The 72089-nt window shown below is 32.9% G+C and overlaps 2 protein-coding genes and 1 long non-coding RNA gene across 3 annotated transcripts in view; all 3 read left to right on the top strand.

Moving 5' to 3' along the window:
* LOC132756199 (uncharacterized) overlaps positions 1-1684 on the top strand; it is a 4459-nt gene extending 2775 nt beyond the window's left edge. Inside the window, exon 3 of the mRNA XM_060747211.1 lies at positions 233-1684. Coding sequence (XP_060603194.1) covers positions 233-516 — 284 coding nt within the window. The 3' untranslated portion in view covers positions 517-1684. The remainder of the gene's footprint in view (positions 1-232) is intronic.
* A 4138-nt stretch (positions 1685-5822) lies between these two features.
* LOC132756205 (uncharacterized) lies at positions 5823-7233 on the top strand. The gene is made up of 3 exons (XR_009629300.1): positions 5823-5956; positions 6457-6533; positions 6753-7233. It is a non-coding gene; the product is annotated as an uncharacterized LOC132756205 (long non-coding RNA).
* Positions 7234-34339: 27106 nt separating this feature from the next.
* On the top strand, positions 34340-66242 carry LOC132756187 (xanthine dehydrogenase-like). Its single transcript, XM_060747193.1, has 29 exons — positions 34340-34559; positions 36792-36889; positions 37000-37107; positions 37807-37933; positions 39136-39197; positions 39739-39798; positions 40097-40153; positions 40398-40542; positions 41394-41575; positions 43610-43705; positions 46592-46784; positions 47118-47296; positions 47767-47886; positions 48206-48325; positions 48778-48940; positions 53795-53864; positions 54889-54976; positions 55616-55702; positions 56166-56357; positions 58151-58296; positions 58896-58977; positions 60048-60143; positions 60379-60507; positions 60996-61070; positions 61411-61463; positions 62120-62237; positions 63188-63274; positions 64757-64924; positions 65552-66242. Exons 1-29 carry the CDS (start codon positions 34340-34342, stop codon positions 65711-65713), a joined length of 3483 nt encoding a protein of 1160 aa, XP_060603176.1. The 3' UTR covers positions 65714-66242.
* The last annotated feature ends 5847 nt before the right edge of the window (positions 66243-72089 follow it).

The raw sequence follows: 72089 nt of genomic DNA, 5'->3' as shown, positions 1-72089 counted from the left end.
ATCGGATCTTTATTATTTTACAATGAGGGAAACTGTGACCTAGTGGTTAAGGTGTCTGCCTCTCAACCCAGAGACCATGGATTCAAGCCCTACTCGGGTCACGACAATATTTCCTCATATGACAACAGTACTGGTTGGTTCCAGGAAGCGGATTCGAAAGTGATTAATATCAGTTGCAAAAAATTGTTTCGCAATCGAGCTAAAAACAAAACTATTATTTTATATATTTCAGCCATATTCATTGTAACTAGTACGGCGACATATACATTTAAGTCAGAACTTGACCAGCTCGGGTACTCCTGTTGGATGTCATGGTTGTCTTCAGGGCTTCTTATAGTCGCTATCATAATCCTAGAATGTGCTCGTAAAAAGGCTAACCGTAGACAAATGACATTAAACCACGCAGCAGAAGTTGTTTCCGAGGAGGATAAGTCAAGTGACCAAAGTATTCAAATGGAAGATTTAACGCCTAAGACTGCAACAGCCATACAGCCGCTTGTGGTACATCAGACTTAATAATCAGATCATAATTATTGGAGTAAACAAAAGACTTAATGTTACTTTTCCATGTTAAGAAACGAGGAGAGAAATGATCTTGAACATCGGATGTATATTTTTATTGTTATGAAAAATGCTTATGAGAGGAGCCCCCCAAAAAAACTAAACAAAACTTTGCTCAACCGATTCTGTGTTGTTTCGATTTACATCTACTAAAAAACTGTTCATTCATATGAATTATATTGAAACTGATGATATACCTTGGCGCCAGGAAAGTCGATAATGTTGAGTGTTCGAGGGCTGTATAATATGTTCGTAGACTACGATTATATTATTCTAATATATTTAATAGGAACTTTTCTATAATAACGAAGCTGCAAACTTAACTAACAAAATATTGTCTGGAAAAATATTTACCATAGTAACAATGATCATATCGGAAGCAACACGTCGTCATCCGGATCACACAGATTTTTAACATAATAATTTTTCATTTCTGTAAAAGAACGAACTATTTAGCGTTAACATAAAAAGAGCGAGAAAAAGCTATGGTCTTAAGCTTAGCGTTGACGTCATCAACATTTTAATGTTATATTACTTGAATGCAGAAACAGTAACAAGCGGTAGTAAAGGCATGACGTCAAGAAATTATTTGCAAATACGCGCATACATTACATTTTGTACCAATCTTGGTCAGGTTTGAATCTTACACGTGTCATTTTACAACGCGCCCGCACACACAAGGCCAATCCAACAATACTGGAGATCAGTGGTCTAGTATTTGTAACTATAGCTCGCCTTCTTTATACCCAGACCTAGACCCGATGGACCTCCGCTTCTTCTGGAACTGCGATTTGATTCAGTCGATGACGTCAATGTATTGTTGCTTCATTTCATGAGTGTTGGTACATTCTTATACTTATAGGAAACATTCTATAAGTGAATCTCCAGGCATGAAACGTCTGTCCGTTTGACTTGGATTACATCGAAAGCTATTCGTTGCTTTTATAAAATGACGTTATATTGACGTTTTTTATGACGTCATGCTCCGGGCTTCGTTAATGTATTGTGTTTACATTACTTTTATTTGTAAAATGTTTGATGTATTTATAATTTCTTGTTGTTCTTTTTTGTACTGTGAAACAAATAAACTTTATTTTGTATGTATATAAATTTTAATACTATATTACACGTTAACTTCTCCCTTCAATGAAAGTCTAAGAACTTGTCATGCAGCCCTCGTTTAACGTCTTACAATGAATGTAATGACGGTAGGCAATTTCAATTTTTTTAATCGCCACATTTCGACATATTCCGACATATTCCGTTATACTTCATAATACCAAACGGAGGCAGCATGTCAGTATTAATCTAAGCTATATGATAAATGCTTGATAGAAGCTTAAAACTGAAAATAGTTTCCGGAGCATAACTTAAGTTCCATTTGGCCCACAATATTCAAACTTCATAGGATGATTGTCCATATTGGGTAGAAGACCCCTATTAATTTTGGAGTCACAAGGTCAAGGTCACTATAACCTTAAAACTGAAAACAGTTTCCGGAGCAAAACTTAAGTTCCATTTGGCCCACATTATTCAAATATCATAGGATGATTGTCCATATTGGGTAGAAGACCCCTATTGATTTTGGGGGGTCACAAGTTCAAGGCACTATTACAGTACGCTCAGCGCGACATTTTCAAAACCCGCGTGACCCCGCGGATGAGGTTTACCGCGGACGAAAATTTGCTCAGATATTGTCCGCGTGACCCCGCGGACAGAAAATTTTCACCACCGCGGACATAAATCGGCGGCTGAAACCGTTTCCCCCGCGGAACGCAGCGGTAAATTGCGGAGGAACGCGGCGGTCAAACACCGGTAAACACGGTGGAAACCTTAAATTTTAAAAATTAATTACTGTATTTCAACATCAGTATACGTACGTACTGTAACATGTACTGTACATATAACTATATGTAAAATTTGTTTGTTTGTTTTCTTTTTTGTTGTAATAAAAGTACATGTACAAATGCAGTGTACATGTATTTCTTGTTCTTCTTCTTGTTATTGTGTTGCGTAATGTATAATATGTATTCGACATCAAGATAAATCATTGTCGTCGCAACTTCATGGTAGTGAGAAACTTGAAGTCAAATAATGAAAAATTCGGCATATGACATTTATGAAAAAGATACTACAACAATTTATATGCCAGCTTTTGTTTCTTATTTAAAAACTTTGAAAACGTAACCCTCAACAATTTATTCAGGCAATATTCAAGGACGTCTCTTTCAATTGTCAGATGCGTTTTACTGTTTCTGTTTATTTGCATGTTGATCATAAAGTCTTATATTTTATTTGGAACATTAAAAGAAAGCGTTTATTTCACCAAAATATACATTAAATGATATTCTTGATTTATCTAATTACAGGTGTGAGCGTAATGTATATGTTTTGAAGTTTGTATCAACTGTTGAAGTTTATTTTCATTTTTGTTTTAGTAGTTTGTTTGTTTGTTCTTTTTTATTTTTTTATAGATTTTTTTTTTGCAGAATTTTGTTAAACTTGACGTTATACTTTTTGTTATTTTATTATGAACAGCATGTACATACATGTATATAAGGCAAACAAGCACATGGCAGTTATTTTCTAAGAACTTCCATCGACCGATTTTCAAGTTAAAAATATTTCATTTTATTTTTATCTTAAGATATTATTGTTCATGGGAATAATAGTATTTGTAGACAACATGTAGTTTTAAGTACATACAATTGAACGTAATTGTCTTTGCTTTCTTGTATTTATTATATTAAGTTTTCATTGAAATTAATTCCGAGGATAATAATGTAATTTTATAATTTGTAAAAGGCAGCCTAATTATTACTTTTTAATGGGTGAATTTGTGTCAAACAAATATACGGTATGTACAGTATACAAAAACTTTTTGGCAAGTGTCATGCATATTTCTCATGTCCATTTTCGACGGGGTTTTTACTGTAAAAAAAAACACAAACAAACAAGTCTACCCGTTTTTAAAGAATATAATTGCATACAAATAAAATCTTATAGATGGTTTAAATATCTTTTTCTTTTATTTCTAAGATATGTACATGTATTTTATTTATGTCTTGTCTTGTATTCACACTCATCGACCTCTTACAGGACATGTACTGTAGCGTCAGTCATCATTGAGAAATCAGCACAAATGTCCTTTTTTATACTAAGTATCATATTTATGGCTCCCATATAGTTTAACAGCAATAATACTTTGAGAACCACAAGGAATGAAAAAGTAAAGATGACAGTGATAAAAGACGATTTCAGTTGTAAAAATATTGGTATGTGGACGAATAGTTTTGTGGACGTTTATAACAAAAATATTAAAAACAACAACAAAAACAGGTACAGCTGTAATTATTTTTATTTCAAATTCCGTTCAAAAAATTTAACGTATAATAACATTTAAGGAGACGATTGTGGTAAATTTTCAAGTCATTGTGTAAAAATGATGACGTTAAAAAATAATAAAACGTCTATTATTTTTGGAGGTTAATTTATACTGACCAACTGACCTTGGCGTTCCCCCGCGGGAAACGGGTGACTGATTTTATCGACGAATGAAGAACGGTCGTCAGAATTTTGTCCGCGGTGGAAACAACTGAACACCGGGGATCGCGGGGGAAATTAGGCTTTCATCGCGGACGAACCTCCGCGTTTGTCCGCGATAAAAAAAAAAGTCCGCGGTGGTATCGCGGAAAAAGCAAAACCCGCGGTGAGCGTACTGTACCTTAAAACTGAAAACAGTTTCCGGAGCATAACTTTAGTTCCATTTGGCCCACAATATTCAAACTTCATAGGATGATTGTCCATATTGGTTAGAAGACCCCCAATTGATTTTGGGGGTCACAACCAATTAGGGGTCACAAGGTCAAAGGTCAAGGTCACTATTACCTAAAACTGAAAACAGTTTCTTGAACATAACGTAAGTTCCATTTGGCCCGAAGTTTTCAGACTTCATAGGATGATTGTCCATATTTTGTAAAACACCCCTATTGATTTTTGGGTCACAAAGTCAAAAATCAAGGTCATTATTACCTTAAAACTGAAAACAGTTTCCGGAGCATAACTTAAGTTCCATTTGGCCCACAATATTGAAACTTCATAGGAGTTTTGCTATTTGAAGGAGGTAATACTTAATTTAATTTCCATGTCTTCATGCTTCATGCTTATTTAAAAAAAATATAAACACTTTCGGTCATATAATGCTCCGCCTAGCGGTCCTCTTGTTTATATTAAAGCTAGAGTTTTATTTTAAGAAAACGAATAAACGGAAGATTTTTGTTTTTATTAAAGAAAATGTATAATTCGCTCTATTCATGTGTGAAGGTTCGAAATACTTTCTGTTGTGCTTTAAATAAACGAAATAGAAATAGGCCTATGCCCAGCAAACACATGACGTTAAAATAACGTCGGATTAATGTTAGATTTTGGTCACGACGTCGGCGACCAAAATACGACGTAAATCTGACGTTAAAATACCGATGCCTAATAGACGTTTCTTTTTGACGTCGAACTAACATCAGGTTCTGGTCGGTGTCCTGACGGTAGGTAAAAAAATAACAGAAAATAATTCTTATTCGCTGTTGTAATCATTTAAACTTTTTTTCAAATGTTATTTGGATTACAAATGAAATGTTCTTATATAAATACAGACCAAGATCGCGGCGCTGCAACCTAATAAAACATATAGGTGGCGCTGTATATAGGCAAGTTACATGTGTTATTGTTATGAAATCTATTTATAGCCACAGATCTGTTTACAGGTTCCAATCAATTAACGTTATAATATTATCATTTGTGGTACATTATATGTATCAAAATCACGAGTTTTTTAATAGTGCTTTAACATTTAATTGTATCATAGTTTGAAGACCTTTCTGTTGAAAAAGTGTCAGAGTTAAATCGTATACATATACATGCACAGTGCGGTAACTGGAGTGCGGGTATCAGTTACCCGCACTCCAGATAATGCCCGTTGATTGGTTCATTTTTGCTGGGGTTTACATATTGTGACGGCAGAGAAAGGGAAAGGGGCAGATATATCATATTCAAATGCTCGTTCATTGGTTAATTTTTTCTGGGGTTTCATTTTATGACAACAGGGAACGTGCTGTCATGTTTGACTATGATACAAAAGAGAAAGAACACCAAAACACTCGGCAATCTGATTTATACTCGGGGGCTACGCCCCCTCGTACAAATCAGATAGCCTCGTGTTTCGGTGCTCTTTCTATTACTCATAGTGACAGAAAAGGGAAAGAAAACGTAATTAACCTATAATTCGAATCTAAAGTCACGTGGATGGAAATTCAAATTCGTAGGCGTTACGTTTTGGCTGTCAGGCAGGAATCGGGATGCACTGATAAAGTTGATATTATAGATTTTCTTGAACAAAAAGGTCAGTTCAATTTATTTAGATTTATTTCTACTTTGTATTAGATAAATAATTGCATGATTGCAAGCACGCTTAAATTTAATTATCATTATTTGAACAGCTGAAGTAAAATGTCACACAAATTCGCGATAATGTCTAATAATAAATCTTTTTAAAATTGACATGTTTTAACTCTGCTTGTAAAGAGTTTATAATATGCCTTTCAGTACTGCCAAAGAGAATGCTTAGTTTTCATATTTTTCTTAAACTGTGATGTTTTTGTCAGTTAAAATCTGAGAATAGAGAATGAATTTGTACGATTTCGAGCATTTCGGACCAACACGTTTCGGTCCCAAATAACCCAAAACGTTCCGGTCCCAAATAACCCAAGACGTTTTGGTTCCAGACATTTCGGCATTTAATCTTTAATTTAAAACTATGAAATATTTAAGACTTGCGTAACTGTTCTATTTCAAACGTAGAATATACTGTATACATAAGTTAGAATATAATTTTCTTTTCAGGTAGTTTAAGTGTTGGACATGCTCTCAAAGGTCGGAGGGACGGAAACACGTGAATATGTAAAAAGAAACATATGACAGTAAGATTTTTGTAAATTCTATAACATACTTTAATCCATACTAAACTGGAGTTTAAAAGCGGCTTTTTAAATGTTCAGTACATGTTGTATCTATGTTTACTTTTAATTTTTGTTAAAGCTCTCATAAAAAGTTGGCAAAATTGTTCATTAAGTTAAGATAACCATGAAAACATTTTTGCTTGTTATTTTTACATGTTTCATAAATTTCTTTTTTTTCAGTGAAAATGATGTCACACACGCTATTGGACGCTACAAACGCTACATATCCTCCGGACAGACGAGGGGTGCTGAAAGAAGGTCATATCTTAAAGCATCACACCTCAAAATTCGTGCTAATTCTCATGGATATCTAAAAGTATAACTTTGTGAAGTAACTAAAAGGCAGCAATTTATACATTACTGACAATTAACAAAGGAGGTCAAAATATGCAAAATGGCACTAAATGCTTTAGAAATGCTGTAGAAATATAGTTAAAAATACTGAAAATCTGTCATTAATTGCTTGAAACATTATTATCAGTGAGAATCTTTTTCACTTTTCTTAAAATTATAATATTTTCATTATTTTATTTGATAAGGCAAACTTTGATAGAAATGTGCATACATTGTTTTGTTCTTTAATATTTGTACATATTTTCTTAGTTTCATTTATGTCATTGTTTTTGTAATCCCTTTTTGTTTTGTAATTAACTTATTTTATGTTTTATTTTGTTTAATTTATTGAAAATTATTTAACCTTGCAGAATTTACTAAAATTGTATGTATCAGCTTAAAATTGCAACTTTCATTTTAAATTAAAAAAGCATAAAACATATTTTGCTTTTAGTTTTCTGTTATACATTTTCATTGGAGGGAAAGTTACTTAATATAATGAGTTACATTAAATTCGATCAAATCAGGATTAGCCAGAAAAATATTTATGAGGTGGTGAAACAAAAAAGATTAGGGGAATGATCAGATGAAGGTCAGAAAATGACCAGATTTAGGGCAGAAAAGGGTTAATATTTAGGTCGGAAATGGTCAGATTGAGGTCGGAAAATGGTTAGTAACTGGTTAGATTTAGGTCGGCAAATGGTCAGATTGAGGTCGGAAAATGGTTAGATAATGGTCAGATTTTGGTCAGAAGAAGGTTAAATAATGGTTAGATTCTGACGTCTACCTGACGTCAGATTATTACGTCAAAAAAACTTTCAAATCCAACCGTTTTACCGACCGTCATCCGACGTCAGAACCTGACTTAGATCTGACGTCAGTATGACGTCTTGTGTTTGCTGGGTGATAACTGATTTTTTTTGGGGGGGGGGCGTCCGTGGCCGAGTGGTTAAGGTCGTTGACTTCAAACCACTTGCCCCTCACCTCTGTGGGTTCGAATCCCGACAGGGACTTTGGATTCTTTCATGTGAGGAAGCTATCCAGCTAGCTTACGGAACGTCGGTGGTTCTGCTCAGGTACCCAGGCCTCGACATTAGCGGTGGTCCGTTGGTCCGAGACCACCTGATTTTGGCAAGGACCACCTAATTTTAAAAGCCACTGGTCCGTCGGACCACTTGACTTTTCTGGTTGGTGCAGGCTCATTTGGGAGAATGGTGATTTGGTCAAAAACATGTTATTAACATTTTGTTTAAAATCATTTGTCCGATGTACTTGTATATGGTTCATTAATTCTCTTGATAAGTTAAAGACGTTCTTAAGTCATCAATAACTTTCATTTTAAAATATGATAAACAAGATCAACAAGGAAAGGCGGCGTTCAATGAACGTCGCTAAAATTTTGTTTATGCAAGTAAAAAGAGTTTAGAATTTGTGATATCAATTAGGGTACAATATTCATTCAAATGATGCTAGTAATTATGCATCGTCGGATACCTACGGCGGAATCGGTAATATTTATGTTATGTTACACGCTAATCAACCGTGGGCATCCGACGACGGTAATTATGACATTGTATGGGATATCAGATAAACTTAAAATTTCATATACTTAAATAATGGCAGCAAACAAAAGGAACTGGAAAATACATCTTTTAACTGTTTAACGATAGAGATCAATTTCATCCAGAGTTAAAATTACTTTAAAAGGTTAAAAATACTCATGTCAAAAGTAAATATCAACCAGGTAAAAATTCTGTATTATACATCTGTGAGAAAAATAAGCAAAACTATAGTTATATATAACATTGGTATTATTTTTTATCCTCAAGCTATTTCCTTGTTTTAAAATAATTTATTAGTTTTATTACATGTTTTGCAGTAGATTACTGAATTATAACGGTTAATTATATTCTGATAATTTCACAGTAATGATTACCAAATATAATTTCACAGTAGCCGAACTATATTTGGCGTAAAAATAAAATATTTATCATTAATGAATGTTTTTTTCAGCGGAAATGTAGTCAATCATAATAACAAATGTACGTGATAACTGTAGTTCGTAAATATTTACGAACGTTGTGCTGAAAAACATCTAAAATCTAAAAATAATCATGGAATTATATTTTGCTTCAACATTGTGACGTCATTATTTGATGACGTCATGAAGATAAGAGCATGACGTTACGCGGCAAAAATTAGTAAAATGGTGTAAAAATCGTTAAAAAATCATGAAATAAACAGAAAATTTGTTTGTTTTACATGTGAGATCAAATAATATTTCACTCGTGAACCCCAGCTATTATATTTTCACTCGTGGCTACGCCACTCTTGGAAAATATTGCATCTGGTGTTCACTCGGTGAAATATTTTTCGATCTTACACTGAAACAAACAAATATCCTCTATTTATTAAAAATGTTAATCTATAAAAGATACATGTAATTTGTACCACGTATCAGCAATGAATATTTGAATAACAATATGAAAATTACAGACACAAATTGTTTCACTTATAATTCCCTAACTTGAGTTGAGAGAGAAATCACTTCAATATAAAAGTTAACATAAATAAGAGCCCTGTTGTGTATCTTTGAATGACATAAAAAAAACCTAATAATTTATTGATAGAATACCTACTAACTTACTCTCCTTAATTTCTGATTAGATAAAAATATATATCTAAAATATCTGTTTTCTTAGGGTTTACGTCTTTGTCATCAATTTTAAGCATGTTTTTTTTAATTTTGCAGTAAAATGACATAATAATAATAATTATAATAATAATAATAATAATTGACCACCTGACTCCTGGAAGGATCACTTTAATTTCAGATATAGTGGTCCGGCTTACCACCTGCTAAAACAGTTAGTGTCGAGGCCTGGGTACCCGTTCGTGCCTGAAATAATGCACGGAAGGGCACCTGAGGTCTTCCTCCACCAGTAAAGCTGGAACGTCGCGATATGACCTATACTGTGTCGATGTGACGTAAAACCCAAAACAAACAAACAAACAAACAATAACTGAATTTTTCAAATGTAACATAGGAACCCGACAGGGGGACAAATCCAGTTGCTCTCTTCATTGATGAATTAGCACATATGCTTCGCGATAAATATAACTCTTGGATTTTTATTACACAAGAAATTCACGATATTGTGTGCCTAGTGTTTGCTGATGATGTTGCAAGTTGCGCTGAAACGGCAGTTAAATTACAACAGCAATTAAATGTTTTCGATTAATTTTGTAAAAATAATGGGATGAAAGTAAATTAAAGTAAAACTGAAATTATGTTTTTTTAGAAATGGGGGTTCGCTCAGACAATATGAAAATTGGCATTTTCGAGGTAATACTATCAAGGTTTATAAATATCTTGGACTTTTATTTTCACCAGGGCTATCATGGAGTGCAACGCAGGATAAATTATTTGCACAAACACAACGTGCAATACTTTCTATGTATAGTTATAAGAAACCATATGGTTATGTTCCAACAAACGAACTTTTCATTCTGTTTGATAGTATGGTTAAACCTATTTTATGCTATTGATCACAGATATGGGGATATGAATTTGTTGATTCTATCGAGGCAGTTCAAAATAAATTCTGTAAAAAGCATTTAAGTGTAAAAAGAACAACAAGTACATGCATAGTTTTAGGAGAATGTGGACGTTTGCCATTGTGTATAACTTATTTTGTTAATTGTATAAAATACTGGTGTAAATTGTTGACTATGCCAGATCATAGATATCCGAGGCAATGTTATAAAATGTCGAAGTCACTAGATGAGATTGGTCGAACTTGTTGGGCATCTAAAGTAAAATCATTACTTTATACTTATTGTTTTGGATATGTATGGCTTGCCCAAGATATTGGAAATATAGACATATTTATTTCAACTTTTCGTCAACGACTGAAAGATTGTTTTGAACAAAAATGGTATAATGATATAAATATTGCGCCCCGTTGTTACCATAATAAATTTTTAAGAGTCAATTAAACCCTGAACGTTATCTTTACTGTGATATTCCAAGAAAATATATGGTTGCTCTTGCAAGGTTTCGATGTTCCTGTCACAAATTAACGATTGAAATGGGAAGACAAAATAGTATACCACTTCATGAAAGAATATGTTTATTTTGTTTTAACCAAAATAATGTAACTGCTATTGATTGTGAATTCCTTGCCTTTTTTAATGTTCTAAGTATAATGACGCCCGAACTAATTATCTCTATACAAATGGTACTACAATCAACGATTTTTATCCGCTGGTGAATACACAAAATGAAGAAAACATTTATAAACTATCTCTGTTTGTATTTCACTTGTTGAAAAGTACCAGCTCTTGACTTATTTTATTCTTATCTTATATGTTATGCAACTGCATTCAATACATGTTTACAATATTATATTTATACTGATGTGTATTTTGGGCCGGAGGCCTTTATTTACTTAAATAAAGTTGAGTTGAGTTGAGTTGAATTTCATATTATTGTTAGTCAATCACCATTATAACAGTTAATCTTTTGAATTCATCTCAACTTGATAATGGTAACAAGTATTGTAACAAAATTGAAACATGAATGTAAAGGACACGGTCCCGGGGAATAAGCAAATACATAAATTTTAAGTCGTACCGAAAAATAGTCACGCAATAAAGAAATAGAAAAATGAAAACAGAATACATTTATATGAACAATATTTCTCTTTGCACGGGAACTTTCTTACTAGAATCCAACCAAATATCTTACTACAATTATGCAAATAATCACACTATGTCTTTTTTATGACGAGGCGTATGCAATCAGTAATACGTACACATAGAAGTATTGTAAGTGACACCCAAAAACTGTACGTATTGAAGCTATTAAGTTTATTTATTATACAATTCCTTCTATTTTTCTTACCAATCAACACACAGATATATACTTATAGTTGTAGTTTCTGTTATATTGATAACTGAATAATTGTTTGACACATTCAGATGGTTATTACTTGTATACATATAAATGTTTAGAGAACAGTGACAATCTTTATTACCTTCACCTCGTTGTCTATAACCGCTGTAGGTTCGAGCCATGCAAGCGTCGTCGGGTTCTACATGCAAGAATACCAGCACACAGAACGTCAGTTGTTCTAGTCAGGTGCCCGTTGGTGGCTGAATTAATGTAAGAGGGACACCTGAGGTCTTTATCCACCAGTAAAGCGAGAAAGTCGCCATATGACCTATACCGTGTTGGTGCGACTAAACACCCAACAAAAAAAACAAACAATAACAAAACAAAACAACAACAGTAAGCATTATGCATAGTAATCTAACGCTACAGTATGCAGTCACATAAGGGATATATGTTATGCGTATTTTTTTAATTCATCTTAATGCCTCAACAGACGGTAGGATTTTGAAGTAAAACACCAATTAAAACTAAGATGTACAAGCAAATCTTAATGTGTGAAGGCTACTATTTCTTGAATTCGTAAACCTTAATGATAGGACATGTTCTATTTTGAAAATCTTGTCGTACAGATTTCTACAGACATCCCACAATGACAAGTAACATATTACCCAATTATCTCCTGATAATGGGTATAATGAATGAAATTCCAGAACAATTATGGCTAAAAGGTAAAGATAGTAGTAAGAGGGGGTAAAATGATGTTGAAAAAACTCTTCAGGAGACCCAAAGTTGTGGTATGTTCGAGTCCCAAATTGTTCCGAAAATGATTATGTCACGGTATTGAACTGTTCTCTAATCAGGGGAGGTAGTTTGTAGGCGGCCGGATAGCTCTGTCAGTAGAACCACAGTACGGTAATTCGAGGGTCCTAGGTTTGAATCTCGGTCAGGTTGCTCATTAAAAAAAATACAACTTTCTTAAAAAAAATGGAGGTTTTTCAATCATTACTCATGGAGAAAAAAAATTTAGTGAGTATTGGGAGGGATTTTTTTAAGGGAAACACGAGATGATTCCTACAATGCAGAATTACCGTCTGAATGCAAGTGTTGTATTACTTTGAAAATTGTACATCTTATCTCTTATTGAGGACATTTCTCTTTGTACTCAATTTACTTTGAATGCATATCTTTTGAAAATATTATACTTATCTAATTAGTGGTGTTGTACAACTAAATCCTACTGTCTGTTGAGGCCTTTTATCAACCTGTTGTTTTTTATCAAAACTTACATTATCAGAATGAAAAGTGATTTTTGTTATTGAAGTTCGCGACTAGTGCCTGTCACCGTTATAGCGAGAATGATCACCTGTTTGATTGAATTCTATAAATATAAGTAAAGTAAAGCAAAGCAAAGCAAAGCAAAGTAAAGTAAATTGTTTTGTTATTTTGAAATGTGCATATAAAATAAAAAAACAAAAACAATCATATAGGGGTGTCCGTGGCCGCGAGGTTAAGGCCGCTGACTTCAAACAATAATATTATTTTTTTTCAAACAGTAACATAAACTGATGATACATGTGGGTGTAATCCCGACAGGGACTTTGGATTCTTTCATATGAGGAAGCTAGATTACGGATTGTCGGTGGTTCTACTCAGGTGCCCGTTCGTGCCTGCAATAATACACGGAGGGACACCTGAGATTTTCCTCCACCAGTTTAGCTGGTAATTCGCCATATGACCTATACTGTGGTGTTTGTGCAACGTGGACCACTCGCCCCCAAAAATAAATAAATAAATAAATAATGAAAAAAAAATTATAAAAAATAATAATAATAATAATAATAAATAAATAAATGAATGAATAAAAAGTAAAATGAAATAGTAATAATAATAATATTTTATAACAATAGTATACGAGTATACTGTGACTTTTTATCTCTTGCTAATACTGCTATCTATAAATAATGAGCAGTTTACATGTTGCCTGTAAATTTCATAGTATTCAATTAACCAAAATGCATACAATCTAAAATTACAACAATAATAATCTATCTATAAAGAAAAAAAAGTAGTTAAACTAAAGACAGCATAAGATTAATCTATGACAGCAATTATAACAAAATAAATTTCTAAATGCAACTTTTTATTTCTGCATTCATAGACAATACATAATTATTTATTTATTATAGTCTCACCTTTCACGGATATACTACACATATATAATATATATATAAAAACATATCAAACATGAACAGTCTGGACTGTTTAGGGGCGACAACTCCACAGCCAATGTTACAGCAATTTATCTATTATGTATACTGCAGATTTATCTCCCTTTATTGTATTGATCTTAGTACATGAGCACTTCACAATATTGAAGGACATGTTGGCTGTTGAATATTTTTCATTGAAAACTGTCACAGTGGTGGAACCCCATATGTATCTCAAAAATGAGCATCGGTAAAAATTATCCGCAGATGTGTTCATATTGCGGTTATCATGACACCTTCAATGTGACACGTTAGTGCCATTCCATGAAAAGCGGCATATGGTCCCCAAGTAAAAAAATGCGTGTGCCCTAAACGAGAAAACAATGGGCATAACTAAATGAAATGGAATTTTGAATGGGGAACAGAGCTTATGTAAACACTATTGATAAGACTATATTCAAAGACAAATAAATTTTACTGAGAGTATTACAATTTGCATAGGAAGGAGTAACATTTACAGTTAAGCTGCTACCTGACCACTTCAAAATTTTCATGTCAACATCTGATAGAGATTTTGATACGACTAATTACTAATACAGACCAAATTACGGCTGTTGTCTTTCCTAGTAGAAGCATTTACTATTACATCAGTAACCTTAATTCTAGCGTAAGACTTGACATGAAAAAAGTTTTAACAATTGTAAAATTATAACCAAAGTTGTATGTACCCTTTCGTACATTACGTGTTATTTTTACCATTCTGTATAGATATATTTTCCCATATTTGTTTTCTATAATAATGTTCAAATGAGTTCAAAGGTATGTATGTTGATTATCAATTTATGTATACCTTGTTTAAAAATTTGTAACAGAGTTACCAACGTCCCCCGTCTCGGGGAATTTTTATACGAAGCATAAAATTGTGCTATTTCAAAAGAAGATTGAGGTATGGATTTAAGGACTTTCAGTCCAAACTTATGATCAATGCTATTTCTGCAAATGCAGCAATAGTTTTTTTTAAAGAAATAAAATGAAACACAGAATTTAAAAATTTATCATGTAAAGCTTTGGCCTCTAAGTGTGACCTTGACCTTGGAGGTAGGGGTGCAGATGCTATGCAGAGATGCTATGCATGACACATCGTCTTATAATTGTAACTATTTGTGCCAAGTATTTTCAAAATCCCTTGAATTGTGAAGAAGTTATAGATCGGACACAAAGTATACCCTATAACAGACTATATAAATCTTTGACCTCTAAGTGTGACCTTGACCTTGGAGGTAGGGACACAGGTGTACGCATGAAATATCATTAACATTGTGACTATTTGTGCCAAGTATTTTCAAAATTCCTTGATGTATGAAGAAGTTATGGACAGGACACAAAATATACCATATAACAGACTATTAACCTTTAAGTGTGACCTTGACCTTGGAGGTAGGGTTGCAGGTGTTGTACTTGACATATCGTCTTCTTATTGTGACTATTTGTGCCTAGTTATTTAAAAATCCTGAAGAAATTCTTGATCGGACACAAAATATACCCTAAAACAGACTATGTTAATTTTTGACCTCTAAGTGTGACCTTGAACTTGGAGGTAGGGATGCAGGTGTTGTGAATGACCGTTTTTATTATAGTGACGATTTGTGGCAAGTGTTTACAAAATCTTTCGATCTATGAAAAAGTTATGGACCGGACACAAAATATACCCTATAACAGACTATGTTAATCTTTGATCTCTAAGTGTGACCTTGACCTTGGAGGTAGGCGACCGGTTGTTGCGCATGACACATCGTCTCATTATTGTGAATAATTATGGCAAGTATTTACAAAATCCCTTCAAAGATAAGAAAGTTATGGACCGGACACGACATATACCCTCAAATAGACAATGTTGACATTAAATGAGCAAGTGCAACCTTGACCCTGGAGGTAGGGGTCTGGTTGTTGCGCATGACACATTATCTTATCATAACAAATATTTGTGCCAAGTTATTTCAGATTCCTTTGATAAATGACAAAGTTATGGACCGGACATGAAAGTGTGACGGACGGACAGACGGACGGACAGACAGACGGAAGGACAGACAGACGGACGGACAGACAGACGGACGAAGTCTTTTCTATAGCCCCTTTTTTTCTTCGAATAAGCGGGGGACAATTAATATTCTGTGTAGTATTTCATGTCTCTGCTTTTGATCAGATAGACAGCAAGTCTAGGTAACAGCTATTGACAGCATATATACACAGATTTTAGTGTTGCTATTGATTCAGTACTATGCATAAAAAGACCTTAACCTTCGTCACCTTACATATATTTAATATCACATCCTATGACCAATAGAGGTAAATAGAGATGCTAGGATACACTGAATATTTATTTCAACATTAAAATGGGACAAATTCACAAGTTTTTGGTTATAGAACTGAACTTTGAATTGTTTCGTGGTTATACACTTGGTCAAAAATACATTTTTTGTACAACCCAACATAGTCCTTTAAAGAAAGAAGGCACAGGCTTACTGTGGTTAGTTCTCTTTATTCGTGTTGCCAAAAGTGACTTCCATGTATCGCATTCTTGTACTATTTGCTGAATGTAAAAGATATGCATACGAGGTAATGCCGTGTAACGTTTGAAGGCACACAAACTCTATCGTTCAATATATAGAGGTTCTTGTCATTATTTATGGGAAACATTCCCTAACTTTAGTGTTTGCATATTATTATGTTTATTATCAGTATAAACGTTGTTACATTGTTACATTATATCTTAACCAATTTTGCATTACTTAAATATCCTATACTAGAATACGTTTTAACCAAATCAGAGGATGTTCAAAGTCAGCTGTAATGCAGTGGATGTATGTGAAATTTATAACAGTTTCTAAATAATTTGAAATATTTTTGTACCAGCAAGAGTTACCTCGCTTTATATTCTGTTTTCGTGATTTAATTTTCGTCTACAGGGGGCATGCTCCCCCGAGAAAATTTTTTGAAAGAGGAAACGATATCTTGGCATTTCGTGACTATCTAGAGGCTATATTGACAACATATTGGTGATGGTTTCAAACTCTTTTTATTAGTTTTAAAAAATGTAAAATAAACAAGTTTGTTACATTATACATGTACCATAAAACTTTTTTATATTTATAATCGATTTTTTGCAGCAAAAATTTGTTATTTTGCGACTTTAAAACTGATGTTATAACAACAAATCTCCCGTATTATGCTGCAAAACGTTTACTGAAATTGCCTCATATACATTAGAGACAAGTTATTTGAGGTAAAATATAAAATGTTTGACGGCAAATATCTGACAGTTTAACATCCGTTACCTCTCTACACGAAATACTAACAAGGATAAGAAAACATAATTTGATAAAATTGATAACAGTAATATTTTTTATGTTTTACTATTACCACGGTACATGTTTCGCCTTGTTAATTTGTGTCATAATCAGTAGAGTTAATACAAACACAGAACGTTGATTGATATATAATGTCTGGCAGAGCCAGGCGTCTTTATTGTCTAAGAATAGATTATGATATAATCAAAAGATTAACCAAAAACTTCAAATACGCTTTCATATAGAAAACAATTGTAGCAAACGTTAGAAAAGATGACACAAAGTTGGACAACAAAAACCACCAAACTGTTCAACCAAAGGAGGAACGACAGACCGTGAAAAGCAACGAAAACGAAAGAGCGACAATTTGAATTGTGACATAAAGATTACATTTACAATTTACAAACAAAAATATATGAGCCGCGTCAAGACAAAACCAACATAATGGGTTTGCGACCAGCATGGATCAAGACCAGCCAGCGCATCCGCGCAGTCTGATCAGGATCCATGCTGTTCGCTTACCAACTCTATTACAAGTAGAGAAACTGATAGCGAACAGCATGGATCCTGATCAGACTGCGCGGATGCGCAGGCTGGTCTGGATCCATGCTGGTCGCAAACCCATTATGTTGGTTTTGTCATGACGCGGCTCATATGATGATTTTGAACGCGTCCATGTGCCATTCGCTCAAAGGACAATAAACAACATTTTCATTTCAGATATTTTGTAATATTTTATTTCAAAATGCATTCAATACTTTTTTATTACATGCAGCCTATTTATAGCTTTGTACACATTAAGTAAAATTTGATATAATCTAAAGGCAACATGTAAAGTTATATTAAAATAAAAAAATAAATGAATAAATAAAGCAAGAATGTTAAAATTTGTGTCACTTTTAACAGATTTTATCTTATCTTATCTCATCTCATGTTATCAATGTATATAAATTTTATTACAAACTGTTCATAAGTAGTCATAAAGTTCAAAATGAAGTTATGATTAACGTATTAGTAATACATAGTTAATGATCACTCTTGTGTGTTAAACTACAAAAACATTTTGATTTGTTACATTGATAAATTAAATTCAATATATAAGCTATAATTAATTACATTTAAGCAATACATAGTTAGTATATACTTCATTATGTTGAACAAGTGTCCAAACTGGGATTTAATTTATTAAGACTTTTTATAACTTAAATGAATCCTAGTTTAAAAAGAAAATACAAACTTTTAGTAATTTTTTTTTTCAATTTACAAGGTAAAATTGCCGAATATGAGAAAAGTACAACACTCTTTCTTTTTTATTCATTTCACAATTGTTTTCTATTAAAAAGTAGTAACGTTCTTAATTCGCCGCGCGGGGGCGCGGGGCGAGATTGAAGTAATAAAACGGCGGGGCGCGGAGCGAGAACACGCTAATTAGCGCCCTCGCTAATAAGCGTGTTTTCACTCGGCGCCCCCGCCATTTTAACATTTTAATCATCGACTTTTCGCTTGTCGGGGTCGCGGGACGAAAACACGCTAATTAGCGAGGGCGCGCGGCGAAGTTTTATTTATTTAACTTCGCCCCGCGCCCCCGCTTATAATCGTGTTTTCGTTCCGCGACCCCGCCGTTTTATTTCTTAAATCTCGCTCCGCGCTCCCGCGGGGCGAAGTTTTATTTATTTAACTTCGCCCCGCACCCTCGCTAATAAGCGTGTTTTCGCTACGCCCCCCCCCCCCCCCCCGCCATTTAACTCGTTAATTGTCGACTTTTCGCTTGCCGGGGTCGCGGGATGAAAACACGCTAATTAGCAAGGGCGCCTGGCGAAGTTTTATTTATTAAACTTTGCCCCGCGACCCCGCTAATTAGCGTGATTTCGTCCCGCGACCCCACCGTTTTATTTCTTAAATCTCGCTCTGCGGCCCCGCGGGGCGAAATTTTATTTATTTAACTTCGCCCCGCGCCCTCGCTAATTAGCGTGTTTTCTCTGCGCCCCTCGCCATTTTAACTTGTTAATTTTCGACTTTTCGCTTGGCGCGGTCGCGGGGCTAAAACACGAATGGCACAAATCAGCCACCATATATACCAGATATACGCTCGGCATACTTCTGACGTTTTAGTTCAGTTGTTGCTGTTGACACTGGCATGGCCATTTAAACAGTCAAAAAAATGCCTCACGTTTGGGTAGAGAGCCTTGCTTCCTTCAGAGAAGGCAGACTGCTGGACGGCAATTGTCAAGTTTACGTTAGCCCACCACATACGCCACAGCTCACACCGAGACTCTCGGACAAAGATGGGTTTATTTACAATTAAGCTAGGGTTAAATGCGAGGTTCAATGTCCCCTATGCTGTCTCAGGAAAGGTCATCATTCTGGACCTTTATAAGGAATAATGATAGTGTGAAAACTGTGTTCAGTGAATGTTTTGGCTTGTTAAATACTTCATTACATTACAAAATATAAAAAATACCGCGTTATATAACACGTGAAGGTATTTCAGAAATGTAGACCTATGTTTTAATAAAAAAACGTTGCGTATAACATAGATTATGTGGAGTTAAATATACATTAAAGGATGCATTTAAGATATGTTGTGAATAAATTAATTCATTTACAGATATACGACTTAAACAATTATATAACTGCGCATGGAACGTGCTTGATGACTCATAGCAATGTTTTGCTGACCATCTCAACAACTTAAACAAGGCTTTGGCGATTCTTTTAAATAAATGCATATCATTGAGATGGAATTGTACACTCTATGTCTTTTTTCTGCCTTTTCGGCACGGCCAAGTAATTTTCTGCAGCAATAAATTGATTAATATGCCATGAGAACTCGGTTGAATCTGTACAAGATATACATATATAGATCACTTTAAAGATATTAATTTATACTGTATGTGTTATGATTTTTTTTATGTATAATGAAAAAGTCGAAAGAGCCAGTAGGCCTATACGAATATATGTGCCCCGACCACACTACTCCCTCTGTTTTTATCACTTTTCTAGAACTTTTAGCGCATGTATTTTTTTTCAGAATACAGGATTGATTTGTACGCACGGAGTACAGGAGTACCCTAGTCTATTTCCGTGAAAATTCCATATATGGAAGTTGAAAAATCGCTTACAAATGTTAATCGCGTATATGAGCCCACCTGGTCAACTTAGAATGTAAAAGGAAAGTGTGGTGTTGTAAACCTGAGTGTGTCAAGTTGATGCAGTTACATTCTCAACGTCATGATGCACAGCATTAAACGTATTGTGTACGTTCTATCGTTTACATTTCTACATGTCGCAAATTTGAAGTTATGCATTTTAAATACAGTTTGCAATTTATCTAAATTGCATGTTTACAGCTTTCATTTTATCAAAACGAGATGATCAAAATGCTTAATACCAGTGCAGTATGTAACTCTCGGATCAACAATCAGATTTTTACTCACCGAAGTATGCATTGTCAAGTTTCAAAGGCTGGATTTTTGGCAACAAATAGCATCCATACTCTGAAAGGCTAGATACATTAAAATTGAGGGGCGTGGGTTCAAACCCCAGAAGGGGTAACTTTTTTTTCTACTTTTTTTATTTTTTAACATTATTTATGTATTTCTCTGATCCCTTATGGAAGAAAAAAAGGGTTTGATTTAAATTATATACTTATTGTAGGTATACATTTGCTAAATAATGCCAAAATTTATAGCAAATATGATACCAGATATTTTCAAAGTTTAATAAAATAAAAACTGCACGGTAAAAGTATTTTATATTTCGCAGGATCAACCAATATACCTTGAAGAAAATTTAGGTAAACTTTGAAAACAGCCCCTCATTATGGTAAATTTTAGGGATATTTTGAATAAGGCATTTTTGATAGGGAAATGGTAAAATAATTGTTTTAAGTGGGTGGGGTAGGTTGACATGTTTATACATATTAAGAACCAAACTTTATGCTTGTGTAATTTGTTACCTGAATGTTATTATTTGTTTCTTAATAATGAGCAATAGAAAAACATTTTTATAATGATGATATTACAGATTATTAAGTTTCCTCATTTCTGAAAATAAGCCCTTCTAATGGCAAAGTCTTAGTTCAGAAATATATCCATAACTCATAAACCACACGGTAAATTTTATTTAAATTTTGCATACAGATGACCTTGAATACATATAACTGTCCTATGTTGTCAATTTTACAGTTCCTTATGGTGCCCATGACCCATGGTCTACCTTAACTTTTTACATTATTTATCTTTTTTTAAAACATGATGGGTTTTTAAATCATTTGTTGAATCCGACATGGTGCGTCTTTAAAGTTCATAACTGTAATATTGTACATGTGTATTCTTTCGCTCGCCCAGGCGATATCATTACATTAAGTGTGTGTTTTTCTTAGCTACTCTGAGTAGCATAACTCTGTTTAGCATACTAACGGTTCTGTTATGGATTAGATAAATGTTACGAGGTAAACAATGGAGGACGAACACATCGGTGAGATTTTTACTCCCCGTGTTTAATGTAACGGAAAAAGAGGGTTTTGTAAATCGCATTATCTGTGTGGATCTTTTTGGTATGCTGGACTGCGAGGTTACAAGGGCAGGGAGGTTGAGCCTTTTGTCGACGACAGTGGGTGTTATTTAAACATTTTTTTTAAAATACTTTAACCTCCACTGCAGGTTTTGACAAACATCACATGTGATCAAAAGGTGACGCCTATTCAATAGGTTATATTAAAGGTTTATTAAATTAGGTTGACGCGATAGCTCAGCGGTTGGGTTAGACCACTGACTGTCACTCGGCGTGAGGTAAACACACTCCGGGGTTTCGATCCTGGGGAACACCCTGTTGATTTTTCGAGAATAACTTTATTGTTTCTCACCTAAACTAGAGGTATCGGTTCGAGAACCCAGGTAAATTCCTTTTCATGTATCAGTGCATACACGAGGCATGTAAAGACCCAAGGAAAAACTATTTAGTAATGAGCTGGTGAAATTGTTGGGCCCCCGGGAAATTCCCTTGTATCTAATAGCTGTCTCTAGAGTCTGCTGAGGTAAGAACCGTACTGGAAATAAGTGCTTGCACTTTCATAGGTTAGAAAATCAATCAATCAATCAATCAAAATAACTGCGTGGTTTTATTGACTAAAACCATTTATTTAATATATTTTTCTTTCAGTTTATATAGACTTATTTTTAGAGCTACATAGTATAGTAGAATCAGTGCACACAATTTTTAAATCTTAGGTAGATTTTTCATATTTTAAACCAGATAACTAATGTGTATAAAGAAATATATCTTTGTGTTATGTGCAGCGATCTGTATCATCTTTTACTGACGTTCTAAATATGAGCCACGTCACGACAAAACCAACATAATGTGTTTGCGACCAGCATGGATCCAGACCAGCCTGCGCATCCGCGCAGTCTGATCAGGATCCATGCTGTTCGCTATCAGTTTCTCTACTTGTAACAGGGTTTGTAAGCGGACAGCATGGATCCTGATCAGACTGCGCGGATTCGCAGGCAAGTCTGGATTCATGCTGGTCGCAAACCCATTATCTTGGTTTTGTCATGACGCGGCTCATATATGTATTTTGTTCTTGTATCAATGATCATAATTAAAGGAACTCTACGGCTGTCCAATAGCCTAGTAATTAAGAGATTGAACTTGAAATTATTTTTGAAATCAACAGGTGCTCTTAAACAGTGTAAAAAATGGAAAACTATGCTATTAATATATAATATAGAAGTTTCTTCGGTCAATTTTTATGCGGTTTTTGGGCCTATTTGGGTGAAAAGCGTTGTAACGTTTGTTTTTTTTTATTTTAGCGTTTAGCGTTTATTTTAGGGCTAATTTACACAATTAAATTGATTATCTCTGGGAAATGAATTGAGCGAATGATCTGAAATTGTGTACACTAGTTATTGGACTAGAATTACATCCAGTTATTCAAAGAACTTGTAAAAAAACATGTTTTCGGTTCCTTCATATGTCAAAAACGTCAGTGGTGTCTCTCTAATAATTACAATAAAAAGTAGTGACCTGTCAAAAACATAAGAACTTTTAAATTAACACCGAGTGTGTTTCTGTGGATTTCTCAAAAAAAAAATATGCTTATTCTAATGTAGTCAATTAAGCGCGGAGTAGTCTAGTACTGGTGTAACTCTCCAGGAACGATGGTTAGGAAACTACCCGCCTATATGACTGAAATACTGTTGATAAGGTGTAAAATGAAACAAACAAACAAATAATGTAGTCAATCTGTGCCAAGTCCAGGATATGACATAACCAAATGATGCTTAAAACCTCGTTATGGATATGTCAGTCTGACAGCTTTTGTTTTGTTGGTCTGACGAATTCCATTGTCAGGCCGAATATCTGGCACTTTTTTCAAACTTTCATGAATGAGCATTAATCATTTAGTTATATGACTTATGGGACATCTACAATGTGTACATTTTACATTAGTATTTCAAATGTTGACAAAAGCAACAGAAAAGTAACAGTTGGATATTCTTATAAATGCTGTTAGAAAAAAAAAAGTTTAGAAAGTTCTTAGGTTTATCTAGTGGATACTAATATTTTGTTCTAATTCACTTTGATATAATAACTGCTACATAAATGTATGTAACATCGTGTGACTTTTCTTACACTTGCCAACAACTTCTATATTTAATTCATACTTAGTTTTGTTGTTGTCTTAAACTATATACTATCAACGTAATTATTTATTGTATAGCATACCTTCCATTAAAGACCAATTCATTTTAATGTACTTAATGACCGCATTCATTTAGACTGGAATTTTGTCACAGGCCTTTTTGGCACTATTTGTTATTATATTACTACACTTTCAGATATGTGATCGGGAACCAGATCCCAAGGCAACACTTCTCCAGTATCTTCGACGAAAACGTAAATATTGCTCTTTTTTAGGATAGAGAGAGAAAAGGTTTAGATATTAAAAGACTTCGCTGCCGTTAAATTGAGTAGTTATAGTTTATATGTCCTAAAATTTTATGATATCATGATTGAATGATTTTTTTAATTCCGTTTTTTTTTAAACGACAGAGTAAAATATATTATTGATTTGGTTAATATTAACTTATCACACAATATCTTAGTAATTGACACTGGAAAAAGGAATATCTAATTAACTTTTTTTTTCTCAAGAAAACTCACTTCTTATATATATCCATATGAGCTGTGCTAAATGTTTTTAATGTACATGTATATTATTATAGTTATCAAGATTTTTGACAGGTTATATGGCCGTATATAAACGGTTGTTTTGAAATATTACCCACATAGCCATGCAATGGTTATATGCAAACAACATTTTACATACGGCCATATAACCTGTCAGAAATATTTCTAACGAATTTGTAATACAGCAAAGCATCTTATTTAGCAAAAAAAGGTGAGATTTGTTCGTAAATTGACAGCAATCGTGTACATTAAACTATATAAACGTCACTCTCCTCTATATTACTCATTTTTGTTTTGGATGTCTATGCAGTCTTCATTCTGATATTTTTTCCGTCGTGGGTTCTGGTGTGTCACTAAAGAAAATGTCACTTAACGGACTCAAAAAAAAGATTTTACAAAATCTTACTACAGACCGATGCTTAACATTCAGACAAATCCTGATTTAAACATTTATTAAGATTTGGCTACAAACGAAGTGAATCGCTGCTAAAATTGCATTTGAGTTCCATATGTGCTGAAGAGATCCATATGTGCATAATATTAAAAAAATTAGCAACATATTTGACATTACGCCAGAGAAGAGATTGCTCTGCCCACTGATTCACGTGACCCAGTCATTCAGAACCTTAGACAAACCAAAGCACAGACGGCGCTGAATTTGTTTGGGTCTCAGAATGTCAGAAAGGTGAAGGTTGTGAGATTATAAAACAATTTAATTTTGTATAGTGCCACCAATGCTTTCAAGCGTTTTAATTGTAGTAGATTGGCTATAAGACTAATTGCAACACTGATATTCAATCCAATGTTTGTATGACAAACAATTTAAAAAAAATGAGTTGCCTTAACTGGGATTTAAACTCCAGACCTCTCGCTTACTAAGCGAGCGCGCAAACCCCTCGGCCACGGTGAATTTATATACTAACGGCCTAAAGAAAACCATATTATTTTAAATTAGGGTTTGTAACGACGCTAACTGTTGTTTTAAACTTGTGTAAATAATCATGGCGCTTACTATAAGCATGTATATCTATAAAGAATAAAACAATATTAGAAATCTTCGACCATTCGGGAATTATTTTGCTTGAAAATTAATGCGCCTGTCATGTGACCATATTTACGCAGTGATTTCCCCTGAATTTTTCGGCCTTAGTGTTTCATATAAAGGGAAGTAACCGCTTCAAAAAAGCGGACTACTTTCGGCAATTGCAATTAACAGCATAAGACCCTGAAATTTCGCTACCATTATTTGTTTGGTCTGACGACCCAAACAAATAAAAACGCAACCGCCGTTGACAGGAAACTATTATGCCACTAAAGTGACTAATGAATTTACCTTATATAAATTGGTATATATAAAATTTTAATGCTTTTCTTGGATAGTTCAATGTATTATGGTATTTACAAAGTAACAAATAACTGCTATTCATGCATTAATTATGAATAAAACGTTTGGCAAAGATCTTGTTATATTTCTCGTTGACTTTAAGGAAGATGTTTCTGACAAAATATCATTTTAGTTTGATAGTTAAAATTTAATGAGAACATTGCCCTTGCATTTTTATGAGAACATTGCCCTTTCATTTTAATGAGAACATTGCCCTTTCATTTTAATGAGAACATTGCCCTTGCATAACTTTGTAGTATTATATATGATTAAATGTATATTTGTACATTAGATATTTTTCGTGATAAACGCAATATTATCCACTTCAAAAAAAGTTTTGCATACACCAGACGGTGAGACCTCGGTTTTAAACAGAACAGAACAGAACAGAAATTTTATTTTCTAGACTTATACAAAGTACATCGTCTTGTTAACATGTATTGAATAATATATACAGCATAATCACATAAATATATGTATGGCGAGTCATTATAATAAATATAAACATAACAATTACAAGCACCAAATTCATGAGAGGATAAACTACAATTGAGAGTTCAAAATTGAATTTCTTAGCTTTAAGGCTTCTTTGATATATTTGCAAACATTTATTAATATTTTTTTATTTTTAATACACAATAATTCAGTAAATTTAAACATAGATGGTCTGTTATAATAGTCAACTTTATATATATTTTTTACGTAAATCTACACAAACTTGAACACACACATATGAAATGATACTCATCCTCTATATCTAAAACATTACAGCAACTGACAGTATCTTTGTTCACGAGGAATGTTATTAGTGGCATACCTTCCTGTTTGTATTTTGAGAGGATGAACAGATAGTCTTAATCGACAAAAATACATTCTAAATTTACGTGGTAAAATGTCAAGATAATTTTTGTAACTAAGACACGATTTAAAATGTTTGTAATTACATAAAACAGAACTTCGATCTAGGATACTGGCCCATTCTTGTTTATACGTATCAATAACTCTACTTTTAAAATTTTGAAGAAACAATTTAGGATCTATATAATTATCACTATCAAAAATATCAGCAAAACCATAATCACATAACAACTTCTTCACATTTGAGACCCAATTTTTTTACCCTCTTTTACAATCAATTACACCTTCTCTATACATTGTACTTAAAATGATATTATCCGAGTTTTTCAACTTCACCAAAAACTCAAAACCGTGACCAGGTATGATGTTATTGAAGCAGATTTATCTAAATATTTAATCTTAATTCATTGAGCTCTCATAGAAATATTAAGGTAGGATAATTTCACATAAAATATTCATTGCATATCCTCTCATTTTATTTGCAAGTACTTTTTTCTACTGCAGCATTTTATTGACACTATGTTAAGAACGAACAAAAAATGTTATATCAGACCTTATAATATATTATGAGATTATTAATAGACATAATTGTAATAAAGGAAGGAATAGAGTATTTGTTTAAACTTTTTCCTTGTTTAATTTCATTGTGGTATAATCAAGCTTCATAAGCTCTGATCCTATTTTATCAAGTTCCGCCCATTGTGTTCTCGTTTAGGGCAAACGCATTTTTTACTTGGGGACCATATGCCGCTTTTCATGGAATGGCACTAACGTGTCACATTGAAGGTGTCATGATAACCGCCATATGAACACATCTGCGGATGTTTCAAAATTCCAAATTTTACCAGGTCATGTTAAATGTTGAATACAACTTAAGCCAGTGATAGGGGGCGTGGACGGTTACTTGCACATTCCATTACCTTCATGAACAGGCTCAATCAAACCGAGCCTGCAACATTTTCAATTTTGTCCCTTTGTACCTTCTTTAGGGATTTAGGGATTTATTAAGGGAGTCTTAATTTATCTCTATTTTAACTTTCGTCAGAGATGTAGATAACATCTAGATAATATCTACGTATCTGCTTTTGTACCTGCTATATAACTTATTGTCTTCATATATACAAAGTTACTGATATGTTTTTGTAAAATGAACTAAGTGACTCCATCTATCATTATGTCAGGATATTTTGTAACTTAGATAAACCGTTTTAATAGCTTTAAATTGACAAAAAATCAAATAATTTCAATATAAATACTGCTGCACCATTGTCTTATACAAATAGCTTGTCTAAGGAAAATGGCGGATTTTGCAGACATCTTAGCGTGAAACTGATAAAGATCACCGACTGGCTTATCTGTAAGACCCCTGCCAGCTTGATTGACAGGCGGCGTTATGTCAATTACGCATCACTTTCATAAAGCAATCTATAATTTACTCTATTGTGTATCATTCAGTAATAAAAACATTATTATCTAAAATAGACACAGCTTGAATAACAATGTATCCATATAGAAAGAGATAAAAGACATTCTGCATACAAAAGGTTTTGAAAATACATAGATATGGTGGGAAGGCCTTGCTTATTTTGATTTATTGACGTCATGTGTATTGCAATCATTCCCTTTTTATGCCGTCATGCATTGTTCACTCGACTGCACTGTCTGCTTAATAGGGGAGTATGTGAAGCGTGTTTGAATTTGTTATGACGCAGTAAGAAAGTTAGTGATAAACTTTTTGAAAAAGATCAAAGAAACTTTGCATATTTATTTTCCACATCAAGGAACGTCATTGCATAATATTTACATGGTTAACTTCATGCCCATAGTCGCAATTATGGGTCAATGTCTATTTGACTTTTTTATGCCTGCTCTGTAACTGATATTAATTTAAAAATCCATCTTTTAGCATGCCATTAAAAATGCTGATGAAACGGCGGTTAGCGTAATACTGGCGCGTCCCAATTATTTACAGCAATGTTTTTCTGTGTCTTTGGTCATCCAACCAATCAGGAACACCCAACATCCTTCTGATTGGCTCATATGGTGTGGGGTTTACAATATCGGTCATTGACAAGTTACATGAAAAGTAACCGAGGTTCCGAGTGGGGAATTAAATTTATGAAGAGAAGCCAATTATAAATTGAAATTTTATGTTATTTTTATACTTATTTCCGTTTATCATGCGATAAAACAGTTATAATATATCGAACTCGACTATTATGTAGAAATATTATGACCTGGGGCGGCATCTCGGGTTTTTCTGACAATGTTCTCGGCCCATACAGAAAAACCTTCGATGTGCACCAGGCCATGATATTTCCACACAACAGTCTGTCGCTATAACTATAACTTGTGGAATATTAAAGTGATGGATATTTTATGAATGTAAACATTATTATAGAAACATATTATATGACACAATAGCTTTACAAAGTTCAATACTTTCAGTTTGGTTTGTCCAAGTTACATATCCTTTATTAGTGAATTGTTTATCATACGAGTACTATCCGCCCTGCGTCAACATTTTCATGTACTCGGGCGTCTTAGTGTATCTATTTAATGCTAGCATAAGCTAGTGAGCCCTGTCACTGTGGTGACCAAACACACTAATGTTACAATTGAACTTTCCACCAAAACTTCAAAACCTAAATTGTTTCTATACATTGGCTATTTAATGATTATACGGAAGTTACCCGTAGTTTTGTAGATGGTTTTCTACATCACCTATGGATCTCTTCAGCACATATGGAACTCAAATGCAATTTTTAGCAACGATTCCTTCGTTTGTAGCCAAATCTAACTTAATGTTTAAATCAGGATTTGTGTGAATGTTAAGCATCGGTCTGTAGTGAGATTTCGTAAAATCTCTTTTGGTGACATTTTCTTCATTCACAGTGCATGTTTTGGACACACCAGAACCCACGACGGAAAAAATATCTCGATGAAGACTGCAGAGAAATCCAAAACAAAAATGGGTAATATAGAGCAGAGTCAGGAGGGTAGAATCACATTTCGATTTTCTTTAAAAAAAGGATTGAAATTTAAATAAATGTTTAAAAAGATGAAAACTGACCCTGCGATTGACCTATTTTTACAGTCACATCTGGTGTTATGCTGGTGTTATGCTTCACATCTGGTGTAGCGGAAATTCACATATAATTTTTACCGATGCTCATTTTTGAGATACATATCGAGGGTTCAAAGGTAAAAGGTTATAACTGCCACTTTTGCCGAAATTGACTTTTTATGTTTTTTATAATGTACTTATTGTCCTTTATGTCTGACGAAAATATTATATAAATATTCAATCCTTATAAGGGCAAAAAATTAAAAAGTATTTTGTAATAACTTCTTTTCTACAAATTATTTAGGGGTAAAAGGTTCTAAGTGTACTTATTACCTGTTGTTTACTTGTTGTTCCACATGTTGTGAAGAATCTGTAGTGGAAAAAGGTTATAACTGATTTTATCACCTTTTTCCCCTGACAGAATGCTGCATTCATACAGTTCACAGGCACTATCTGTTATCTCTATTCCCACGAAATTTATCTTTTAGAATTAAATGCAGCGAGAATATAACCGAATATGAAAGACAGAAAATATTCAGTACATACCGGTCAATGGGTGATTACATAAGTCAGAGGCAATTCATTTGTTTCCATGTTGCCAATAAAGAACCAGAGAATGTATCTAAACAGAGAACTAAACAAAGACCTATTTCGAATTCGTTTTTCACACAGGTAGAAAAGAGGGCGTGAGGGATATGCACTTATTCATTATCTCTTATGTACAGACTCAATCAAACCGAGTCTGCAATTTTTATGTTATTTTGTTGTGATTAATGCTTCCGAGGGATCACTTTGTTTCCAGAATTTTTTACTAAAAACTATCGATGTCGGTTCCAAAACAGTTGCAAACGCAGTTAAGCACAAAGTGGCAGGGTTATATGTTGGAAATGACAAGAGAGGGAAAGCTGTGCCTGGAAATAAAACCGCGGAATATCACAGATCATTTGTAAAGAAACACAACGAAAGCTTTCCGACTGTTGAATCACACTACACACGAAGACCACAACAGGAAGTATCTAACGCAAGATTTAAATATAAAACGAATATATGTATGTAGAAAAATGCAAAGGACAAAATAGAAAGTGTGTTTCAGAGGCTGTGTACAGAATCATTTTTAGTACAGAATATAACTTTTTTCTTCCGTCCTAAGAAAGATCAATGTCCACTCTGCAATCTGTATCACACTTTGAGAATAGAAGATAGACTAGATGAGGCAACAAAAGCAAAATATGAAGTACACCAAGTGACCAAAAAGAAAAAAAAAACAGTGCAAGAATGCAAAAATCAGCCGATAAAAAACGCACAAAGAAAGATCCAAAGTTTTCTGTGTCGGTATTTGATATCCAGGCTATTTTGAAAACACCACTCAGTTTAATTAATGATCTTCGTTACAAAAGAAAACTGTGTTGTTGCAATTTGTCATTCTATGAACTGGAATATGGTAACGGGACTTGTTATCTGTTGGATGAGACACATGGGGAAACTAGGCTCGTGCAAAGTAGGAACTTTCGTGTACTTGTATGTAACCTCTGTTGCAAGTAAGACATCTGGTATTGAAGAAGTGACATTATATAGTAATGCATGTGGAGGACAGAATTGCAATCAGTTTGTTGCAAGTTGCTTAGTTCACTGTGTCCAAGATATACCTCACATCAATGGTAAAACCACACATTTCTTGAAATTGGCCATTCATTAATGGAATGCAAATTCCAAACATGCATCTATCAAGCATGCAAAAAGCCTTACAATAGTTCCATCGCAGTGGGAAACAGTTATATCATAAGCACGCCGGAAGCAACCATATATTGTCGTTCTAATAAAATACAATGATAATTATACTAGATTACAAGTTGTACAAAGAACAAAACTTTGGCTCAATGAAAATCGATGTTGATGGTGAACGTGTTATTTGGCTGAATATATATAAAATACATGGTTGATTTAGGGATGGATAAGGCTTATCCGGTGAATAGGAAAGTGTATCTTGGCGAGCTTTAGCAAGCCACGATTCACTTTCGCAGTGAACCGGATAAACCTTCTCCAGCCCGACATCAACCATGTATTTGTTTTATCCTGCTTTTAATAATGTTTTTAGAATAATTAAATGGTTTCATTCTTCTTTTTCCCCGATAAAATAACATCTATAATTATGTAGTTTTGTTTTGCTGCTAAACATGTGACGTTATCAAATGTCGTACTGACTGGAGATAGATAAAGACAAAAATACAGTATTGTTGTGAGCTATGGTTTTGTGGTTAGTGAGTTCAAGGCAGTTAGGTTAATGCAGAAGAAGAACAGAAGCAAAGAAAAGTCTCTTAAGGCTCCACGAAAGGCTTATACAGAGAAGCTTCCAATATCTGCTGCAAAAGCTGATTTGATGTCACTTGTTGCCTCTGGAACAATTCCGAAGGAGTGCGAATCATACTATAAGTCATTGCCATGCAGCAAATCTATAAAAGACAAACTTTCAGTGCCTTCTGTTAGTGAGAGTGAAGAAGATGAGTGGAGGTCATAGAATAATTAATGACAAACATTCACATTTTGTGACATGAAACAGTAGTCTTTATTTACTTAACTATGATATGGGTCACTAATATCCTTAATTGCTGATGTCTGGGGTCTGTTTGACTTCAGTTCGATTATATACCAGAGAACATTCAAAATAAAAGAAATTTGTAAACTTAGATTTTAGTGCGTATTTTCGTAAACATTTCAGTTATTAATTTATTTCTGTAGAATCTAAATATTGAGCAGGTACATATTTCATATTTCTATGAATGAAAAGTGTTAATTTTGTGTACGAGTATTAATATGCATTGTGTTAATTACATTACGTAAGGTTCTTCAAAGTTAGGACATAATTGATAAATTTGCAACAGTAACAATTACTGCAACATCTAAATTTTTCAGAGGAACAAGGCTATAACTGCACTTATAACCTTTTACCACAGTTTATCTCTAACTTTTATTGCTAAACCTTCAGAAGTAAAAGGTCGTAAGTGCAGTTATTACCTTTTACCGCTCAAACTTGTAGTCTTGACAGGATCTAAGTACATTTATTACCTTTTACTTCTGTAAAATGATATTATTTTGATCTTAGAACTTTAAAACAAACTATAATTACAGTGTTTTATCAGCACCAAGCAATGTAAACTAAACAAAATATGATATCGAGGGTTCAAAGGTAAAAGGTTATAACTGCCACTTTTGCCGAAATTGACTTTTTATGTTTTTTATAATGTACTTATTGTCCTTTATGTCTGAAGAAAATATTATATAAATATTCAATCCTTATAAGGGCAAAAAATTAAAAAGTATTTTGTAATAACTTCTTTTCTACAAATTATTTAGGGGTAAAAGGTTCTAAGTGTACTTATTACCTGTTGTTTACTTGTTGTTCCACATGTTGTGAAGAATCTGTAGTGGAAAAAGGTTATAACTGATTTTATCACCTTTTTCCCCTGACAGAATGCTGCATTCATACAGTTCACAGGCACTATCTGTTATCTCTTTTCCCACGAAATTTATCTTTTATAATTAAATGCAGCGAGAATATAACCGAATATGAAAGACAGAAAATATTCAGTACATACTGGTCAATGGGGTCAGAGGCAATTCATTTGTTTCCATGTTGCCAATAAAGAACCAGAGAATGTATCTAAACAGAGAACAAAACAAAGACTTTTTCGAATTCGTTTTTCACACAGGTAGAAAAGAAGGCGTGAGGGATGTTGCACTTATTCATTATCTCTCATGTACAGACTCAATCAAACCGAGTCTGCAATTTTTATGTAATTTTGTTGTGATTAATGCTTCCGAGGGATCACTTTGTTTCCAGAATTTTTTACTAAAAACTATCGATGTCGGTTCCAAAACAGTTGCAAACGCAGTTAAGCACAAAGTGGCAGGGTTATATGTTGGAAATGACAAGAGAGGGAAAGCTGTGCCTGGAAATAAAACCACGGAATATCACAGATCATTTGTAAAGAAACACAACGAAAGCTTTCCGACTGTTGAATCACACTACACACGAAGACCCCAACAGGAAGTATCTAACGCAAGATTTAAATATAAAACGAATTTACTCACTGTATGTAGAAAAATGCAAAGGACAAAATAGAAAGTGTGTTTCAGAGGCTGTGTACAGAATCATTTTTAGTACAGAATGTAACTTTTTTCTTCCGTCCTAAGAAAGATCAATGTCCACTCTGCAATCTGTATGACACTTTGAGAATAGAAGATAGACTAGATGAGGCAACAAAAGCAAAATATCAAGTACACCAAGTGACCAAAAAGAAAAAAAACAGTGCAAGAATGCAAAAATCAGCCGATAAAAAACGCACAAAGAAAGATCCAAAGTTTTCTGTGTCGGCATTTGATATCCAGGCTATTTTGAAAACACCACTCGGTTTAATTGGTGATCTTCGTTACAAAACAAAACTGTGTTGTTGCAATTTGTCATTCTATGAACTGGGAAATGGTAACGGGACTTGTTATCTGTTGGATGAGACACATGGGGAAACCAGGCTCGTGCAAAGTAGGAACTTTTGTGTACTTGTATGTAACCTCTGTTGCCAGTAAGACATCTGGTATTGAAGAAGTGACATTATATAGTAATGCATGTGGAGGACAGAATTGCAATCAGTTTGTTGCAAGTTGCTTAGTTCACTGTGTCCAAGATATACCTCACATCAATGGTAAAACCACACATTTCTTGAAATTGGCCATTCATTAATGGAATGCAAATTCCATACATGCATCTATCAAGCCTGCAAAAAGCCTTACAATAGTTCATGTTCCATCGCAGTGGGAAACAGTTATATCATAAGCACGCCGGAAGCAACCATATATTGTCGTTCTAATAAAATACAATGACAAACTAGATTACAAGTTGTACAAAGAACAAAACTTTGGCTCAATGAAAATCGATATTGATGGTGAACGTGTTAATTGGCTAAATATATATAAAATACATGGTTGATTTAGGGATGGATAAGGCTTATCCGGTGAGCTAGAAAGTGTATCTTGGCGAGCTTTAGCAAGCCAAGATTCACTTTCGCAGTGAACCGGATAAACCTTCTCCAGTCCGACATCAACCATGTATTTGTTTTATCCTGCTTTTAATAATGTTTTTAGAACAATTAAATGGTTTCATTCTTCTTTTTCCCCGATAAAATAACATCTATATGTAGTTTTGTTTTGCTGCTTAACATGTGACGTTTTCATATGACGTAATGACTGGAGATAGATAAAGACAAAAATACAGTATTGTTGTGAGCTATGGTTTTGTAGTTAGTGAGTTCAAGGCAGTTAGGTTAATGCAGAAGAAGAACAGAAGCAAAGAAAAGTCTCTTAAGGCTCCACGAAAGGCTTATACAGAGAAGCTTCCAATATCTGCTGCAAAAGCTGATTTGATGTCACTTGTTGCCTCTGGAACAATTCCGAAGGAGTGCGAATCATACTATGAGTCATTGCCATGCAGCAAATCTATAAAAGACAAACTTTCAGTGCCTTCTGTTAGTGAGAGTGAAGAAGATGAGTGGAGGTCATAGAATAATTTATGACAAACATTCACATTTTGTGACATGAAACAGTAGTCTTTATTACTTAACTATGATATGGGTCACTAATATCCTTAATTGCTGATGTCTGGGGTCTGTTTGACTTCAGTTCGATTATATGCCAGAGAACATTCAAAATAAATGAAATTTGTAAACTTAGATTTTAGTGCGTATTTTCGTAAACTTTTTAGTTATTAATTTATTTTTGTAGAATCTAAATATTGCGCAGGTACATATTTCATATTTCTATGAATGAAAAGTGTTAATTTTGTGTACGAGTATTAATTTGCATTGTGTTAATTACATTTATACGTAAGGTTCTTCAAAGTAACGACATAATTGATAAATTTGCAACAGTAACAATTACTGCAACATCTAAATTTTTCAGAGGAACAAGGCTATATAACTGCACTTATAACCTTTTACCACAGTTTATCTCTAACTTTTATTGCTAAACCTTCAGAAGTAAAAGGTCGTAAGTGCAGTTATTACCTTTTACCGCTCAAACTTGTAGTCTTGACAGGATCTAAGTACATTTATTACCTTTTACTTCTGTAAAATGATATTATTTTGATCTTAGAACTTTAAAACAAACTATAATTACAGTGTTTTATCAGCACCAAGCAATGTCAACTAAACAAAATATGATCTAATGTAGTCAACAAATATGGGAGAATCAAAATTGTTATAACAATATTACGGAAAATAAAGTTGTATTAAAAAAATATGTTTTTTGCGTTTTTCTCGAAATCTTGAAAATGGCAGTTATTACCTTTTACCTTTGAACCCTCGATATAATGTAGTCAACAAATATGGGAGAATCAAAATTGTTATAACAATATTACGGAAAATAAAGTTGTATTAAAAAAATATGTTTTTTGCGTTTTTCTCGAAATCTTGAAAATGGCAGTTATTACCTTTTACCTTTGAACCCTCGATATGGGGTTCAACCCCCATGTAAATGTTTGAACGCAAAATTTTTGTTGATACAAAATGTTAATTTAACAAAAATTTATTTCTTTTAAACTTTACAATAAAATACATTTTGGAAAAAAGATTAGTATGTACACATGTACGTACGATGTCATTTTTATGGGACTCTATGCAAATATATACCGTAAACCATCGTCGGATACCCACGATTGATAAACATGTCACATAACATGCACTGATGAATGTTAATGGTTCGGCCGTGGGTATCCGACGATGACTATAAACATGTTCCTCTGAAATGAAATAAATTTGATATGTCCTATATCATGTCCAAGGCAATGCATGTAGAGAGTATAATTAATTACTAAAAACGTTAAATCTGAGCTTTCATAAGTCATTTAATCTAAGCTCGGTAATTTACATATTGTTTTTAAGTATGCTTGCCAGGGACAAAGGAAGGTTGTGGTCACGGAGGGTGTGGCTCTTGCACTGTCATGATATCCAGGTATGACGTCATCAGGAAAGCAATCCAGTATCCTTTATTCTGTTCGTGTTATACTGTTGTAACGTTCTTGAAAATATCTTTATATCTTTAGAAGTATTTAGTTACATTTATGATTTATTTCCTTGACGGAAAACAATTCACTACGCGGTAAACGCTTGCTTATTTCCGGTCTGTGCTGCACATGGCCTAGCTGTGACCACGGTGGAGGGCATAGGAAACCCAGCAACAGGACTACATGCCATTCAGGTACTTCGTTAACATGAAAAGGAATATCTATTTATAAATATAATTTTATATCTAGGTCAATGAAAAATATTTTGTCACACTTCATTAAATGTCACATGCGAATCATTGTTAATTTCAATACTTTCAATTTAGACATTATTGTGTTTCATATGTAGTTGCCCCTATGAAATGTTTTGGACTACAATATATAATAATTTCAAAACATTAAATTATGTAGAATCTACATGCATATAATATAATATAATATAATATAATATAATATAATATAATGATAATATAATATAATATAATATAATATAATATAATTTAATATATATGATATGATATGATATTATATGATATGATATGATATGGTACATTATGGTATGGTATGGTATGGTATGATAGGATAGGATAGGATATAGTGCAGTGCAGTACAGTACAGTGCAGTGCAGTGCAGTACAGTACAGTACAGTACAGTACACTACACTACAATACAATACAATACAATACAATACAATACACAGTACACTTCACACTACACTACACTACAATACACTACAATACAATACAATACAATACAATACACAGTACACTTCACACTACACTACACTACACTACACTACACTACACTACACTACACTACACTACAATACAATATAATATATAAATGTGATTAAGATAAAGCAAATCTAAAATACAACTTTGAAATATTTACAGCGAAGGCTGATTGAATCACATGGTTTACAATGTGGTTTCTGTACTCCGGGTTTCGTCATGTCAGCGTTTGCTCTACAAAGGAACTTTCCAAACCCAACACGTCATCAAATTGAACGTGCTATAGAGGGTAAGTTTAAGGCCCATTATGACCTACAATTGTTTTTATTTTTAATTTTCTCAAAAGGTTTTTTTTTTTTTTTTTTTGGTGTCCTGTTATAGATTCCAAAACGTTACTCATTGGCCAGTTACCTTTCTGCTGCTTTCTGGAAATTAGTACAGTTATAGAGATTAAGTATTTGATATGGAAGTCAAAATATGTACTAAATTGTTTACATTTTGCTACTTTTATGACAAATTGTTTTACATTCAGAGCTTCTTTTCTCAGGTAATAAACATCTTGCATGCTCAAAAAAATATTTGATTTTAAAAAAACATTTTAAAACTCAAGCTTGTCCTTTATGAAGAAGGTTTAAAAAATTTATTCGTTTCCGATGCATAATGTGCCTTTAAAGGGAGACACGTTTCTTCTTATTGAATTTTCCATTCATTATTCTGTAAATGTCCTCAAAATGAATACATTAGGCAGACACAGGGACAAAGCTTTTGTCCTTTGTCCTTAAAAAGAATAAAATGGTGGTTTCCTAACTTGACCTACGTTGGTCAGGTTAGAGCGTTAAAATTTCGCAATAGTTGTCACAGTAAAAACTGGAAACGTTAGAAACGTTAAATAACATGTCAAATGAATGCCTTACGGAAAGAGTTTCTAAAAAAGCTTTTCAAGCTTCCTACTCAATCCGTATTATCTATTATTTGTCAATTATCATATGTAAATGTAATACTTATAAATAAAATATTGTTAAACCTATATGAATGCCTTAGACTTGGTTCAATCATACAATATCCACAGTATCTGTTATTGTAACTTCAAGGGTTTGTTAAAGTCACATGGCTTATTTTAAAACTACTCAGTGATTGAGTCGGCGTCTAAATTAAATTCAACGTATATAGATATATTTACGCTTCAAACCCAAAATATATAGAATTTATACAGAAATTTATGCTTGGACTTCAAATAATGCCATTTTAGCGTGATGTGAGTACATAAGATCATTTTAATATTTTTGTCATTAATTTGCCTGAGTATCATAATTATTGTTTTATGACTATGAGCAGAAATCATGTCCATAAGGGGACTCATATTTTACGGTTATATGTGTTTTTTATAATATGGTTACAACCCCTTAAACATAAATCGACCAGGGGGCTCAGTTGGTAATCCGCTGATTAATGATCCTTTAAGATGCTGGATTATGTATTTGTGCATTTCAGGGAACTTGTGCAGATGTACCGGATATAGATCTATTGTTGATGCCTTGTTTGGCTCAAGTGAGGTAAGAAGTTAAATTAAACCATAGTCTTTTTACCCGTGCATACCGATGATTCATAAATGCCATGTACAAATGAGCCGTGTCATGACAAAACCAACATAGTGGGTTTGCGACCAGCATTGATCCAGACCAGCATGCGCATCCGTGCAGTCTGATCAGGATCCATGCTGTTCGCTTACCAACCCTATTACAAGTAGAGAAACAGACAGCGAACAGCATGAATCCTGATCAGACTGCGTGGATGCGCAGGCTGGTCTGGATCCATGCTGGTCGCAAACCCATTATGTTGGTTTTGTCATGGCGCAGCTCAAATAGAAAAAAATGCATTCTTTTATCAGATAAAAACTGACAATTAAACTAAGATACTTATAACACCCCGTGCTTAAAATACGTCAGCTAATGTGGTTAAGCTATCACTTGAAATGGTTGTTTTTACCAGAGGAAAAAAAAGAAAAAAGGTGATCCCTCTGGAGCCAAAAAAATATATAAATAAATACATACAAATTAAACGAAAAGAAAAAAATGAAATATATGGAATTTTCAGGAATTTTGTCCGAATGGAGACGCATGTTGCAGGAAGAAGCCGGCAGTTATTCAAACATCGGTATTGTATAATAATCATTTTATATAATACTTACCTAACTGATGTGTGTCTGTGTTTTTGATTGTATAAGTTGAAGGTGGGGATGGTGACACCGTAAAAGAAATACCCCCCCCCCCCCGTGTTATAATAAAAATATGAAGAAATGAAAAATAAACATAAAATGAACGAAAATTATTAATTACAATATTTACGTAATTGATTTATTATTCTAATGTACATCTATATAGTGCTTATACAAATAAAAATGTAAAATAATAAAATGTTAAAATTAGTATATAATGAATGTTTCCTGTTACAGATTGCAGACAAACTTGGTGATGACTCACAAGTTGCTATATTTCCGCCCGAGTTGCAGGTAATACTATACAACGATGGTAGACATAAAATATAAATGATGATAGTATATTACTGTATTAAATTGATTTAAAATGTTATACATGTATATTATGCAAATTTAAGCAAAGATAATGCCACCTTTGTAAAATAAAAAAAAATAAATGCTATTTTGAGACTCTCCGTTGATATAAATTACATGTATGTAGGAAAGAAATCTTACTAAGCCGAATATATCTTAAATGAATTTATTTTGATTTCTTCAGCTAAATTGTGAAAAGTATTTTAACAATCAAGTAAAGTTTACCGACGGTGACATGACATGGATAAGGCCTGCTTCCCTGAATGAATTGCTCGTGCTGAAGCAGAAATACCCACAAGCGCCAATAATAATGGGGAATATGACAACAGGTGTTGTACAATAGTATCAAGATAATAAGTTAAATAGCTTACAGAATGATTAGAAAGCGTCCATTTTCTTTTCTTAAAATCTATTGATTGGATGTGCTCTTTACCTACTTTTCGTAGGCGCACGAGATTTGTCCAAATTGACGCGATTTAAATTTAGAAATTTTTTTTTTAATTTAATATTTCTCATCTGACAAAAAAGTGTCAAATACAAATTATATTTCTTGCATATCAGACTAGCGTTTCCGTTAGTTTTACCCATGCCGGAAATTTCATCTGGCATGGGGGGTTCCAGATGAGTCGCGTGCTGTACAATGGCACGATAAAGATGACGTCATTTTACCGTTATGAATGATTTTGTAATTCATACGCTGTTGAATGAAAGTAGTTACGGTTGAAATAATATAAATTTTCATTGAAAATAAAGATAAAGAATTTAAAATATAATGGAATATGGTAGAATATGCAAGAAAAAATATCTGACATATGTTTGCGGTTCGGATCGGAATATCCGTCCCTCGGTCACCCGCCCATGGGCGGTAACTCGGCAAGCCTCGTTACCGGCCAATGGGCGGGTCACCTCGGGACGGATATTCGGATCCGAACCGCAAAATATGACAGATATCTTTAGTCTACCTGACATGTACAGATGTAAGATATAATGCTTCAGGTAGTTTAATCTCGTGTAAGATTCTATATACATGTAGAATTTAATTTTATCTTTAAATATAACTGATTATGATTACGTTTTATAAGCCTTTTTTCAAGAGGAATAAAAGTACTTTTCATTATATTAAGTATTCTTGTTTTATTAAATCTATAGTGATATAAATAGGTATTTTGAGTACTTTTAGGTAGTTTCATAGCCAATGGAACCTACGATGAAGGGCGTATCTTGATTTATGGAGGGAGTGTCCAGGAGTTGAAAAACATTACCACATATGATGACGGCATCTCAGTAGGCGGAGCTTGTACAATTTCAGAATTCTCTAAATTCCTGGATGATATAAGTAAACGTTCAAATGGTAAATTTATTTTATAATATACATTTATAGCATGTTGGTAATGTTACACTTTTAATAGGTTTTTTTTTTTGTTTTTTTTTTTGTTTATATGAATGAAATGAAAAAATTATTTGTTTAAATCCCTTTACGCTTTTGGTGAAAATAAAAACGACTAATTTAAAAGTCCAAATTTTAATTAGAAAAATGTCCCCATTTAGGGAACAAACAAAAATATATTTTTCCCATGAGGGTACCCTTTATTTACAAAAAAACTTTCCCTATTTTTTTAAAAAAAGAATTTTTTTATATATAAGGGAATACGCACTTTCTTTCCATGTAAAAGTGAGGAAAAAATTACCTGTATAGTTTTTTACAATTCCATCCATTTTTTTAATTGTAACCTTTTTTTATTTTTTTCCCAAAATAAAGAATATTAATTTTGAGGCCCATTTTAAACATTTTTGTCACGTCGGTTGACAGATTGGAATTTTTGGTAAGTTTATATAGTTTTTCCCTTAAAAAACCCTGAATTAAAACGCTGTTATCCCGTATCTTATATAAAATTTGATCAAGAATTTTCACAGGTTTTTTATAATTTTAAAAAATATGCATGATATAAAAGAACTTATCAGAGGATTAATCATAGAACTATAGAACTTTTCATAGAACATAGAACTATAAAAATTATCATAGAACTATAAAAAATATCATAGAACAATAAAAGTTATCATTGAACTATCAAAATTATCATAGAACTATAAAAATTATCATGAATTTTATAAAAATACCATAGAACTACTGAATATATCATAAACAAAAAAGATATCATAGAAATAAACTAGCTGAATTTATCACAGAACGTGTCATGTTTTTCATCGTAAAACTATAGAAATTATCAAAGTATTCATCAAAAGACTTATCATAGAACTATAAAATTGATCATAGAACTATAGAAGTTATCATAAAATGATGTGATCACAGAACTATAGAAATAACCATAGAACTAAAGAAGTGATCATATAACTCTAAAAGTGATCACATAACTATAGAAAATGATCAACAAATTATAGAAGTGATTACAGAACTATAGAAGTGATCACAGAAAGAACTAAAAAGAGATCATAAAACTATAAAAGTGATCAAAGAACTATAGAAGTGATCTTAGAACTAAAGAAGTGATCATAGAACTATAAAAATGATCAAAGAACTATAGAAGTGATCTTAGAACTATAGAAGTGATCATAGAGCTATAAAAGTGATTAGAGAACTATCGAAATGATCATAGAACTATAGAAGTGATCATAATACATGTATTATAGAAGTGATTATTGAACTTAAGAAGTGATCATAGAATAAAGGAAATGTGCACATAACTATAGATGTGATCACAGAACTATAGAAGTGATCATAGAAGTGATCATAATACATGTATTATAGAAGTGAACATTGAATTTAAGAAGTGATCATAGAATAAAGGAAATGATCACATAGCTATAGATGTGATCACAGAACTATATAAGTGATCATAGAACTATAGGAGTGATCATAATACATGTATTATAGAAGTGAACATTGAATTTAAGAAGTGATCATAGAATAAAGGAAATGTGCACATAACTATAGATGTGATCACAGGACTATAGAAGTGATCATAGAACTATAGAAGTGATCATAATACATGTATTATAGAAGTGATCATTGAACTTAAGAAGTGATCATAGAATAAAGGAAATGTGCACATAACTATAGATGTGATCACAGGACTATAGAAGTGATCATAGAACTATAGAAGTGATCATAATACATGTATTATAGAAGTGATCATTGAACTTAAGAAGTGATCATAGAATAAAGGAAATGTGCACATAGCTATAGATGTGATCACAGGACTATAGAAGTGATCATAGAAATAAAGAAGTGACCATCAAATTGATCAAATTATTAAACACGTATGAGCAATATGCTAATAATAATTAATTATCTGTACTTATTAATATTACTTTATGTGATTATATGAAGAAATTATATGATATAATAATAATTTTCTGTCTTTTTTGATGTTACAGACGATTGCAGGAAGCATAATGTGTGACAATTCTACGTCTGATACACAGACGTTGTTTAAAGCTTTGAATGTTGCTGTAACAGTAGCTTCAGGTTATGTATATCTTTATTTATAATTGATTAATGATAATCTAAAAGTGTACATTTCCTAGATTTATACTTGATCCGTTTGTAATGCATTTTTGATTACCTCAAACGTGATACATAAATTCATATTAAAAAGTTGATTTACTATACAGAATAAGTAAAAGATGAATGAAACTTGAGCATTTCAGCTTCAGAGTTGAACTTAACAAGTTTATCCAGACTAATTTTCCTTGATACTTCTTATGATAACCGAATAAATTTTAAAGGCCATTTGTGCATGGTCAAACTTTAATGTTTAATGGATTTTAATTCAATCGAGAATTCTGAACAACTGAAATTGACTGAGCATGAATTAACATAAATTGATATCTTAAATGAAATGTCGTTGATGTAGAGTTTAATATTGTTTTAGTATTTAATGTTTTCACTTGTAATCTTGAGAATCTCCATGGCAGGGCGATTAAGGTCGCTGAGTGCAAATCACATGCCTGTCACCGATGTGGGTTCGAATCCCGTCAGAGACTTTGAATTCTTTCATGTGAGGAAGCTGTCCAGCTAGCGAACGGAACGTCAATGATTCTACTCGGGTCTCCGTTCATGCCTAAAGTAATGCTCAAAGGGGCATCTGAGTTTTTTTTGCCGGAATGTCGCTATCTGACCTTTACAGAATCAGTGTTGCTTAAAATTCCGGAAATAATGAAAATAATTCTTATACTTCACCAAAACATTGTTCATAGTGTAAAGTATCAAGTTATTATTCATTGTCGAGTACAATAGCGATTCTAATGGACATGGCTGTAATGAAGCACTAGCTGTGTACTCGTGCGATAGAAGCCTGTATTGCACTCCTCAATGTAAACTAATTTTATAACATTGGATCACATGGTGCAAACGCTTTAAGCTCATTGGTTATAATTTATATGTTAAATAATGTAAAGACCTCAATTATATTTGTTTACCATTTGAAATTGATAAACGTAGTGTAGGTAAACATTTTACTTTTCTGAGACCATAGTTGCAGAATGGTTAGGTTGCGGACTGTGAAATCACTTGTACTAGATCAGCTGTGGGTACTTATCCCGCCATGGACTTTAATATAACCGACACTGGACTCGTGCATTGCTGCGGTCCAAGTTGAGTTTGAATACAAAATTTTTAGGATTGTTATGTTTGTCTTATTCTTTGTTGTTTCTGAACTGTACTACTTATTTTCTAGTTGAAGGAGTTAGAACTGGATCAATCTTAGACATAGAAATTCAAAGCCATGAAATTATTCAATCGGTCAGGGTGCCTTTCTGCACGCAGGTACATTTACTCTAAAGCATTTCATTTTTCTCAACACATGCAAAAATCACGCAATTTTTGGTTATTTAGTATAAAAGCAAAAAAATGAAACTCTTTAATTATATGTTAAACGATAATTGTGTATTGTTTCAGACAAATTTAGAAGTTATATACCTTTCAAGTCAAGTTTACATATACATGCATTACTTTAAAGTAATGTTTAATCATTCCCTATTCAAAACTATTTTTCCGTATAATAGGGCGAATTTAGCGCATTTTACAAGCTTTCTGGCAGACGGACATTTTCTGTTGCCACGATAAATTCCGGAGTTTTGGCGAAGCTTAACGAACAGAAAGGAGTCGAAGACCTCAGGTTAGTAAGAAACTATTCTAGTATACAACATCTACAAGGTAAATTGTTTAGGCGTGATAAACATACTAAAAATAATAACATTTAATCCTAAATAAATGAATATTTTTTTCCTTTAAATTATCACTTCAGACATGCTTTTTAAATTTTTGCCTGTATCATTTTCTTTAATACAATTTCAGGCTTTGCTTTGGTGGCATTGGAAAAAACACTGTGATCTTAAAAGAAGCTCAGAAAATAGCAGAAAATAGGTTTGTAGTTTCTTATATGTAGCTTAACTAAAAATTTCATTTTCATGCGTGTTTACAGATGTTTTTATGTGAAATAAATTTATTTGACAGACAAGAAATATTATACTAAAGCATACAGAAGACATAAAATAATGAAATGTGCTCATAAATTATCATTATTATTTTAAAAAGAAGATTGAATATATAATTAAGGCCAAAAATATATAAAGACAATCCTCGAATAAAGAACTTGTTGATAAGAACACGTTCACAACTTCATTGATAAATGATTTGATTAGTCTCTGAATAAAGACACTCGGTCAAGACCATGTTGGTCTCTCTTTTGGATGGTCTTTATTCCAAGTTTGACTGTATACTCAAGTCTTATCAACATAATAGGTGTACTGTAGATATGATTTTAAATGGTACTTTTGTTGATGATTAATGATTTTCTTTATCAGAGTCTTGGGACAAAGTTTATAACGAATGATGTTGTTAGGTTTTTATCTGTAGACATTGGGAAATCAATGAGAAAAGGATTTAGTTATAAGTGTCAGTTGCTACAGCCCTGTTTGGTTTAAATTTTCACAAGTATGCGTGAATTACAGGTACGTATACTATCATTCAGCATTTGTGAAAGACTGCTACCCATTTTAAAGAAATTACAATACAGTATTATTAGATTTAAATAATTTTTAAAAACGCGATCGATCTTTTTAGCGTTTACGAAGAAGATAAAATACGAATAAATACATAATTATTATCATGTAATTGTTTAAGAGAATAAGGAATATCGCATGTTAAGCGCCATCGTTGTAGCATCGCTATGAAACCGCAAATGTCACATCATGCATTTTGTAAAGACTACCATTGTGTTACTCTTACATGACATGAACACACTCTTGTAACAGATAAATACTGAGTGTGTTTCACACAAAAACTTATTTATTTACAAGTTAATGACAAGAACACAAAGATATAAAGATATTTAATTCGTATTTATATTGAAATAGCTCTGTAAAGCTGATTCAAGTTTGACAGATCCAGTGTCACTGCCACCTTATCACAGCAGGCAGGTGTTTGGTGATTGCACTGATACCGGTCAATCTGAAGACAATGCTCTTGGTCGAACTGTTCCGAATATTCATTCAGAACCAGCTGTTTCAGGGGAAGCAACTTACGTAGACGATATACCTAAATTACAAGGTAAAACTTTTGTAGAAAAATGTTGCTGAAAAATAAACAATCAAAGAAAGTAACAAGGAGAATGCACGAGTTAGAATTACGTCAGCCATGGGCTTTTTAAAAATACCTGTACGATATATCTCCATGTAACCCTTAGTACTATAACAATATTGCCAAATAAATGATCAAGGTCCTTTAAATTTCAGTGTTTAACAAAAATATTTAAGCGTATGCATGTAATAAAAAGATACACGTCATAAATTAAAACATTCGATTAGAGAGTTACAAACAAGACTTCTTTTCTGATCAAATCTATGATAATAAGTATCTGATATAACATAGTTTATATTTCAGACGAGCTATTTCTGGCACTAGTATTAAGTAGCAAAGCTCATGCTAAAATTAGAAAAGTGGATACTAGTAAGGCGTTATCAATACCCGGCGTGAAAGACTTTATAGATCACAATGACATTCCTGGTCAGAAAACATGGGGATCCGTGGTACAGGACCAAGAGTTATTCTCATCTGGAGAGGTGTTGCGTTTCAGACAACTTTTTTTTTAAAGCTTATGATCTAAATATCATCGTTTTGAAATATGTTTAGGAAAAACAAATCTGTTTAGTTTTGAAAATGCTGAAAAACTACATGTATTTATAAAATAGCAATATTTGGTTTAATTTTGCTCAAACTGGTGAATTTTAAGATGATTAAATGCCTATGTATGCCTGGATATTTTGATTAGTAGTTTTTGATAAAGTATGAATTCATTAACCATAGTCCCCAGCTTATTCGTATAATTGGCTTGGCGTCAAATGACAAAAGATATTTTCAAAGTAAACTGAAAATAATTGTGACGCTCGTTATATATGCTTCTCATGATGATGATGATTATGATGATGATGACGATGATGATGCTGCTGCTGATGATGATGATGATAATGATGAGTAGAATAATATTGATGATTTTAAGACATTGTTCACTGACTATGCGATATTTTTACAGGTTATATGTTTTGGTCAAATTATTGGTGGGATTATTGCCGAAGATCGTGAAACTGCACAAAGAGCTGCGGATATGGTTTCAATTGAATACGAAGAATTGACGCCAATTCTTACAATTGAGGTTTCTTTATTAAAAAAGTCTTCTTAAAATCAAACTCGCTTATACTGTCTTCGTGATATACACCATATAGTTAAAACAGTGAAAATGCTAGGAAATTTAATAAAGGAAGCTAATTATATAAAAAATGAATATAAGGAACTTGCAGATCCTCAATATTTTCTTCAACTTGCATGATACTGACTTATTTTCTTTTGAAATTTGCGTGCAGTTCTTTTCTCGGTGATTATGTTTTACATTTCATGAAGGAAATGAGTTTTTCACAACTTTGATGAAAACAGATACGTTATATTATTGAATAAACTCAAGTATTCAATTGTAGGATGCCATAAAGGAGAATTCATATTACGGCGAAATTGATCCATTCATAGATGGTGATGTAAATCGTGGTATGGGTAAATCTCACCATGTAATTGAAGGAGAATATAGAACCGGTATTCAGGTAAGTGTTTAGGAAACAGTACCTTTTTATGGTTCTATGATTTTTTTCGTAGAAAAGAATGTCTTATCAAGATGTCCAAAGACTTATTTAGTATCAACTTTGTTTGGGTCTACAACTTTTATAAACCACTTCCTGAACAATTTTTTTCTCCAATTCATGTTGAATTTTTTTTAAGTCTTACAAACAAAATTCGTACAATATCGACTATAAATAAGATAATACAACTGTCGTGACGCTGTTAAAGACACAAACCTAACTCGGGACGATAACACGAAATTAGATGATGCAGAACAAAATTTCAATATAACTGATACCGAATACATGCGTATTCATTATAAAATGTTTTCTAACTATTTTTCATTGTTCCTGCTTAACCTATTATGACAGAAAATTGTCTGACGGGTGATATAAGTACTGAGTGTCACGTTACACCAGAAGTAATATTTTTGTAGGAGCATTTCTATATGGAACCCCAAGCCGCTCTTGCAGTACCAAGAGAAAGCCAGGAGATGGAAATAAATGTCACTTGTCATGGACTCCAAGCTCTTCAAGTTGGTGTTTCAAAAGTACTTGATATTCCTCTACACAAAATAACGTGCAGAGTGAAAAGACTTGGTTAGTTAAATTATAGTTCATGGGGTTATATACAAATAAACACAGCTACGAAATAACGTGAACTATTTTGACACCTTTGATCACATTCAGCTAATGAAGTCCACCTGTAACTTCTCTATGATCCCTCTATGCTCTCCTATACATGTACATACAAGTACGGAAGCCCATTGAGGCCGTTTTGAGATAGAAGTTAGAACTTAGATGTTAGATCTTAGAACTTAGATCTTAGAACTTAGGTCTGAGCTCTTAAAACTTAGAGGTTCCATAAAGGCGGGAAAACGCCATATTTACTGCAAGATAGACAAGAAGATGTAAGTAAGATAAACTTTTTATTATAATTCTTTAATTCTTTTTTTATTTAGAGAATTGCAGAGAAATAGCTAGAACGTTAAAGATTAAATGATGATATATTATAATAAAAAAACAAACAATTTCAATGGGAGACAAAGTCGAACAAGCTATCTACAACAAGCAAGGGCAATTAACTCCATAAGTAACTATTTTTAGTCAGTTTTAGCTATTCTAAGCGAACCTGGCTACCAAAAAATCTTCGATGGCGGACACAAGCTTTGAAAACTGATATATCTGTTGCCTGTATTTATGTAATTCCCCAACTATCACAATGTGAAACGCTATTTAAATTGTGTATTAATAGTTTTATAATAATTAAAAAATGTCTGTTTTTCTAATGTGTATTAAAATAATTTGATTATTTTTCCCTATTGCAGATATTCCTTTTTCCGGACGACGAAATTGTTTCTACATGGGCATGGATGTTTGGAATTGGCTGTTATAAACAGTATGTAGTGTTGTGATCATGGATTTAGCTGTCATTCTCAGATGGGGCGCATTAACAGCATAGAACTGATTAAGAACTACTTATCATAGTTTATTTTACAATAATATTAAACTAATACTGAAAGTAAACAAAATTATCCAACGCAAAACAATTACACAAAGAACGATGGAAGGGACCCCATTATTGTAGTAATCCAGAGGAGTACCAGTGTGTAGGTATATATCGATGTAGCACAAACTGCTGACAGACTACCGGTTTTGCAATGTGTAGAGATTCTGTGATGAGGCTATTGCTACAAAGCGATCCCAAATGAACTAATAGCCGCAAAGCCCCGATCATCTCGGCGAAGATATGTCTCAAAAGGTCTTTACTTTGTGTGGCATGTAAATGGTTACGATAAGTTAAAGCTGTGTGGATTCTGCATCCACGAAGCGATCGACGGGTACAGTCGGCACATTTTATGTCTCGAAGTAACAAACAGCAATAACTCGCCCGCATTGATAACACCATATTGCCTTGACACATTTAACTAATTAGGCATTTTACAAAACTGTATATCTAAGTTCTTAGTTCATCGTTCTGGTTTAATTTCAAGTTCATGTGCATATATGTTTTGAATATAACTGACGGATTAAGAAACGCTTTATTTTTTAAACTATTAACAAAACGTTAAAAAATAAGTATTTTGTCCATTCGATTTTTTTACGAATATTTGATGTAGACCTACAGATATCATTGATCTTTACAAAAAAAATTGTTGTGACAGAGCTGAAGTATTAATGGTTTCTGAAGTTTGCACGCTATTGATATGTGCTTGTCGAGACTGTGATATTCTTTTTTGTGATAAATGAGATAAGTGCCTTGTTTCATGTTTTGTAGTTTATTGTTACTTGAATTAAGTTTTATGTATGATTACTGTTACATGAATAAAGTTTTATGTATGATAACGGAGTTATGTATCCTTCTTTTACCTCTTTCAGAACAGATTTTTTTAAATTTAATAACTAAGTTGTAATGTCTTAGTTCTAATAACTAAGTTCTAAGAACTAAGTTCTAATGTCTAAGTTCTAATGTCTAAGTTCTAAGAACTAATTTCTAATGTCTAAGTTCTAATGTCTTAGTTCTAAGAACTAATTTCTAATGTCTAAGTTTAATGTCTAAGTTCTAAGAATAATTTCTAATGTCTAAGTTCTAAGATAGTTGGACATGTTTAGGCTACTTTGTAGGTCTTCACTGCCACGGTCCCCTCTGGACCACCTGTTTGAAGCCTTATATTTCGATCGATCGGAGACAGTGTCTCAGCTTTGTTATAACTCGATTTTGTCTGTACCGCATTGTTATAACTGTTGGCCCCGTCATAACTAGTCTAAAAAGGCATGCGCAAGTGCAGATGTATCGTGTGAAAATCAGTTGAAATGGTTTTTCTGATGCTGACTTCTTTTGAACAAAAAGGCCGACACACACACACGCACGCACAAAATCAATAAACGTACTGCAGTAATAAACCAAAGAATACGTTTGCAAACTGTTTTGCCTCATCACTCAATTTAAGGCAACATGCAACTAATAGCCACAATAATTGCCATGAGGTTTTTATAAAATCGCTATGGATTCTTTCATTATTTTTAGCACGCTTTATATCTAGTATTATAGCTTTAGGCAAGTTTATACAACAATTGCTTGATAAGCCATCATTCGGTACCCTGCAATTTGACAACCATAAAACTTAGATTATATTGTTTGTTTGTTTCTATTCAGTAATGAAATCTCCATGTGAATATACTGCAGGCCGATTTGAAGCCAAAGAACAAGTCACGCCATCAATCATTTGTGCAGAATAATGCACTTTTGTCACCTTAGGAAATTGTAGCAAATGGCATTTTATTTCAATACTTTTAATATACATATGTATCATGGTAACCCAAATCAGTATTAAAACACTGATAATGTCATCAAATATTAATACAGAAGTGCACTTCGTTAAGATTAAGGCAATGGTTTATCTTTTATTTGAGTAGCCACTGTGATCTTGACTTGTAGAAATGGAAACACGGAAGAATTCACAGCTAATAAAAAGTGAACATAAATGAAATTTTAAATGTAGAATAGACACACAATTTGATCGGACCATTTATTGAAGCTCTGACTACACCAGGCGTTCCACATAAACAGTAATCTTGAAACAGTTCAATATGTTTTTCAAAAAGATCCAGGCATCATTAACCCAAAAGGATAATATTGGGGGTCTAAAATCACATAAATCTATGTTAGAATATAATATATAATCAATGATATATTAATATAATAATTAATAAATAATATGATTTCTTATTAATATTTATGAATGCAAACACGAAACCCAATTACATGTTCATTGTAAGTCATTGTAAATGCTCCACAGTCATCTGTAAAAAATTCAAGGTACAATGTTAAACGATTCGTTTAATGGCTTCAAAGGCTTTCTGTTATTCGACGACACCACTCGAACAAGTTTCTCGGTTTCGTTTTAATGAGGCCGTGTAAGTGATCCACAGCGTTCTGGCACATCCTGTATGTCTTCTTGTTCAACACGATGACCACAGTTATGCCCACCATAAGATTCCAGGTACAAAATACATTGTATCAGGTCTTCCGAAAGGTATTTCAAAAACTCTTTGGATTTATCTTTACATGTATAGTTCTGCTTGGATCTAATCCATTCTAATCGAAACTTTTTCAACCATGTTACGCTTTCTGTGCCGTTATATTTGAGAATTTTCAGTTCTCTAATGTGTCTGGGTAGTATGACGTTTTCACTGCCGGTGAGTTTGTCGCTGTTTGATACTGTTTGAGCCATAAATGAGTCGACTGTACAGATCGCTCCGAGGATGCAAAAATCAACATGATTTAACTTTGTTCATAACCATTTGCATGCCACACAAAGTTGATCGGTTTCTAGTCTTGTTAAATGCGCCCCCTTGGTAATGACAGCTAATATGTGATTACAACACTTTGTTACTGGTGTAATAAACAGCCAAATCTCCAAACTAAATACTAAATTTAGAAACCATTTTTTTCATCGTCGGAAAAGGGATGAAGAAGATTCTGAATAGGATAAATAATCAAATTATTTTAATACACATTAGAGAAACCGACATTTTTTAATTATCATAAAACTAACAGATACACAATTTAAATAATGTTTTTAAATTTTATAATTGATAATTACATAAATATAGGCAAACAAGTTCATCGCATGTGCCCTCATCGTAGATTTTTTGGTAGCCAGGTTCGGCTAAAATAACTAGAATTGGCTAAATATCCACTTATGGAGTTTGTACCAGCCTGTTGAAGATAGCTTCGTCGACCTTTGCTCCCATTGAAATTGATTTCTTTTTTTACCCGGTTCTTATTTATAATATAATAATCACTTAATTCTTTTAATATATAACGTTCTAGCTATAACTCTGCAATTCTTTAAATTAAAAAAAAATTAAAGAGCTAATCTCACTTACATCTTCTTGTCCATTTTGCAGTAAATATGGCGTGTTCCCGCCAATTTGGAACCTCTAAGTTCTAAGAGCTAAGACCTAAGTTCTAAGATATATGCTCTAAGATCTAACATCTAACTTCTAACTTCTATCTCAAAACGGCCTCAACGGGCTTCCGTATACAAGTAATTAAAATACAAGTATAATTATTCATTCATGTATTAATGTTACCACACTTCGAACGCTCCGCCTATATGACTGAAATACTGTTGGAAAAAGGCGTAAAATGAAACAAACAAACAAACAAACAAACTTCGAACGCTAATGAATTTTTCATTTATATTTGCCTTCGAACTGTTAGCTTAAATTTTTTGCAAAGAAACAGATATTGTGAAAATAAACACAGGTTTTGTTGTGAGTGTTAAAGTGTCTATAAATGTCATTACGAATTAAAATCTTTCAACTTCAATTAGTCATTTTCCAATCAGTTTCTTACTCATGTTGTGTCAAGAGTATAGCTAGAACCCACAAAGCCAGTGTTTAAAATTCGTTTGCTCTTTATAAGACTCATTGATATTTATCCAGGTGGTAGTTTTGGTGGTAAAGACGCACAGGCAATGAACGTTGCTGGCCCAGCAGCCGTGGCCGCATATAAGTAAGATGCCTTTTTTACTTTTCAAATTGAAATTCTTTCTTGATGTTAGCAAAAAATCAGGTGCTCAGAGCAGGTTTTCGAGAAATCAATTTGATTTTTGCCCATTCAAAGGCTACTTCAGTATAGTGATTTTAATAAAGACAATTTAGTATTTGTGTGAGGCGGTTAGCAGTGCATCACACACCGAGGGGAATTTTTCACTTAATGTAATTGCAGCGTTCCAAAGCGTTGTCAAGCTAAAAGATGCAATTGCTTCGATACTAAAATTTTTTTGTCATCCAAAAAAGTAATTGTAGTATTACATGAAGTTGATTAACCATCAAGTAACTTGAAAGACTTTCCTTGCTCTTTTGCATTTATTTAATCCATATCTTTATATCCTTGTTTGTGGTCTTTGTACTTTGCATAACAAGACTTTCTAAGTCTTAATGCGTTATAAAAATACGACTGATTTATTCATTTGAATTTGAATCCGGATTTTTACTTTAAATTTCATAATTACAGATGTTAGTTCACTCCATAGGGGTTTACTGAGTGAAAACTAGATCAAGAAATATGATCATGCTTTTAAAGCCAAATATTTCAATGAAAGGTGTTTAGTAAATCGTTTTAAAGCATTTTTTCAATGGCAAGCGTTAAGTAAAATTTTCAAAATTGAGTTGTGAAAATGAGATATTGTATGAAATAACTTGATAGTTTAGTCATTTCATTAAACCTCTGATCACGTTTGGTATTTTAGAAAGTACCTGACCTGGCCAATCAATGGTTTAATGAAATAACTGATTTTACATCGCAAATTAATTTCAACCTTTTGTTGATTTTTTTTATCAGTTTAATAAGTAAGAATGACAAGTGTATGTGTTTGATGCCAATGTTTTGTTAGAAAAACCTGCAACTTTTACTCTGTAGTTTTTAGTTTTTTGTAGTCTTTCAGTTTTTACTCTGTATACAATCATCCTTGGATAATTGCAATGTTATTTTTACTTGAAGATGCAAATGTTACAACTTACATTATTTATTGTAGAACTAAAAAACCAGTCCGTTGCACGCTACCCCGGAAAACGGATATGCTAGTGAAAGGAAAGAGGCATCCCTTTCTTGCCAAATATAAGGTAATATTTTCTTATACATCAGACAGACAGACAGACAGACACAGGCATACATGCATGGTACAAACGATCTGTATAAATATAGTACATGTAATACATATGTTTTTGAGGTCAGTTGTAAAGAATGCTTTTTGAACTGCCACTGTTGATTCTGATTCCTGGAACTTACTAGTACTTGTGTCATTTGAGGAAACATGATCGTGACCACATTAAATTTCAATCCTCTTATTGAGAGCGATACACCTCTGCTCTTCCTGAAGAATAGTCGACAAATGACTGTTGAGATGGAAATATGATTATAGTGAATTTATAATGTATTAAAATTAAATACTTGATGATGATATAGAAAGTAAGAAGCTTTTTCTTTGGGAATGAGTTTAGAACAGTTTTGCGGAAACAAATCAGTTGTCTGTTTATCATGCTTTTCTCATGTTCAAAATATGTATTGTTATGTCTCGTGCCGCCATAATACTATGTGTATTGGCGATAAACATTGTATACATATTAAAGCCAAATAAACATTGAAATTGAATTGTTTATGTTTTGATCACTTTACATTATGATTTCATATTGTTATTTTTTTTCTTTGAACTCTATACGCTTTTACGTTTTTAGTTAATTAAGTATCATGTTATCTTTTAGGTTGGCTTTGACGGAGATGGTAAAATATTGGCAATAGACTTAAAACTATACATGAATGCTGGGCATTCTAATGACTACTCTGTCCTGGTAATTCTTTTTGATAGAAATCTTGGAAATCTGTGAAAAAGTTTTTGATATAATGAATTGAAATTATTTATTCGATGTAAAGTTCTCGTGAATAGAACTCTTCCTATTGAATAATCATCATCTTCGCGTATATATATTATAAATAACTCAGATGAATATGGATTTTATATTGTCTGATGATACATGTGCACGCTTATAATAATACCATCTTAAAACAATTCTTAAAGTATTTCGGCATTTTTTAATCACGCATGTCAGTTTGTATTCCAGTCACGGTTGGAATTTCTTATGCATAAGCATCTTTCGGCGCATAAAAATGTTCGTTAGAGTGTAGTTGATTGTAAAGCTGAAAATGCTCACTAGCACTATGCAGTTTTATTATTGGTTATCGTATTTAGAGGAAATAGCTATAATTCAGATAATGATATTACAAGAAATAATTTCCACATTGAAATTTTACTAGATCATGGAATTCACCACAACTGTATTTGAATCCGGATACAAGGTGAAGGATATACGAGTTCAGGGATATGTCTGTAAAACAAATGTCCCCTCCAACACCGCCTTCAGAGCTACAGGACATCCACAGGGTGCACTTATCATGGAAGATATCATATTCCAAGTGGCGAACCGTCTCAACATTTCATCTGATAAAGTAAATATCTTTAAAATAATAAAAAAGACGCTCTCGACCTTTGGAAAAAGGTTAACGTTTTACATCAGTATATAGAGTGAGGCAGACTCTTTATTGTGGATACATGTCTCACTTTTATATCTCACCTATTGTTGACATTCCTTCAAATCCAAAAAGAATGCTCCAAGGTCAAAGTATTGGTAATCCTTTAAACATATTTTAGCAGACTGAGTGTGAACTTTAGGTTTACTGCTCGGATTTCAAACATCGAATTACATACCTCTCCCTCTCACCATACTTGAATAGCATATCACTAGCAAAAGACTAGCTAATAAGGGAAGGTATATGAGTTTATTTAGGTACGTTTCATGATTCATGAAGGAGGGGGGGACGGCGTGCGTCTTCTTGAATGGATACACTGATATAAAATTGTGTTTAGTATTCTTAACGTTTATGAACACATAATCTAGGAATATCAAAATAAACAAGAACCGGTTGAACCGGGTGATGCTCCCCGAGAAGGTTCTGGACACAGGAAAGTATATAAAAAAATGAACAAAGGGCAATAACTCCAAAATTAGACCAGGTTTTGTTTAGGTTCTTGAACGTTGAGTTCTATCCAATGCTACCTACAAAGTTTCGTGTTGATTATCTTTATGTTTTAAGTAAATGTTCCAGGTAAAAGTCAAAAGTAAAAATAAACAAGGGCAATTACTTCAAAATAAGGCAAGGAAGAGTATGATATCTTAGCCACTGCACTTCCACCAATGAGACATATCTATCTTACAAAGTTTAATGTTGATATCTTTATAATTTTAGAGTAATGTCCCAGACAAAGTTCAAAGTGTCAAAAATGAACAAAGGGAATAACTCCAAAAGTAGGCAAAGACAGTGTTACAGTTTTCTTGTGCACTTGCAAACTTAGATCAATGAGATCTATCTACCTACAAAGTTTCATGTTGATATCTTCTTATAATTAGAAATATGTCCGGAAAAGTTAAACGTGTAAAAAACAAAGGGGGATAATTCAAAAAATTAGGCAAGTGGAGTTTACGGTTCTTGTGCACTGCACACCTACTCAATGAGATCCTATCTACCTACAAAGTTTCATGTTGATTACTCTTTATACTTTTTAGAGTTATGTCCCGGACAAAGTTCAAAGTGTAAAATAAAGCAAGGGGGGATATTCAAAATTAGCCAAGGCAGAGTTACGGTTCTTGTGCACTGCAACCTACTTCAGTGAGATCTATCATACGCTACAAAGTTTCATGTTGATACCTCTTATACTTTTTAGAGTTTATGTCCGGACAAATTTCAAATGTGTAAAATAAACAAAGGGGATAATTCAAAAATTAGGCAAGGCAGAGTTACGGTTCTTGGTGCACTTGCACACTACTCAATGAGATCTATCTACTACAAAGTTTCATGTTGAATACTCTTATACTTTTAGAGTTATGTCAACGGAACAAAGTTCAAAGTGTAAAAATAAACAAAGGGGGATAATTCAAAATTAGGCAAGGCAGAGTTACGGTTTTGTGCACTGCACACCTACTTAATGAGATCTATCTACCTACAAAGTTTCATGTTGATACCTCTTGTTGTTTCAAAGTTATGTCCCGGACAAGAAAAGGGGACGGACGGACGGACGGAAAGACGGACGGACGGACGGACAAGGCGGCGACTATATGCTCCCCCGAAATTTTTCGGGGAGCATAAATAAAAAATAAACACACCACATATAGCGATAAAAAGAAATTTATTGTAATAAGCAACTAAACCTAATATAAAATATGTTAGCCAAATGTTTTCCACAGGTTCGGGAAGTTAATCTGTACAAAACGGGAGATGTTACAACATTCGGAATGGTCCTCAAGAACTGTACATTAGAAGAGATGTGGAGAAAATGCCAGCAAGAGAGTAAATATGAAGAAAGATTGAAATGTATTCAACAATATAACAAGTAAGCATTTTAAGACGGGCGTTTATTACAGAAACAGTCTGACATTGGTGCAGAACGCGAAATATAATATAGCTTGCCATTGATTCGCTGCTTTTACGATACGCGTATATTTTGCTATAATTGTGAAATGTATGTTTTATATTTAACAATGGATTCAGAGTATGCGAGATGCCAAACATGTTATGAGAGAATCAATGAATGTGTAATAATTTGTCAAACAGGTAGCAACATTAAACTGGAATTTAAATCACTGTTAATTTTTAATGTCCTAAAGCAAAAGGTAGTTCAGCTCTATAAGAAATTGTTTTAAAAATTGTAACAGAAGCAGCGGCTGGAGACTTAAACATTAAATCTTGTTCAAGGGAGACGATCTATTGTTGTATGTTAAATGGAAAAAAATGAAAAACAACATTTTTTTAAATATTTGATAGGCTTACAAAATGGATTAGCTGAAGATTTAATACTTTGACTCCCAACCTTAACAATTTCTCATTGTCTATAATCAAGTCTTATCTATTTTGTGTTTAGAAATGAATTATGTTACACTGAACTTGTTTTTGAACATAGTGATATATTGAGGTTTAATTTGTGTATTTCAGAGAAAACAGGTGGAAGAAAAGAGGTATCTCCATGACAGCGAGTAAATATCCAATAGGAATGCGTGTTACATTTATTTACCAGGTTTGCCTCTTCCAATGAAAACGTCTGATAGTAATATTACGTTACCTTAAATGATCACATTTTTTATCCGCGCTTTAATTTTCAACTTTATACATTATATTAATTTGAACAAATGACAAGCCCCATTAACACAGAACTGAGGTAATTAAAAGAGCGAGTCTAGATGCTAATAAATACTCCACATTCATGACATTTCAAAGCAAAATATTTGTCATTTTGACCTATGCTGCATTGGTGCAGTTAATTTACCAAGATTTGAATTTTGCAAGTTTTATTCAAATTTTAAGGGGTTTCATTATTAAAATACAAATATTACAGAACCTGTGTTAACTGCATGGATGTGCAGACTGCTCGGGGTCTATACTGTTGGCACAGGCTTAGCACTTCCGGTGCCAGCATGGTAATGATCGAGGGTCCAAAATGCCTAAAAAAGACCCATAGAAAATGAAAAATCATACATAGATTAACTTGAATACATTAAAACGGGATTAATATAAGATAATTATGGTGGCATATTTCTGCCACCAGATAACCTGATAACTAACTAGTTAATTAAGAGGTTAACTTGTTACATAACTAGTTAACCTGATAACTTACTAGTTAATTAAGAAGTTAACTAGTTACGTAACTAGTTAACCTGAAAACTAACTAGTTAATTAAGAGGTTAACTAGTAACGTAACTAGTTAACCTGATAACTAACTAGTTAATTAAGAGATTAACTAGTTACGTAACTAGTTAACCTGATAACTAACTAGTTTATTAAGATGTTAACTAGTTACGTAACTAGTTAACCTCTTAATTAGTAGTTAGTTATCAGGTTATCTGGTGGCAGAAATATGCACGCCTCCATAGATAATACTCGCAGTCAAATTTAACATCGATATTTATCTTGATTATTAGAACAATTTGACTCAGCGCAATAAAATCAAGTATTCCGAAAAAATCAGTGTAAGCGAATGATCGCATGACCTTCATTAAATGGTATAAATTCTCGAAAAAAGGTATTTCCAGGCCCATGTAAACCCCGGCCTGTTCATTTCCTTTAATATCATTGAATTTCACATTATAGGGTGCTGCGTTAGTCAATATTTATACTGACGGATCAGTGTTGTTAACACACGGCGGTGTTGAAATGGGACAAGGCTTAAATACGAAACTTATTCAGGTATGTCTTTTACATTTTTGCAATATAAATTCAGTTCATTAAAATGCCGTAGTCGTAGCTATGTGTTTAACATTTTGTCACGGTTCAGAACTGTTCACTATTTAGGGGAGATGATGTGTGACATGTAGAATGTCATATAATGAACCTAATTGGTGTAATCTTTTTATTGTGATAAATTTAATGCAATGTTAATTGCACATGGTCAACTGAAATGCGTCCATGTTTATGTTTATAGGTTGCTTCGAGTGTACTTGGAATTCCGATGAAAAAGATTCACACAATAGAAAGCAATACGGCAATAATTCCGAATCCTATACAAACAGGGGCAAGCTTGGGAATGGACTTGTTTGGACCTGCAGTCCATGTAAATATTACTTAATAAACATTATTTTTTATAAAACTAATAATAGGAATAATAATGATGAAACTAAAAATTGATAATTTTGATAATGAAAAATATGACGATGTTGATGATGATGATCTTTGTGATGATTTTGGGGATGATACAGATGATGATGATGATGAAACTTATAATTTATCATTTTGATGATGAAAATTTGATAAAGATGGAATTTGATGATGATGATGATGATGATGGTGATGGTGAACAAACAATAAATTGTAAATAAACATTGTGATCAGTAATGACATCAGCATAGAAAATGTTAGTTCTCAATTTTATAAAATACTTTAACAATGAAACTTCTGTTGAAAATAGATATTGTAAGTGTTATGAAGAAGTTAATAAAATACTATCATAACCATAATTATTTGGGAAAAAAACACGAGAAAACCATGATGACATGCTGCATTTTGAATTTTCAAACTACACTTTAAATCAATTAATTACAGAATGCCTGTGAGATTCTCAACAAAAGACTATCACCACTGAAAAATGAGATGCCAGGGTGTTCATGGGAGGAGCTTGTAAGTTATGACCTTTTTTTATCTTTTAGATTACATGTACATTCTTTTTTAAATTAGTTGCGCTGAAAAGAGCATTATTCAATTAAAATAAATAATTTCCTGTATTTTAGAAATGTTTTTACCTCTTGACTAACTAATCTATAGTATTTGTACTGCAACATAACTTCCAGAATTGTTTCATCATGTTTGTATGGAAACGAGAAAGTATTATATTAGTCCTGATAGGACAGTAAAACAAATCCAATGAATGATATATAATTTTCTTTTTACTACATGTATAATAAAACAAAATTGTGCAATGTCTTTCTTATAGATGAATTGTACTTTATTTTACTTTCAGATATCTGCCGCATATTTTAAACGAATACAGCTGTCAGCCACGGGATTCAATAGGTTAATAAATAATTACATTGAAATAAGCATTAAATGACTTATTCCTGGATTGGTTCATACCAATTTACTTTTTTCACTCCTATAGCATATATTGCAAAATCGATACTACCAGCATAGAGTCAGTCCAGTCTATCGACATCAGAGCTGTTTGGTGTTTGAAGCCCTACGAACTGAAACATTTATATTATCACAATTATATCTCTATAATTGACAATGGCCTGTCTCAAAGAGAAAAAATTAGATTAAGCCATATAGAAAACTCACCAGTTTCAGGGCCACAAACAACTGTAACCATCAGTCCGAACGTCTTCGGCTATTATCTATGATAATAGTGTCCTTATTCGGAGACTGATGGAAAGGGCCGAAAAGTTACGATTGCTGTAACAATATTCAAATTTGTATAAATCAGGATGCATAAGCAAGCAGGTTAAAAAAGGGGTAGATAACTAGATGTCGTTTAAAAATGAGACTGATCAGTAATAATTATTCAAAAATGAGCAACATGTTCACGCTCAAACAACTGATATACAGTAAAAAGAATTGCTATGGTCTGAAAAGAAACACAATTTTTTGTAAAGAAAACACAAAACAAAATATTAATAAAATGAATAGAAAATAGTTATTATTTTTTCTGTTTATCTATTTTGTTCCATAAGACCTGTAAAGAATGAGCAATTAGATCCAAAAAAGAAAGGCGGTGAGTTGGTAGAATATCTCACATATGGAGTGGCCTGTTCTGAAGTGGAGATAGATGTTCTGACCGGAGAAACTCAAGTATGTATGAAGAAGTTATTTAAAATCTGAAGAAAAAAAACTGTGAGCATTAATAACAACAAAAGTACTTGAAAATTACAGACTGGGTTTGATTGAGTCTGTACATATGGGACAATGAAAAAGTGCAACATCTCTTATGCTCCCTAGCACCGGCTTGAACGGAACTCAATTTTCAACACTTTAAAAAGTGCTGAAACAAATGATCCCGAAGAACCAGAAAAATATAACAACATTTAAATGAAGTACGGGAATTTTTACATTTGCCACACAGCTTTTGTGAAGTATAAAAATCCGGAAAATCTGTGATCCCTTGGTAGCATTTAAACATTTGTTGCTTAATAGATCTTTTACTTTATAATTATCTTTTTAAAAATCTAAGAAGCAGATTTGTTGGTGTCAAAAAAGGTCAATTCACTTTTTTTTCCAATTTAATTCAGTATTTTGTTGTACTGTACATAATGTTTAGCAAATCAAATCTATGATACATACATCATTTTCTTCATATAATGTTTAGCATAAAAAGATATATAAAAGGTATCTTGATGAAGCACTAGCTTTGGCTTAAGTTGAATTGTAATTTTCTTGATCTTGTTGACATAAATTAAGATGTTTTTTATCAGTTGTATTGTATACAATTCAGTTCAATACAATATATTTATTGCATAAAACATGTAACATATTTATAGCAAACTATATGAAAAACATTGAAAATGTATGGGTTTTCCTTATTTTCATACAATAGTTATTGTCAAAGGTTTTCTGAAGAGCTGATAACATTGAAAAATGTTTGTTAGTTTCTCAGTAGATTAGCATAATATATAAATTTACATAGATTCTGAATAAGTTTCCGGTTAATTACTGTACATATTAAGCAATTGTAAATACTTTTTGTAATAAATGAATTTATTTGTCACAAATAAGATTACAAGTTTTGTTGTTTGTAATGTTAGGTATTGCAGGCAGACCTTTATATGGACATCGGGAAAAGTTTGAATCCTGCGCTCGACGTTGGACAAATTGAAGGCGCATTCGTGCAAGTAAGGCGCTATGTTTTATTATGTTTTTATACAGATTTTAATAAAGTGAATACGACAATGTGGCAAAAACATTTGGCCCATCCCTTTTGTATATTGTGTAAATGTTGATGTGAAAAATGATGTACATGTATATTTATATATGAAATAAAATATGTTTAAACTTATAAAGTTTATATGAACTAAACAAGGTACTGTGATATGTGAGAAGTGTTCGTTGTCAGATGCATTTGGATAAATTATAAAAAAGATACAAGTGGTTGAGTATGCAACGATGGACACCATATCATAACTGTGAAAATTTTGTCTTTTTAATTTTTAGCTCGACTATTCGATAAGAATAAGTAGAGCTATTGCAGTCACCCGAGCGTCGGCGTCCGCGTCGGCGTCGGCGTAACCACTTATGTTAAAGTTTTTGTAATAGTTCAAATATTTTCAAAGTCCATAGACATATGGCTTTGAAACTTTGCACACTTGTTCACCATCATGACCCAAACCTGTAGACAGGAGGAGGTAACTCTATCAAGCATTTTGACAGAATTATGCCCCTTTTTCGACTTAGAATTTACGTTAAAGTTTTTGTAATAGTTCAAATATTTTCAAAGTCCATTGACATATGGCTTTGAAACTTTGCACACTTGTTCAACATCATGACCCCAACCTGTAAACAGGAGGAGGTAACTCTATCAAGCATTTTGACAGAATTATGCCCCTTTTTCGACTTAGAATTTACATTAAAGTTTTTGTAATAGTTCAAATATTTTCAAAGTCCATTGACATATGGCTTTGAAACTTTGCACACTTGTTCAACATCATGACCCCAACCTGGAAACAGGTGGAGGTAACTCTATCAAGCATTTTGACAGAATTATGCCCCTTTCGACTTAGAATTTACGTTAAAGTTTTTGTAATAGTTCAAATATTTTCAAAGTCTTTTGACATATGGCTTTGAAACTTTGCACACTTGTTCACCATCATGACCCCAACCTGTAAACAGGAGGAGGTAACTCTATCAAGCATTTTTTTTACTATCAAGCACTAAGAATAGTCGAGCGTTGCTGTCCTGCCGACAGCTCTTGTTAATCAGTGAAAACACGTACTTTCATTTTAGAAGATGGTATATTTGTTTGTTTGTTTGACTGGATTTTACGCCACACCAACACAGTACAGGTCATTATGGCGTCGTTCCAGCTTTACTGGTGGAGGAAGACCTCAGGTGCCCTTATTCGCACTGTTTCAGGCACTAACGGGCACCTGAGTAGAACCACCGACGTTCCGTCATCTAAAGATAGTATATGATACTACTTGAAACCCCAGAATGAAATACCGTTTTTCAGATAGACAGAGACTGCTAGTGTTATCATGATATTATATATTTTTCTTACCCCCTTTTTAGAGATATTTTAAAGACTTAGTTTCGGCAAAATCTTGTGCAAACGTCTATGTTTTACTGTATGTATCGGTTATATATGTAAAATTGCACAGGGTCTTGGCATGGTGACGTCAGAGAGTATGGAGATAGACAAGAACGGACGGACGAACAATTGCGATGCGATCAGTTATAAGATTCCAAACATCACAAGCATACCGCGTAAAATGACAGTTAACATACTGACCAATCATAATGTCAGTACCTGCTTTAATTCCTCGAAGGTACTTTTTTAACAAGACTTCAAATTGCCGAGCATTTAATGTTGCTGGGTTGCTGGCATCAAATCACTTGCCTTTTTCTGTTCTATTGATGTGAGTGGCTTTGGTTGTTTTACTGGAAGAACCTATCCAGTACTACGATGCCTGCTCATGCATTGAAACACCAAATATATGTTTTAAATACAATATACGTCCACATATTTTTACTTGTTATATATTTAGAATTTCAAATAAACCATGTAACGCAATTCTGTATGGTTTTATATCATAGATGAAGATTTATCAATATTACCGTATTCAACATTTCATGTAAATAAAGGGATGTAATTAGAAATTTATTTTCGATAAAGTCTAAGCCAGTTGTTTTTTTTTTTTTTTTCAATAAAAAATGAATGCATTAATTTTAACGTTTAATCATAATGTATATAAGATTTTCTTTACATATTTAGCATATTCTTGGGTTTGAAGAATAATTATATGTACATATATAAAACTTCACTTAACGGTACTGTATGCTACATCCTTAATTACAACATACAGGGTCTTTAATATGAAGAAAAAAAGAACAAACAAAAAACACAATTAAGATTTTCTGTATGATCATTTATTTTGATTATAATTTATTTCTAGGCTGTCGGAGAGCCACCTCTTCTTTTGTCACTTTCTGTAATTGCCGCAATCAAAGAGGCCGTACTCGCAGCTAGGACACAGATCGGACAGAATGGATACTTCAGACTAGATTCCCCAGCAACCGTGAAAAGAATTCAAGAAGCATGTGGAAAGCAAATTTAATTTTTGAATGATTTATTGAATATTGATATTCATATTGATTTAGTGTTTGTGATTGAATGTTACGTTAAATATATTAAATATGAATTGCTTGCCCACAGAATATAACTGCCCGCGTATTATATAGTTATTTCATGTGTAATAGGATGGGTTGTTTACGGTAATCTAAGTTAACAGTTAATCTATAAGTTATGAGTAACTATCTTTCTTACTTGCATGATATATACAATATTATTCTCAACCAATCAAATTGTTGCAGTGAATACTGAATGACTTTGGCAATGTTAGCTAGGTTAGGTACTGTACCTACTCTGGTCAGTACTACAAGGCTTAGCCTTGAAACATTAAACTTGACTTAGTCCTAAATACAAGCTTTTACGTTTATTGTAATCGTCCTCTTATAAAATATATCATAAACATAATCTTAATTAAATTTTTAAATAAGTAATATAAAACTATATATAATTTAATTAGTATACTTATTAAATTTGTTAGGGCTTTTCATGTAATAAAAGTATTGATTGAAATTGTATTTACTAGTTGTTGTTGTTTAGTCCATCATTGCTCCGCGCCCACAGGCGCGGATCTATTTGTGTTTACTATTTTTTTTGTCCTATTTTTTTTATGTCCATGGGCCCGGATTTGATCAATTAATCCCTTCGATTTACAGCTAAAAATAAATCCGCATTCAAGAACTCCTTTCGATTTCTATATTGGTTTCCCCTTCGGTGATTCGCAGCATGTCATATTAATGAATGAGAACCGGAAAGCAGTTCTGCTGTACATGAATTCGAAAGCTATAAATAGCTATAAATGTTCTGATTTTTGACACTTATGTTTTAAATTTGTTATTTCCCTTTTTTAGTAGTACATGAAATTGTAATTTGTTACATTTTGAATTACATTTACACATCAAGTATACTATTAGTGATTGAATTTGTCAATATAATGAAGATTTTAGGCATAAGACTTTAATAATTTTGCTTTTGATAATTATTCTTAATTTATATTTATGAAATTAAATGTTTAATAATAACATGTTGACATATTGGTTGTTTTGAAATAATTAAACTTTAGTATTGTTTGATTTTATTAACCTGTCAATTACATACTGATTATATGGTCAATGCACAGAATATATTAATATTCGATAAATGTTGGTAAATTCCGTGATATGTACGCAGTAAGATGTGATTAAACTTATCTAGTTTCGATGAATAAGTTACACTGACCGTTATAGCGCAATAGGGTACGGGTATATTTTATCTGAATGTCCAACGTGTTGTAAGATCGAGACAGAGTATGTCCAGGTTTTTTTCTTATTCATAACTTTGTCAACATTTTTGAATTTATGGTTGTTCCGTTTTTTAATATGTTTTGCTCTTTTTTTGTAAAATACTATACTTTTGTATATACCATTGTTATATTATAACTGTTTGTTATAAATAGAATTAATTTCTGAAATTCGTTCGGATTAAAATCAATAAATGCAATTTCAGTACCGTAAAATACAAGACAAAATGTGACAATTCAGTGTTTCTTAGGTGTTTCATATTCGTGTAGACAATTTTGCAGGCGCTTGACCATTTAATAAAAAAATTCTTAAAAATAAAGAAAGAATCACTCAAAAGAATGTCGAAAGAAGGGATCGAACCTCGGACCACTCATGCATTAGGTAATCACTTAACCGACTGCGCTATTACGGATGTTATGAGAACCTTTTTAAAGCTAGTGGGAGTTATCCAAACGTTATTTATATGCTCCATATTAATTCTCGTAAATTAAACGGACACAACCGAAGTGGGATCGAATATTTAAATGAGTGCTATAATGTATTCATAATTGACAAGTCAATAAATTCAGACTATATATAAGGTTACATTTCATTGGCGTCATTGGTAATGCATCCCACACGTACTCGACAGCGAAAGCTGCATTTTGTTGTCACACGAGCGGATGGACCATCATTAAGCATATATTTAGGCTATAGATAGATAGCATCATTGCAAACAGAAACTTTGATCTGCAGTTTAAACATGAAGTGTAATGTTTTTTTTATGAATGGTTTTAAAGCAATTCAGCAAAAAAGTATATCGATCTCCCAATAAATCAATTATCAATAGTTTTTTTATATATTACCAATGTCAAATAGCTTTTATATTTTTGACTCGCACGAACATGATCGTTAGTGAATTTCCTCACACCTGCCTAAAATTCAGGTAACAGTCTTCTATTATATTGATGAATACTGTATCACCATGTAACGCGTGCATAACAAACAAAAACAATCCTGAATTTGGTCTTTTTGAAATCCATCCCATTTTTTTCATTCCAGAGTGTGTCCTACTTTCAGTATTGAAAGAAACCATTTTTTTTAATTTGACATGAAAAAATGCATGTAATATTACTATATTATAATATTAGTCCCTTTTGTTACTATTTGTATATTTGTTACAATTATAATTTATAAAAAACAAAATTCTTATTTTTACACTAATCTAAAAAAAAAATTGATGTAAAACACATTTTCTGTTTTGTATCAACATAATTTTTTTTAAAGAGCTAGGCATATAAATATGACACCCTATCACTACAGATGAATTTGTTAAATGTTCATTTGCCTTCTTTGTTTATTAAGACGTTGTATATACATGAATGTCATATGATTTATTATATGCCCGAAAGAATTTCGGGCATATTATGTTATACCCCCTGGCGTCCGTCCGTCCGTCCGTCCGTCTGTCTATCCGTCCGTCCGTCTGTCCGTCCGTCCGTTAGCAATTTGGTTTCCGGAGCATAACTTAAGTTCCATTTGGCCCACAACATTCAAACTTCATAGGATGATTGTCCATATTGAGTAGAAGACCCCTATTGATTTTGGGGTCACGCGGTCAAAGGTCAAGGTCACTGTGACCTTTAAACTGAAAACAGTTTCCGGAGCATAACTTAAGTTCCATTTGGCCGACAGTGTTCAAACTTCATAGGATGATTGTCCATTTTGGGTAGAAGACCCCTATTGATTTTGGGGTCACAAGGTCAAAGGTCAAGGTCACTATGACCTTAAAACTGAAAACCGTTTCCGGAACGTAACTTAAGTTCCATTTGGCTGACAGTGTTCAAACTTCATAGGATGATTGTCCATATTGGGTAGGAGACCCCTATTGATTTTGGGGTCACAAGGTCAAAGGTCAAGGTCACTATTACTTTAAAACTGAAAACAGTTTCCAGAGCATAACTTAAGGTCTATTTGGCCCACAATATTCAAACTTCAGAGGATGATTGTCCATATTGGGTAGAACACCCCTATTGATTTTGGGGTCACAATGTCAAAGGTCAAGGTCACTATTACTTTAAAACTGAAAAAAAGTTTCCAGAACATAACTTACTTTCTATTTGGCCCATAGTGTTGAAACTTCATAGGATGATTGTCCATATTTGGTAGAAGACCCCCCTATTGATTTTGGGGTCACACGGTCAAAGTTCAAGGTAGCTATTACCTCAAAACTAAAAACAGTTTCCAGAGCATAACTGAAGTTCCATTTGGCCCACAATATTCAAACTTTATAGGAGGATTGCTATTTGAAGGAGGAAATGCTTTATTTAATTTATGTAATGTCTTACAAATGCTTCATCCTTAGTAAAGAAAAAAAACACTTTCGGGCATATAATGCTCCGCCTAGCGGTGCTCTTGTTTGTATTTTGTTTTCTTCCAAACTTTGGGGACCAAAGTATTCAAAGTAGGGGAAGTTGTTATGCCCCATATTTGCATGTAAATTCTTTTCAGGGAATTTTCAAGTATTTGTTTTTACAAATATTACACTACAAATATTGTTTATCGAATTCTTTGAAAGAACAATGTTTTTTTTTCATGACTTTTTTTTCTTCCAAACTTTTCATATAAGAAACTTCATATAAAAAACACATACTTGGGATTAAAATATTGGTGTTATAACAGATTGCCATTGAAATAAAGCTTCAAAATACTCTAGATGTCAAAACCTACTTACTTACAACTACATATCCTGGAAGTCTATTATTAAATTTTTCATTGTTTGTTTACTAATCAGCTGTTAATCAGACCTCAAGATAAAACCATTTAATTAATTTTTCACAGTTTCAAACAGAAAACTGATTAAGTAATTTCCTAGAGTAGGTTCTCTATAGCTAGAAAATCTTCGGCATTACAACATCTGTAATGAGCACATTTTTTGCGCGAAGCTTCTGAATTGCTGCATTGCAGCAACATTTGTACTTGTCTTTTTATAGTGACACTTATATAAATCTACTGAGCTCTGAGAATTTATTCCAGTTATAATTTGTGATCGTTTGGTCCCCGCGTAAGCATTGATTCTCATTAGAACCTGACAATTATTACACATGATATAATATAATCTACATGCATGTGTATGTTGAAAAGTTAATTGATTTCAAATCAATTTACTACATGCGTAGGACATATATTTTCTGTAGCGTTTGATGATTATTATAATCAAATTGACAAATGAACGCAAGTTTAGAAGGATCAAAGAAACAAATGTTAGTTTCGTATTTCAGGTGAGGATCACGCTTCATTAATTCTTTGTGTGAAGCCATTTTCAACATCAATCTCTGCTATTTTTTCAGCTAGACTTTAAAGAAAAACTTTGTTGTGTGTATAATTCTAAATGTATTACTCTTTTGAACAGGCATATTTTTAAAAAGAAACACATCCTCAACTCCATTTTATTACAGATGATACTGAATTATGTGGAAATAAATTTTTTTTCATTTTAAATCAAGTGCGTATATGAACTTTTTTATGCTTTCAAAAAGATAAGTTGTCGTTTTCCGGTAAAAAAAACCTCTGTATAATATGAATGTGTTGCTAATTTATCACAATGCTAGATATTTAACAGTTTATTAAGTATTAAAATTCCCCCCGCCATCAACAAAATGCCGCTTTGTTATGGATAACTACACAGTAGCCTCCTTAGTTGAAAAGAAGAGAAAACATACTGTTATCCCATAGGAACTCGAGAAAACGGGACCGCAGATTGCGGCGTATAATTTTCGATCTTGTAACGGTTTTTTTAAAAACGTTTTGCTACATCTAAATATCTTTTAAGTATTATCGAATGTATGGACTCAAAAAATATATTATCAATTAAACCCAATCTGTCTCTTTTTAAAACTGGTCATATTTTACGGTATTTATAAAAAAAACATACTTCATATATCGTAAATTTGACTGATTTTTAAAATTAAAGGCAGATTATATTTAATTGAGTTAGATAATTTAAAAGACCACCCGCTGGCAAAACCATGAAAAGATATTTCAAAGGGTCGGACTAACAAATGTAAACCGGTAGGATTCGGATTTTGCGCCGCAATATTGCGGTCCTGTTCCAAGTTCCTATGTGTTATCCAACATAATTTGTAAATTTGGATTCAAGAGCCATCAAAAAATAAATTTTTCATTTAAGTCATTTATTATATGTGAAATAGATTACTTAATACATGTCTTGTCACTGAAAAAAAACGAAAAGTTTTTGGTTTTTTTAGACGCTGGTAAATATTTTAAACTTTTGAAACGTTTTTATTTTTAAAATATGGGGACTTAAATTAACACACACACCCGCATAAAAGGTTCGGGGCCAAGTGGATGCGGGGTCGGTGTCCAGTTAATCCGGGTAAAAACTGACATTTATATCTGCATCAAGCTGTCTAACTCGCAAAATGTTCATAGTTGTGATTGTGGTTGCAAATGAAACATGATAATCCTTTACATGAAAACTGTAAATTTTACTTCTGTGCACATTTAATAACTGTAAACAAAAATGTTGATGTTTTTAGATCCGTTTTGTGTGGGAGATTAGCTTCAACACCCCCATCTCCAAACAGGTGACATGATTAGAGTTTTTAGATTTCAGAATTCATATCATTGATATCTTATACATTATAGAATGGACAAAGAAGACAGATTTAGATAAAAAAAATCTGAAAGAGATAACACTATGTTACTTTTTGTTTTAACGGTCCCTGATTATTGACAAAAAGTTAGAAATTTACTTTGACAGTATACTTATGTATTGATAAATCCCTACTTTGAGGTCATGTAGGGATCTTGGCTTAAAACGACAACACAAATAAAACAAAATGTTTGACAGAATTTCATACAATTTATATATCATTTGAATCCAAAAGTACGAGTTAAATGAGGGCGAATCAGACTGCATTAATTAACTGGTTTAGAAATGAGATAATTGAATATCATGAAAATATAATAATATTATATTCCTAATGTAACTAATATTTTTTCAGTTATAATACTATGCATGCTGTAAGTTTAATACTAATATACCTTTAAAAATATCAGAACAAAGGTAAGTAACTCAATAAA

This window comes from Ruditapes philippinarum, unplaced genomic scaffold (assembly GCF_026571515.1).
Source record: "Ruditapes philippinarum isolate M1 unplaced genomic scaffold, ASM2657151v2 ctg669_1_1_1_1, whole genome shotgun sequence".
Lineage (NCBI taxonomy): Eukaryota > Metazoa > Mollusca > Bivalvia > Venerida > Veneridae > Ruditapes > Ruditapes philippinarum.
Note: the sequence above shows the minus strand (reverse complement) of the source record. Positions and strands in the feature narration are given on the sequence as shown.

Excerpts from the sequence above, each read along its gene's own strand:
- LOC132756187 (XM_060747193.1), top strand. The coding sequence starts at position 34,340 with ATGGTAACGGGACTTGTTATCTGTTGGATGAGACACATGGGGAAACCA. Across the intron at positions 47,297-47,766 it reads AGTTATTCTCATCTGGAGAG|GTTATATGTTTTGGTCAAAT; the intron begins GTGTTGCGTTTC and ends ATATTTTTACAG. Across the intron at positions 60,144-60,378 it reads TAAATACGAAACTTATTCAG|GTTGCTTCGAGTGTACTTGG; the intron begins GTATGTCTTTTA and ends TTATGTTTATAG.